Raw genomic sequence first — 72,089 nt, forward strand, 5'->3', positions numbered from 1 at the left:
ATTTCCTGTGATACATGCGTCCACCCTGTTATGGCGAGCTGCAAGAAAAGGGTGAACAATTTAAGCAAAAACTGGCATTTGATGGAAACATGGTTGAGCTAGAGCTGCAGATGTGTTGAACTATTCATGTTGATTATTCTTGTTCTATTTAAAGATTTAAAGGGAGAACTCTGGTGTAAAATTGACTTTTGTTGTAGTAAAACATGACAAAAAACACTTAGCACACCCCCGCTATCGCAATCTTTCTGAGATCCAGTAATTTGGTGATTTTTGCCCAGCACTCTGTACAACGGGCACTTCGGGGCATACTGTGCCCTAATAAATCACTTTTTACACTGTTATTCAGGCTTAAAGTAGCTCCACACCTCCTTGTTAAAATCCGAAAAGCTCTGACATTGAAAACAAGGCATTAATAACTTTAAAAGTGCACAAAAATTGTATTAAAACCCACTGTTTACTAGCTTATCACAGAGCTGTTTTGATCACGATATATATATATATATATATATATATATATATATATATATATATATATATATATATATATATATATATATATATACATAGACTCCACATAGCCTGCATCCTGGCACACGGTTTGGTTTGTTACAAACGGCAGAGATGATAAAGTAATGATACAGGACTCTGTCACGCATTACAAATACACACACACACACACACAAACACATATTTATACACAGACAAAGTAATAATAATAATTATTAAAATGCCATGCCATATGTCTGTCTTTGTTAAAGAATGTAATGCACTGGGCATCGGCTGCTATGCCAGGATGCAGGCTATGTGGAGTCTATGTATATATGTCTATGTTCTTTTTTAAAATCGCTGTTCTCCTCTGAGATAAGCTAGCTCTGTGAAAAGCTAGCTATATGGGATGTAAACAGAGGTTTTACAAAGTTATTAATGCCTTGTTTTAAATGCCAGAGCTTTCTGGATTCTACCATGGAGATTAGGAGCTACTTTGAGCCTGGATAACGGTTTAAAAAGTGATTTATCGGGGCAAATTATGCCCCGAAGTGCCCGTTGTACACTGTAAACCCTAACATTGTATGTATTTAAAAATTTAAGCTGAAATTAAGAAATTAATTTCTTACATTTAGTTGACATCACTTAATCTTAATAAGTATCTTGTACTATGTATTTAAATGAGTATGTGTACTTATTGTTTTTAGTGACAATAACTTAATAGTCCAAGTATTCCCCATCCTATGTGTCACGTGGACACAGGTCTAGAACATTTCCAAATTGCGGGACTGTTTCCTGCAAACCGCTTCTGTTGGAGCTGTGAAGACATGTCGGCTGATGGAGATGTGAATTTCCCTCACTCCCTTTCATATTCTCAGTAAGTATTCCCATTTACAGTTGTATTTCAGTTCATTTTCTGATATTATATTTAAAAACGGACCAGTTAAATGTTAACATACAGTTTAAACAGTTAGCTCGCTAGTTAGCGCTAGCCAGTTGGAGCTCGGAACATTAACCCTAGCTTTAGGAGCTGAATTACAGTATTAACATACAGTTTAAACCAGGGGTGTCAAACTCATTTTGGCCGAGGGCCATATTGGCATATTGGCTGTCCTCTGAGGGCCAGATGTAACTTATAAATATAAGAAAATGTAACCAGATGTAATATAAAATGAATGTAATTACTCCTTAATGTTAAATAACTCTCAATATATTATTTATTCAATCAAATATTACAGTTGCATGGAAAAATGGTTGCTTGTTGCTCTATTAACATAAATCCTGTTATGAAATCCAAAAACACCATCAATCAAAACTAGTCAAGTGAATAGAAATGACATAAAATACAAGTTATATTAACTTTGATCAAAGCGTTTGATACTGAAAAGAGGCTTAATAAATATAAAATCAAAAATTGTGAGCTGTGACAGATTTAGCATTTCCTCAGATTTAGCAGTTCCTCATACAACCACTAGTGGGAGCTGCAGCAGCACAAGCCCGCAGTCTAAACAGTTTAAACAGACCAGGGGTGCGTTTCCCGTACAACGACGGAGCCTAGCATTGAACTAACGTGGTACGATGCATCGTTAAACTAACTAACATCTGAAGTACGACCGTTTCCCGAAACCATCGTACTTTGTTGGTACCACGGAAGTCTGAACTATGTTGGTTTGAACCACCGTGGTCTTAACTAAGGTGTTTCCAGATGTGTTCGGTCAGACTTTCCCAGCAGAAAACGTGCAAAACTCACAATCTTTAAAATATTATGCCAAAAATATGTTTCTAATGTATCATTTAGGCTATTTATATTGTAATTATCACCAGAACATAACGGACAACAATACTATTAATAAAACAACAATGAACTGCAAGTAAAATGTACACAATAATTGCTATATATTCATTATTATTTGTAACAGACAGTGTTACTTTAAAAAACATACACATATTTGCTATTGCAATATTTTTTTTAAATAAAATAATCACCATTCTGAATGAGTCTTATTAATATGAGACCTGAGAAATGTGTGTTACTCAGTGGTTCAGCAGAGCGCCTACGACGGTGCAGCGCGTGGTGTTCTGTCGAATTGTGCAACCCATCGAGATGTGCTTCTCAACACCAGCGCCCATGCGTGGAAACACTTTTTATTATTTTATTTTTTTTTATGGTAATTCTGTTCTTTTGGGTGCATTAAACAACCAGAAACCCCTTGCCATTAAGCATGTTTAAATATGGGGCTTTTTCTAGCAATTTTATATTTAAAAATTAAATATGCACTAGGGTAGTACGGTTTGACAGGGTAGCAAAACTCGACAGAACACCGGATGGAAGCCTAGTTCGAATCCCAGTCATGGTTTTATTCTCTTTATGTTTTTTTTCATAATGGCAATTAATGTTATTATTTTTTTTACATATATATTAATGTAGCCTACATATTTCTACGTATTCTCTGTAATATATTATTTAACAAATACTAATTGATAACATTTGTATAGGCCTAGAAACACACGTTGTATTGGCTAAATAATACCTTTTTCTTTATTCACACTCTGTCTGGCCCTGTTACCTCCAGAGGATAATTAGGTAATTCAAAACACCTGCTTATTGCATATCTCTATTTATTTTAAGACACTTTTTACTTAGTTTTTTCTTGTTATGAATATATTATTAAAAGACACCTTCTTGCCTACTGTATGGATACATTTGTTTCACTGGGTACAAACAATGCAAATATACCCTCAAAGGTCCTCGGGGTACAGGTGTTTACGTTAAAGCCATTTTAGAGTATTAGCCCAGTGACAGTTTAATAGCCTTATTCACAGAGTGCATATAGCACAGTGGGTTTAAAAAAATAATGATTAACTATTTCATAAATGTGCACAGCACAAGTTATCTTTACTCAAGAGATGCCTGCTTGAATAATTGACATACATCTTTCCAAGACTGTAAAATACATTTTAGCTAAAGAGCATTTCAGTGCACTCTTTTCACTACACTGAATTCATGTTTGCCAAATAAAGCTAAATGTTAAAGACATACATTAAAAAAAGGACTGAATTTTATTATTTTACCTGGGCGCACATGGATAAAAGTGAAGTGGCTCAATTAATGTAATTAACACAAACATTTAAAAAATAGGTACACTTGACATCTTAAATCCTCGTGCAGCAATATTAATGTGATTTATCAGCTTTCTGAGTCCTACCGTCCATCGTCTGCACTAATCACCAGGAACTAAGCTCTTAACGACAGGTCTAGAGCTGTAGTTGGAACGACGCAGCTGAACCACGGTAGTTGCGAATATTCGCTGGAACTACGGTTCTGGGAAACACCTGAGTAGCTTAACTAAGGTTCGCACTATGCAAGTTACTAACGTGGTTACCTCCATAGTTCCAACCACGCTTTTGGGAAACACCTGCGTCGCAGCTGCATCGTCCAGACTATGTAAGTTGCTAACGTAGTTAGCAACTACGCTTTTGGGAAACGTACCCCAGAGCTCGGCACGTTAGATGTGGGAGCTGAATTAAGTTACAGCATTAACATACAGTTTAAAAAGCTAGCGCTAGCCAACCGGAGCTCAAAACGTTAGCTGTGGGGCTGAATTACAACATTTAACATACAGTTTAAACAGATAGCTAGCGCTAGCGAACCGGAGCTCGGAAAGTTAACCATATGAGCTGAATTATAGTGTTAACATAACCTAGGTTGCAGCTTAAACAGATAGCTAGTTAGCTAGCTAGTTAGCGCTAGCCATCTGTTTAAACTGTATGTTAATGTTGTAATTCAGTCCCACAGCTAATGTTTTGAGCTCCGGTTGGCTAGCGCTAGCTAGCTTGGAACGCTAGCTAGCTAGCTAGTTAGCGTTAGCTAGCCAGTTAGCGCTAGCTAGCCAGAGCTCGGTATGTTAGCTGTAAGAGCTGAATTACAGTATTAACATACAGTTTAAATAGATGGCTAGCTAGCTAGTTAGCGTTTGCTAGCGCTAGCTACCCGAAGCTCGGGATGTTAGCTGTAAGAGCTGAATTACAGTATTAACATACAGTTTAAACAGATGGCTAGCTAGCTAGTTAGCGCTAGCTAGCTGGAGCTGGGAATGTTAGCTGTATGAGCAAAATTAACTATCTAGAGTGCAAAAATATGTTCTGAGGTTTAACTGAAACAGTTACGGTTTCTTAACCAGATATCTTTTATTTCTGTTAAATTTATAGTTTGTTTAGCTTTTAATTGTTTTGACCTGCTGATATTTTTCTGGTTATAATATGGAATAGCAAAAAATGTGAGATAAACTTTCTGATGACTTTTCATTTCGGTTGAAGAATTGCAGAAAAAAACTCCAAGTGTGATGACTGTAAAGCAACCATGGATCACCCTTCGACGAAAAGAAGTGGTGGAGGAAAAACCTGCTATTTGCCAACTAGTGGAACGATGGCCTGCTCTTTTCCTAGAAAATCAGGTATGCTTTTATGTGTTATCTGAAGAAGAATAATGTTTTTAGACACATTTCTTATTTTATTTTTTTTTCTCTTAAATGTTTACATGGAATTCACTAGAATTGTTGGGATTGATTTGCAGCAGTGCTTTTATGGAGGCCTTGATCAACACAACTCGCGACTCATTGAAGTTTTCAGAATCAAGAGGGGACTTACTGGACAAATTCTGTCAAGATGTTTACAGCAAGCCAAGGTTTGTGTATATTTTTTGCCCTTAGATCATTTTTCCCTGTTCTATAGTTTTTATGTACATTTCATCTGAGCACATATCTTACAGTTACTGTACCGTTATTAGGTTTTCTCAGTACCTAAGAAATGCATTTAATAAGTGTATAATTAAAGACTAATCAATTGGCTGCCATGTACAATTTGTCAACCATCATTCTCACTGTTGACCTGTGGTGAAGTCTTTTACCACACCATGGATAACGCTGATGTCCAGAAAAACATCCACCGAAGAAAGCAAAATTAATTAAAGTAAATTTTAATGAAAAATCAATCCAGTTACTTTTGGAGCATTTCTACTAGTTAATTTATTTTAAACTATTTAAACAGTGAAATTACCATGTGCTTTGGAGTAAAAAAACAGTAAGTGAAGAGACATGATTTTCTTTCGTGGATATGCTCTGTTCAAAAATAGCAAACCAATAATAGTCCTCCAGTCAGAAACTTGTGAATGTTCAAGCAATAATGAATGAAATTAAGTGCTACAAGGTTGTTTGTTAATATATAAAATATATCTAGCCCATTCTATCAGGCATCCTGCTTCTAATCTGCATTAAATAATATTCCTATGCTAATAACAATCAAAGGTTCATGTGTAATTTCACAGTTAATAGAGTTTTGAGCAAAGGGCAGAACATTTGTGTATGCATCTGTCCTGTGGATAAGTGTTTCCCTAGAGATGCAGATTAAGCTTCATATCAGCTTCATAACTTTTGTGCAGGTGTGTATAGTTTTGGCTTTCATGTGTCATTGTGATTTGACAGCTTTTTTTTGTAAAATTATTTAAACTTAAATAGTAGGGCTGGACTTTCGGATATTCGTTCGTTGAGTAGGTATTCGGTTTTTAATTTTGGTATTCGGATATTCGTTTTTTTTTTTTTTCCCCTTCGCTCCGCCTCACTCTAACGTTAAAGTTCCGTTCAGGTTAATGGCGGTATATGAGAGGCAAAATGCAGAGAAGCTCAGCTGTTTGGAAGCATTTTAAATTGAATGCAGACAAGACAAAGGCAGTGTGCCAAATATGCGATATTCAGATGGCATATCATGGTGGCACATCAAGCTTGAGGAATCATCTAAATGCGGTAAGTATTATTTCTTGACGGTGTAAAAAAAAACAAGATTATTCCTGCTAGCAAACTTGGCTTAAATAGTGTCTGCCCTGTTTTGCCATGACGAAGCTGCTTATGTCTGACATTAACAGTAATGTTATACATGATAATAACTTGCAGGCACTTCGAAACTGATTTATATAATAAAATGTAAGGGGTAATGTGGCAACACTAGGTGCTAAATCACAAAAAAAAATGCCCAGTCTATTAACAGCTTCCGTCTGTATAGGTGCATACCGTCTGTATGGCTTCGCAGCCATCGACATCTTCAACCGACAAAACGACACAGCAAAGCCTCCAGTTCCAGAAAGCAATAACAGAGAAAAGAAAGAAAGAGATAACAGATGCTATAGTAGAGTTCATCGCACTAGATATGAGACCCATTAACGTAGTCGAAGGCGAAGGCTTCAAACAATTAATGAAAAAGATGGAGCCCGGTTACGTTCTCCCCAAACGCTCCAGTATTTCACAGGCCTTGTCTCTGAAGTACAGCGATCTCCAAGATCAAGTTTCAGCTCTTATTGAAAACTCCTCTGCATTAAGTTTAACAACAGACATTTGGACCTCGTTGAACATGGAAGCTTACATGTCAGTCACATGTCACTTTATAAATCAGGAGTGGGAACTTTGTAACTTTGTATTGGCAACCAAAGCAATGGAGGTGAGCCATACGGGCGTCCATATAGCGCAACTGCTTGGAGAAGTGGCGGAGTCCTTCGCTATTCCAAATTATAAGCGAGTAGCAGTTGTTCACGACAACGCTAGCAATATGAAGCTGAGCACGGAAACTCTGAAGAAGGAACCAGAAAAATGGGGCAACGTTCAAGGAGTTTTCTGCTCAGGACACACACTACAGCTATGCATAAACAGTGCTCTAAAACAGGACTGAATACGTCGCACAATTTCGGCTGCTAGGAATCTAGTGGGACACTTCAAAAAAAGTGCGAAAGCTACAATTGCCCTAAAAGATAAACAAAAGCAGCAAAATGTTGTTGAGCACAGTCTTACATAAGACATCGCTACTCGTTGGAACTCCACATGTGAAATGCTTGACCGGCTGTTGGAGCAACAATGGCCGGTGACGGCTGTTTTGTCAGATCCCAGCATTACGAAGAAAGGTGATCGCACCCTGGATCTGTCAACCGAGCAGTGGAAACTGGCACAAGATTTAGTAGAAGTACTTAGGCCCCTAATCACGCTCACGGAGGTGCTCTCACAGGAGGAGAACGTGTCATTGTCCTCAGCTGTGCCAATGCTCTTTAACCTGAAGAAACGCCACCTGTCACTCGAGGAGGAGGACGAAACCCCAGCCATCAGAGAAATGAAAAAGACCCTCATCACGGAGATCGACAACCGATGGCAGCTTTTGACTATGGAGCCCAAGAGCATCTACCTCCTTTCTTCAGCACTGGACCAACGATTCAAACATTTAAAATTCCTTCAAAATGACATGAGGAACCTCGTCTACACGGAGGTTAGGCTTTTTAAAATTAAATACATTGCTATTCTTAAATATGTACTAGAATATTACGCTAAAATAAAATTCAAATAAAGTACAATATATACTATTATACACTATAGAGTGCAGGCAGATATTACTACTAAAATGCTATTTGGTTAAGGTTGTCCATCTGGCTGAACATCTGCACCAGCAACAGGCTGTTCCAGGGGAGGAAAAAGAGCAGGCAGCAGGAGGAGAAGAGGAGCCCGAAGCACCACCACACAAGAAACGGAGACAGCAGGAGATTTCAATGCTGATGCAGTCTGATGAAGAAGAGGAAGAGCACAATGAATCCAGTGCAGCGAAAGAGATGGAGCAGTATTTAAAGGACATAACAAAAGTCCAGTCTGGTCCACTCACATGGTGGAAACAAAACAGCGACCGCTACCCCAAACTAGCTTTCGCAGCTAAATACTGCCTTTGCGTACCGGCCACATCGACCCCGTCGGAGCGTATTTTTTCCAAGGCCGGCTACATAGTTAACAAGACTATGTGAACAAACTTGTGTTTCTTGCACACAACATGAAGAAGGTGTAGTTATACGTATACGTACTTACGTAGTGTTACTGTTTTTGTATTTAAAATGTTAATTTAAAGTTCTTTTTTAGGCTTTCCTGTTATTTAACGGCGCGACCTGCTATTTTGTTAAATTTCCTACACTCAGTGTTTTGTTTTTAAAGTGTTCTTTTCTGTGTTACTATGTTAATGGTGGGACGTGTGCTGTTTTGTTACATTTATTACACTTTGTTAGTCAAAGTATTTACATTTTTTATTTTTATTGCAATTATAATATATATATATATATATATATATATATATATATATATATATATATATATATATATATATATATATATTTGCAATCTATTTTAGCAGCAATACTCTTATTAGATGGCTTAATAATTTCATTTCGTAAAATAATTATTTTTATTTGCAGTGTTCAAGGAGGTTGCATTGCTATGTTTAAGGTATTTTTAATGTGTGTGCTACGTTATTAAATTTGGCGTTTGTTTAAGCTTCCCTGTAATCTATAATAATTTAATATTGATTTCTTTTGAAGCTATTAAAAGTTTGTTCTTTACAGAATGTTTCTCCCCGCGTCTCATGTCTTTTTTGTGTTTCCCCCCCGATTTTTTCGCTGCGCACATCGGCCCAGTGAATGACTAAGTCCCCCACACCACATCTCCGCTGTGCAAGCCGGCCCAGTGTCCGCGGCGGCTAATCCGCTGCGCAACCCGGCCCTGTGAATAGCTGTGTTTTAGTACTTGGGTTATACTTAAAACAAAAAAATTCGTTCCAGAAAGTATTTTATATTCTTAAACTATGTTAAATTAGATCAGATTAGAGGAAAGTTATTCAGACATCATTCTTGTAGCCTAATTTACCGATTTATCGCTATGCTGTTACAGTGTTAATTAACATAATTCTGAATATATATATTAAATTATAAGTATATTTAATTTAATGTTTTGTTACTTTTTAATAGTAAAATAAAATTACTATTCTTTGTTTCTACATAAGGTCATGCTTTTCTTTTTCTTTATATTTTGTCAATACCTTTTATTCCCGACATTTTTTCGTATTTTAATCCGTTTTTAATCAGTCTTTTTTTAAAAACGAAGCTTCGAATATTCGCTTCGAATCAGTGCCGAATATCCGGAGCTCAAAAAACGCTATTCGGGCCAGCCCTATTAAATAGATAGACAAGCTCAACTTTTTCACATAATTGATGCTATTTTTTATCATTTTAATTGCAGATTGTATGAGATGAATAACATTGTAATATAACCACAAATCAAAAAACAATTTTTTTAATTTCAAATCACCTCACTATTATTTTTTTTACTTCTTACTAGCCCTAAATTGTCCTGTGTCAACAATTTTTTTGGAATATGCTGCAAGCATTTGCTGCATGGAATGTACTTCATGAATTAAATAATGTTGGACTGAGAAAACATAAAATTAATTAGTAAAAATTAATTAATTCTGTTTAAATAATAGATGTCAATATTATATAATAAATATTAGAATTTCTTAATTTCCCTTTTTAGGTAATGTTGCAGCCTTTTCAGATTTGTTGGAACTGTGAGGATTGTAACTTAAAGCACTGTGTAATGTTGTGAAATTTTTAGGATGCGAATGAAGAGGAGACGATTAGCAGTATTGCTACTGGGATCCTCATTGTGGAGCGTGATGAAGGAGGACACAATCCCAACTCCCTTTGCTTGAATCCATTGTCAGTGGGGATCATTCTTGTTTTCTTTCATTTACATTCTTAAATGTAAGATCTTGAGTACAGGTAGGAATAAATGTGGCTCTGTATCAACACTTTTTTTTTCTTATTGTATGCACAGTTGCTGTGATGTTTAATGGCTCAGTGTATGTGTCTGTACCAAGTACACAGCACTACTTATCCTTGTGGGTTTGCAACATAATTTATTCGTTTTTATGTTTCTTGCTTAGACGTTTGAATTAAAGTGAAGTGTGCAATCAACCAAATGTTTAAGGTTAATTTGCACAACCTTGACCTTGGAAATTGATATTTGTTGTCATGTTTTCTCCCAGTTGTGTGCAACTGCTGCTTTTTTCCAATAAATATTTGATAGATTGAATTTGTTGTCATTGTTTATTTAGATTTTTTGAGTGGTGCCCCTTTTAATTTGGATGTTTTGTCTATAAAAACAACTACAATAAGCATATGTTGAGTAAAAACAACTCTAGGTAATCATTGCAATAAACTTAAACAAGTGTGCAAAAGTTACATTAACTTACAATGTTAAGTTTCAGCTACACCACATTTTGAGTGTCAAGTACTTTTGGTTTGTCTGTTGAACTTAAAAATTAAAGTTTGTTTAACTGCATACAGTAATTACAAATTACTAAAAAAAATGAGTTTTCAAAACTTAATTCATTTGAGGCAACGAATTACCTCAAATGATTTGAGTAGACTTAACTTATTAGGGTTTACAGTGTACAGAGTGTTGGGCAAAAAGCACAAAATTACTGGATCTCAGAGTTTACTAAAAGAGTTTACTAAAAGACTTTTAGTAAAAAAAACTTTTACTAAAAGGTTACTAAAATAAAGGATTGACTAAATTTCAGTTTAATTATTTACTCTATGTAACATTTAAGTCTTGAAACCGAGTCTGAAATTAAATTTACTTAAAAAAAAAACAAATGCAGAGGTTGCGAAACTTTTTAATTAAATTTTCCTCATCATTTTAAAAAGCTGTTTTGATTGGTAAATACCACTGTCAGTCAGATATGCGTCCTATAGTAACTGAAAAACACAGACTAATGCTTTGAATTACTTGCTGTTTTTTTATTTTAGTTTTTTTTTTTTAAATATATGCTTATAGTTTACAATAACAATAATATATATATTTCTATTTTCTATTTATTATAGATTAAATATTATGTAATGATTTACATGCACCTGTTGTCACCCCTAGAAGGGCCTCACTGCACACCACTGATATGATGTTAGTAATTTTAGGCCTACTTGGTTGTTTTTTGAATATGAAGCACAAAACTGTCAAGAAGTTAAACACTGAATGGGGTTAAACAAACTGACTTCTGAAAAATAGTAGGAGGGTTAATGTGCACTGAGCGCTCACCTTCAACAGTTTCACTTCCTTCTTTTTCTCCCACCGTCAGCCACATGCTAGAGGAAACAGAGAAGAAGAAATGAACAGGTTTAATGGTGGCAGAGACATGGATATGATATTGTACTATACTATACTATACTATACTATACTGAAGTGCACTATACTATACTGTACTATACTATACTGCAGTGCACTATACTATACTATACTATACTGCAGTGCACTATACTATATTATACTATACTGTAGTGCACTATACTATACTATACTGCAGTGCACTATACTATACTATACTGTAGTGCACTATACTATACTGTACTATACTATACTGTAGTGCACTATACTATATTATACTATACTGAAGTGCACTATACTATACTGTACTATACTATACTGTAGTGCACTATACTATACTATACTATATTATACTATACTGAAGTGCACTATACTATACTGTAGTGCACTATACTATACTATACTATATTATACTATACTGAAGTGCACTATACTATACTGTACTATACTGTAGTGCACTATACTATACTGTACTATACTATACTGTAGTGCACTATACTATACTATATTATACTATACTGAAGTGCACTATACTATACTGTACTATACTATACTGTAGTGCACTATACTATACTATACTGTAGTGCACTATACTATACTATAGTATAGTATAGTATAGTATAGTATAGTATAGTGCACTACAGTATAGTATAGTATAGTAGTGCATACTATACTATACTATACTATACTATATTATAGTGCAGGAGTGTCCAAACTTTTTTTGTTGGGGGCCAGAAGGAGAAATATATTTTTAAGTCACGGGCCACAGACTCTGTAATAATGTAATAATGAAATATACCACTTTAAATAATAATTTTTTCCTGATTATTTCATTTACACACCATTTTACTTACTATCTTTATCTTTGACAGTGTTGTGTAAACTAAGATTTTTCAAATTGATGTTTCATTTCATGATGTCTCTTAATATTAAACTCCTTAATTACGCCAACTTTTAGACTCTTTGGCCCGTTTTTCTGCGCTAGAAATGAGCATTCTCTCAGCTTTTAGACTCTTTGGCCCGTTTCTGACACCTAGCGTTCAAACTTTGAATCTCACATTATAAAAACCTGCTTAACAGCGGGCCAACTTTATATTTATATTATATTTCTAAAATACCTCACGGGCTGCTCCAAAAAAGGAAACGGGCCGCAAATGGCCTGCAGGCCGTAGTTTGGACACCCCTGCTATAGTGCACTATACTATACTACACAATACTGTACTACACTATACTATACTGTACTATACTATACAATGCTATACTATACTCTGACGGGGACTTGCTCAAAAAGGCGGGGGATTGGTTAAATCCTGTGAGCAGTCAGGATCCACCTGCAACAAATATATATAAAATATATTACAACCATTATCCAACATATATTAACATGTACATGCACTTACAGTAAATGTATTATATATATTTAACAATATATGATAAAACACTGCCACTGTGTGTTCTTATGTCAAAAAGCCAACTTTACAAGGCAGGATATAAACCTTTTTATTAGAAGATACAACAGTACAATATTATATAAATACTTGAATAAAGTATAAATTACTTAAAAAAAATATTGAGAAATAAATAATTAATATTTTACATATTTAATTTATTGTTTAATTGAGATGATAAACGTATTTAGTTTAATTTATTTAATCATTTCATGCACAGGGTTACACTATGTTAAAATTACATCTGTTAAAGTCCTCCATAAAAGGAAGTGGGTGGACCAAATTACAAGATATAATAATAGCTTGAGAAAACCTGCACTAATAAAAGAAAAAAATGTTTGAAGCTTTCCAAGAAAAAGTGCACTGAAAATGACTGTTAGCTTCATGTTGAGCTGGTGTCTAAACTACAAAGACAATATTAATTCCTTTCAGACAACAAACAAAATTTAATAAAAAAGAAATTCACACACAGACTATTTAATAATGTGTATTATGATATATGTAGTATGGTTTAGAGTAGTGTGCATATTGTGGCGTCTGTGTGTGTGTGTGTGTGTGTGTGCCAGCTTTTAGTGTGCCTGTGGGGGCGGGTTATGGTAATCCGGGGCCAGCGGGGCATTATGGGGGTATGTTTTGGGTGGGTTAAGGGGACCTACCATCTCTGTGCTGGATAGCTGGGTTGGTGGCCTCAGGGCTGTTTGTGCTGTGGTGGCAGTTGGGTGTCGCTCTCCTAGCATTGTTATAGGTTATAAGTGAGTGGCAAGACAGCGGCCTTTTGGCTAAGACAGCGGTCGACTCTCTGGTGGTGCGAGATCTTGGTCTTTGTGACCCTGGTCCTTGCCGCCTGAGAGAAGATTGTACTTGTCCCTGTTCGGTGAGAAAGAGCCTTAGGCAGTAGGCTCGGATCCTGCTTCGTCTGGGGCTCATTGGGGTTTTCGTCTGACGGCTTTCGTTCCATCTTGGCTGAAGGGGGAAAACCCCAACACCCTAAGGTAAGTACAATCCCTTTTACTTGTTTTAGAATTTTACTTATTTATTGTATTTATTGTTTTAGTTTTTTACTGGGGCTAAGGCCACCAGGTGCCTCTCAGCATGTTGGCTGCTCGTGCCGGCATGCGGAGGCACCACAGCGTGCGCCTATTATCCAGAGAGGTGGAGGGTAAGCTCTTGGGGATGTCCCGTCTGGACTTCTCCAAGGTGCCCTCGCCTTCACACCTGCTGACTTGAACTGTTTAATGACTCTGCCTGGAAACAAAGGTTTTGACGTTAGCTTCCGCTCTGCTTCCCTGTTAAAAGATTTCTGGACTCGTTTTGAAAATGTTAAGGACCAGTTCTCCATGTTCAAGGTGGAAAAACTTTCTGATAATTCACATAAAGTGGTGATTGTCAGAATGTTTAATGAAACTGTGACTGGAGAAGACATTGTTACATGGCTGGCTAGATTCTGTACCGTTAAAAGCCCACCTATCAAGGTTCTGGATGAGGACGGCATTTGGAACTGCTCGTGGCGAGTTCCCATTAAACAATGGGAAGACCCGAGCAGTTACCTAGGCCTGAGACAGATACCGTCCATGATAGTGTTGGGGGAAAATCGCGGTTACATTTTTTACCAAGGCATGCCCAAACTATGCCGCAAGTGCGGAAAGTTTGGGCACCTTGCAGAGGCATGTGCAGAAATTGTTTGTGGGAAGTGTAGAGAAATTGGGCACACTTATGAGGAGTGTCCCAATGGCAGAAGGTGCAATCTTTGTGGTGAAAATTCCCATCTCTACAGAGATTGCCCCAAATCTTTTGCCAACAAGCTAAAGGCTAATAAAATGGCTGCCAGGCAGCATGGCCAAGAGGAGCAGGAGAGAGAGAAGGAAGTGGAGGAGGAAGGGGCGGTCCCTGAGGTTTTGGCGGGAGATTCAAATCTCCAGCCGGCCTCAGGGAATGGCCATGTTGCAGAGGGCGGGGCTAACAACCAGGCAGAGTCACAGCAGGAACTGGAGGCCACACCCCTCCAGCCAGAACAAGGTGACAAAATGGTGGTGGAGCAGGAGGAGGAGGAAACCAACTCCTCCATGGTAACGGTGGAGGAAGGTGTAGTGGCCTCCAGCGGGGGTGAGTCAACCGGCTCCCTCCCAAACGCTCAGGTGGGGAAAAGAGCTGCAGAGTCTCCTCTGTCTATATTGACGGAGAAGAAACAGAGGGCCGCACGGGGTTCAGGTAGTTCTTCCTCAGAAGACCTGAACCGGCTGTGGCCCGCTGGTTCTCCAAATGAAGTTTCTTTTCTCCAGTTTAAGCTAACATCATCGACGCCCAAGGCCCCCACAGCATGTGACTGTGGGGAACCAGAGGCAAGAGGCACCAGCTCACCTCCTCTCTCCAGATTAATGGAGATAAAGGAAGAGCAGGTGTCACAGTTACTTTAAGTAACTTTTAAAATGCCTTTTAACCTGTTTTTATTTCAGTAGTCTCTTTTAAATGAAGTACCTGTTTTAAAACCATAAATGCTCATGGCTCTTACCATCTCAACTATCAATGTTAGAAGTGTGAGAGCCGCCACTAGAGCAGAGAGCGTCTTGTCCTTTTTAAAAGATATAAAGTCAGATGTGTTTTTATTACAAGAGTGTGCTTTGCCGTTTATGAAATCATACAGAGATTGGGAGCAGCGATGGGCTGCGGGTCCCTCTCTCTGGAGCGGATCACACTACAACAGAGCCGACGGCGTTGCCATTTTAATTAAAAACCCCCATATCTTGGTGAAGGGCAGCACAGTGGTGAGAGACGGACGGGCTCTTTTAGCAAACCTGACTTTTTTAGGGACGGACTTCAACATTTTAAATATTTATGGTTTTAATGATAAAAATGACAGGTACGACCTTTTAGAGGACCTGCAGCCCCACATGCTAGGGAGGGTACCTTTAGTAGTGGGAGGGGATTTTAACTGTGTTTTAACTAGGAAAGATAGGAAAGGGAAGGGGGATGATTTTAAACTAGATAAGACATCGTTTTTATTACAAGGGTTAGTTAAGGATTTTAAATTAGTCGACTGTTTTAAAACAATGCATCCAGGGGAGGAGGGCTTCACCTGGTTTAGTGGTGATTGCGCCCGCGCCTCCCGCATCGACTACATTTTTACGAGAGACTGCCCGCCAAGCGATGCTACATTATCCCCCATGTTCTTTTCTGACCACCTTATGCTCTCCTGCACCCTGTCTTTCCCCACCGGTGTGACTGTAGGGGGAGGGCTGTGGAGACTGAACTGCTCCCTGTTACAAGATAAAGAGATAGTTAGGAGTTACAGGGAGCAGTACAGTCTCTGGCAGACCCTCCAAGACTGCTACGATTCACGGGCACAGTGGTGGGAGATGGTTAAACAAAGGACCAAGACTTTTTTTAAGAAAATAGGAAAAGAGAGGAAAAACAAAGACAGACGGCGCATGTTGGGGCTGCAAAAGAGACTACAACGGTATTTTAACCTTTTATCAAATGGCATAGATTTTAGTGAGGAAGTTACAGAGGTGAAAAGGGAAATGTCGGTTTTAAATGAAATTAAAAGTAAAGCAACTATTTTAAGAAGTCGGGAGCAGGAAGTGGAAGAAGGGGAGAAGTGCACAAGGTATTTTTTTTAAGAAGATTTTATCAAGGGGGGGAGGGATTGTAAATATAACAAAAGATGGGAGGGAGGAAAAAACAACGGGAGGGATTTTAAAGGCAACAGAAGAATTTTATGAAGAACTATTTAGAGAAAAAAGTGTACAACCCAAAACAATGAACGAAGTTTTAAGTTTTTTAGATAAAAACATAAGCGGTCAGGATGTTTTAACAAAAGTTTTTACAGGTGAAGAAGCTTTTAAATGTCTTAAAGGTTTTAAAAAAGGTAAGTGCCCGGGAGAGGATGGACTCCCCGTGGAATTTTATTTGACCTTTTGGGACATTTTATCAACTGACATCTTGACGGTTTTTAAAGAATTTGAGAACTTCGACCGACTTCCAGACAGTTTTAGAGTAGGTATAGTTAGTCTACTTTATAAGAAGGGCGACAAGACCGACTTAAGAAACTGGCGACCGATAACCCTTTTAAACTGTGATTGTAAACTTTTTAGTAAGATTTTATCCAGACGTATGTCTTTGGTTTTAGAGGACGTGATCCACCCGGATCAAGCCTGCGCCGTGCCCGGAAGGAAGATCACAGACAGCCTAGTATTGGTTAGAGACGCCATCTGTTTTGCGAGAGACAGAAACATCCGACTGATAGTTCTAAATTTAGATTTTGAGAAAGCCTTTGATCGGGTCTCGCACCAGTACCTGTTCCAGGTACTGCAAAAAATGGGGTTCCCAGGGAGGTTTATTAAGTGGGTGGAGCTGCTTTATAAAGACATCAGCAGCAAAATTCGTGTAAACGGGCACCTCACAAAAGCGATCAGTGTATGCTCTGGCGTCCGCCAAGGGTGTTCGTTATCTCCGCTTCTGTACGTGGCATGTATAGAGCCGTTGGCGCAGATCTTGAGAAAGGATAAATGGATCAAAGGACTAGACTTGCCAGGTGGACTGACGGCGACCTGCACACTTTTTATGGACGACGTCACGCTTTTATGTTCTGACTTTTTATCGGTCCAAAGAGCATTGGACGTGACTGACTGGTTTGGAAGGGCCTCGGGCGCTAAGCTCAATAGGAGCAAGTCCGAGGCCCAGCTCTTTGGGCCTAGAGGGAACATACCAACTGACCTGGACGTTGTTTTTAAAGTAACTGATATTAAAATTTTAGGACTCAAATTCGACAAAGAGGGTGGTGGACGGGGCAACTGGACTGACGCTTTAGGTAGAGTTAGACAGCGTTTGGGATTTTGGGGACTAAGACAGTTGACAATAGAGGGCAAGATTTTAATTATTAAAGCTGTGATTTTACCCTTGCTTTTACTATTGTGTTCTGTTTTTAGTCCCCCGAGACAATTTCTTTTAGGTCTGGACCGGGCGATCTTTTATTTTCTGTGGGGGTCCAAGTGGGAGAGACTGAGGAGGGCCGAGGTGAAGAAAAGACCGGAAAACGGAGGGAAGGGACTCCCAGACCCCCACCTGTTTTTAGGGAGCAAGTTCGCTGCTTTGCACGTAAAGTATGCGACAGACCCCTCCAGACAAAACAAGACAGCAGTGATGGCGAGGTTCTGGATGGGGTCGTACTTGCAACGCCTCAAGATTTTAAGCCCAGATCTTAGAACACCTGTGTCTTTTAATCTACCAAAAGAATATGATTTTATCAGGAAGTTTTTAAACAAGTATGTTTTAGAAAAAGAAGATGTCACCGTTTTAACTAATGCCAAGTGTCTTGTCTCTCTTGTGCAGGACCGGGAGGAGGTGAGCCCAGTTCCCGGCCTCACACTCGGTGAGGCCAGACAAGTTTGGAGGAACGCCGCCCACCCCGCTCTTCAGAACAAGCATAAGGACCTGTCGTGGATGGCTGCCCATGAGATCCTCCCGGTCAGGGCCGTGATGCATTCCCGGGGCATGGCAACGAACCCCATCTGCCCGCGGCCCGGGTGTGGCGAGCCCGAGACCGTGCGGCACGTGCTCTGGGAGTGCAGCGTGGCGAGGGACCTGTGGGCCTTAACCGGCCCCCTGCAATGCCCGTGCCTGCCAGCAGGGGAGGTCCTGCCGACGGTTTACCGGGTAGCGGTAAACGGGGTGGGCCAGAGCCTCGACAAGATACCAGCAGCCGACTTTGCAGCGCTCTGGTCCACCCTGAACCACGTCAAGGCCGCTATTTGGACCTCCCGCAACCTGCTGGTGGGGAAGCGCGTGACGGTGCCCCTGCACGCACTGTCGGCGCTGGTTACATCTTCGCTGCAGGGGACACCGCACGGCGACATTCGGAGGAGGGGGCCGGGGTCTCACGCAGGGGGGTCCAGACCACCACGGCTCCTGGCTCCCGTAGATGCACCCCGGTAATACGGACACAGTAAAAGGAGCAGCGGGCACAGGGGGGGATCTCCTCTGAGCCCAGAAACGACAGCGGCGTTCTTCTGAGGAGCGGGGTGGTGCCTGCTTGATAGGGGCTCACCCCGGTTCTGCACAAAGGACAATTTTACTCGTTTTTACGGACTATTACAATTCCTTTTATACCTTTTCAGCTTGAACCTTTTAACCACACGGACATGGACCCTTTCATTCCCAAAACACGTACACACACACACACACGCAAAAAAAAGGACAATGTCAAAAACACACAAAAAAAAAAAAAAGTTGTCAGTGTTGTGAGAAGAGATGTTTTATCATGTATTTTATTTTACTCGATTTCATTTGTTTTGTTTTATTATGAATTTTAATGGAGTTTAATAAAAAATACATGGGGAGGGGAAAATATGGTTTTAAATGAACTATGTGAAAAGGATTTTTAAAAAAAGGAAATGAAAAAAAGGCTTGTTTTAATTTCATGAATGTATTGTTTTAAATGTATGTAAATTGTAAAAATGTTCACTTGGTTTTTAAAAAAATGTAAAGGTGACAATAAAACTTTTTTCGAAAGAAAAAATAAGTGAGTGGCAAGCCGGTTAATAAAGAGCTGTTGAGTACTTGCAATGAGTCTCACGAGTCCTCCTTCCTCTTCCACGCCACTATATGTTACAAGAAAGCTGCTATATTGACAGTGTTACTGGCAAAACTTCTACTAAATGGACTTTGTGGTGACAACAATGTGACCACAGCAGGTTTCCGAAGCCAGATCGCCCAATGAGAGAGAGAGAGAGAGAGAGAGAGAGAGAGAGAGCGCTCCAGTAAAAAGGCAGTGTTCACCCACGCAGTGCTTTATTTCTCACTATGAGGCTGACAGTCAGTGCACTTTTTCTTGGTAAGCTTTAAACATTTATTCTTGTATTAGTGCAGGTTTCCTCATGTGTTTTTCTTAAAAATAAAGCAGGAGTTGCAATGAAATGTGAAATGTGATTCTTGATTAAACCATCACTTTATATTTTATTTATTTTATAAATGATATATTATTGTTAAGTCAGTGTAATATTACTTTTTTTCTTATGTTTTCTCTTTCATCAGTCTTTTTTGCAGGATGTGGTGGGTCATTTGTAGGGGTTGCACAGGTGAAGCTTAATGAGTCTGCGACCCTTCCATGTGTGAATCAGTGCGCTGGTAGAGTTGAGTGGACCTATGTTCCTAGTAAGGAGGTTGTGGCTCAGTGTGATCAGAACATCTGTAAAGAAGAGAGAGGATACAAGCTGTCAAGTGAGAAGATCCGTGCTGGTGACCTCTCGCTCACCATTACTTCAGCGGATTTCAGAAAGAAGGGATTTTACACTTGTGATTGCAATGGAGTAACTGTGTGTCTCGTGAGCCTCCGGATTGAATGTAAGTTGTTTTTGCTTTTATTGTTAGCAATAAAATGTAGATACATGTCTCACCAAATACTAATTTGGTGCAGGATAAAATTGTGTAAAAATTGTATTTATTATGTATAGATGTTTTGATTCTAAAAATATTTCAATAGTTTCAAATATTTACACAAATATATACACAGTATACAGTGGTAGTACATTATTTCCACCTGCATTTGTTTCTAAGTGTCTAACTTTCTTCTTGTATCTAACTAATATTGCTTCACTGCCTCACCGTCTATCCACAGAATTTAAATCATGTTTAGGTTAGGGACAGTGAGGGTCACAGCAGCTTTGGAAATTTTGAGGCAGTGTGGGTGCTGAGTGTGGGTCCTGTTTTAATTAAAAATTTAGATTTTTCTTTTATAAACTTTTATAAAGAAAATGTTTACTGATGTTGGCCAACTGCCCACTATAGGGCGGAACCTTTAACAGGCATCTTTTAGCAGTATAATGCTCACACACAAACAGCAAGGGATCCATCAGATTGGCCTGCCCATTCAGCATTAAGTGTATATCTCTATGTTCCAACTGTACTTAGTCTTGTATCCAGGCTAGAGCCTCCTATCAACTGTACAGCTCTGGAAAAAAATAAGAGATCACTTAAAAATATGAGTTTCTTTGATTTTACCTAATTGAAAAACACAATTTGAATATAATCAAGAGGAAGAAGGATGATCATAAACCATCAAACCAAACTGAACTGCTTGACTGAATTTTTGCACCAGGAGTAAAGGCATAAAGTAATGCAAAAGCAGTGTGTAAGACTGGTGGAGGAAAACATGCCAAAATTGTCAAACCACCAGGGTTATTCCCCCAAATATTTATGAATATGAACTTGTTTTCTTTGCATTATTTGAGGACTGAAAGCTCTTCTTTTTTTTGTTATTTCAGCCATTTCTCATTTTTTGCCAATAAAAGCTGTAAATGACAATATTTTTATTTGGAATTTGGGAGAAATGTTGTCTGTAGTTTATAGAATAACACAAAAATTTCATTTTACTCAAACATAAACCTATAATTAGCAAAATCAGAGAAACTGATTCAGAAACTGAGTTGTGTCATCTGTATCATTACATTCACACAAATCAAGCTTCATTCAATTCCATCAACTCCTTCTTGATGCATTTTATTTTTGTTAATGAGTGTATTTCCCTCATATTGTTTTTTTGGTGTTATGTAATTATTTTATTGTTATAACTGTAGTATTTTTCTTTTCTTTTCAGCTCATAGTGTGCCAGTGGAAATCAATCCTAATGAGTCTCTCCTCCTTGAGGTCCCTGTAAGAGAACCAGTGGAAGTGATTTATAACAGCACAGACGCTGCGGGTTCATCAAGCAAGCAGATCTGCACCGTGGATGGCCGTTCACTTCGGTGCACTGCTGAATATAAAGAAAGAGTGTCACTTGTTTGTGCTGTTCGAGTGCAAGAAGTGATGCCGTCCGATGGTGGGATTTACATCATCAGAGACACCAAGAATAAGGAGATTGTTCAAACTTTCTCCGTTACCGTCCATGGTAGGTTATTTCTATCATAACACAGCCATGACCTCTCCTGTAAAGTTTAATGAGCACGAATAAAACTACAGTTGATAGTCATGTAGGTATTTGTATTAGTTTTGGACTGGATTTGGGGCAACTATTGGAGTTGGCAAATATCATAAGAATTGCAGAATATGAGGGTTATTAAATTTGCAAACTGTTACTCTACTCTACTGTGTGTTCATACCTGTACACTTTCAAAATTCCAAATTCCTCAATTTAAATGTCAGGGTCCTCAGAATTGTAGCAAAGAAGTGTGGAGCTACTTTGAGTTTGTTAATGGTGTAAAAATAGACATTTCTTTGCATGAGTAACTCAAGTCAAGAGGCTTTTATTGTCATTACATCTGAGTACAGGTACACAGTGTGATGAAATTACGTTCCTCCGGAACCATAGTGCAACATAGAACAACAAGCAATAGACAACATAAAGTGCAGGAGTGACGACAGTGCAACATAAAATTATAAAATTATAACACTAAATAACAATAAATACAATAAATACAAAGGACGAGACAATTTAAAGACAGGACAGTGCAGTACCGATACGGTATAATAAAGTGTATAGTGGGGATAAGGTGCAGAGATGTGTGACATACTGTAACATATAGAACATATATAATCACAGCAGTTACTGAGGTAGAGAGTTTATAGTTTTTAAGAGTGCAGCAAATAAAGTCATGTCAGCCTCTGTGTGCTGACTGGGTGTGTGTGTGTGGGTGAAGTTCAGTTCTTTGTGTGTGTAAAGGGGGAGGGGGGGGGGTTGGGTGTACAGTTTAGTTTAGTAACTCTATGCCCCTATCACTAGTCTGTTGGGAGTTTCCTCTAAAAGTGCTGTATGTGGTCATCCTGGGGGTAAAAGATGCTGGGCTATTCCCTAAAAGTTTGTACTCATTCACTACAACCCAATTCCATTTCACACCGGATTTCTCCTTTAAATGAGGCAGCTGATGGTCACCTGTGGATAAAGAGTGTACGTCTGTGTGTTTTTGGTTTTGTTTTTCAGATGAGCCCCCATTGCCAGGTGAACCCTACAGCAGGGAGCGCACAGGCACGCTGGTGGTACTGTTGATAGTGCTAGTGATGGTGTTAATTGGAGCAAGCATAATAATTTACCGCCAAGGAAGAGTAATACAGCGTCTTGAAAGGAACCGGACAGCTGATAATCTGTGAAAGTCATTTCTGTATTTATTATTGAGAACTCTCAGTTGTGCTTGGTAGTAAAACTTGCTGCCAGGAATCCACATTATCTCAACTCAGGAATAAGCTGCACAATTGTACATGACCACTGAAACTAAAATAAGACTTTAAAGGCTTTAAATTTCATTTTAAAATGTCTAGTTGTGTTTTTAGAATGAATGAATGCCGTGTGAGACGTTTTTTGTGAAAAAAAGTGATCAGGTGTTTCTATTTAGCCCTGCTTTAGATCACTGAATTACTGGTCTCTGAAGAAAGACATGTTTTAGCTCTTGTTCATTAATATTCATACATGCATATATATCGCCTCTGATTGGCTTACAGCACTGCAGCAGAGAACATCTACTTGCCTTTCCCCACAGTCAATTTTACAGTTTTTAAAATTTAAAAGACAAAATGTTTTCAGAGATACAGCCTTGGTTATAAAGATACAGCACTGAGTGCTAGATAAAATTAACCCTTAAACTTCACTTAATATCAGGCTCCCAGTGAGGAGAGCAGCCGAGAAATGTTAGCAATGGGGGTTGTAGGATCCGCGAGGCCACGGAGAGAGTGGTCTCACGAATCCCACAACCCTCCCAATGAACTCATTTGTTGGCGTAGAGACCCTATAACGTCTCTCTAATCAACTCGTTTTGTGGGGAGTTTCTTTTACTATCTACTGCAGACAATGGTGGTTGAGGAATTTTTATGTGCAGCATCATCTACAACTCAGAGATACCTTTAGTATTTCACAAAGAACAAGAAAAAATATTTTTGGCAGAAGGAGATCTTTAAATTACAAGTACATAAAAAATACTCAAATTAGAATTCCCACAAGGGGTTTAGTTGGTTTTAATGCTTTATTTTTTTAATATATTTTCATTGACAGTTACTTTTAGTTTGCAGTTTTGCATTTTTGTCTTTTTTGCACTGTTGGCACTGTTTCAACTTTTGTATATTTTATTAACAAAATGAATGTCATAATGTAGACAAATATTAATATTTTTTGTTATTATGCCTTACCTTGTTTTTGGCCATGGATTTCCTAATTATAAACTTGTTTTTATTATTTTATATACATTTCTGCTATACATACAAATGTTTCTTCAGATTTACTGTAAACACTGGTTTTTCATTAAAAACTCCTCTTGGTGTCGTCACCATTTTAAATCTCACAAAAACAGGTGAAAGCTAGGCAGGCTATAGTACAGCCTCTACATGACCTGAATGAACATTTTAATTGTTTTTCACAGACAATCCTACTATTTGTGCCACGGAAATAAAATGTACTTTGCTTTTATGGTGTTGATAATAGCTGTTTTGTAATCTCAAAGTAGAAAAAGTTGGATTGCATTGCAGACAGTATGAATCACTAGCAGTGTAAGCGCTAACCATGCAAAGCCTTTAAATGAACATAGATTCAATGTCAGCATTCCAAAACTAATATCTAACATCTAATTTCTATTTGTGGAATGTTTAGAAAAGGTTGTTTAAAAACATTAGAAGATGTAATGCAACCAAAAAAAGCATTGTTTCTTTAATGTTCTTTGCTACCAGGGACCTGTGTGAAAAATTGAAAATATAACAGTCAGCAACATGCTGAAGCTTCTGTACATGATATTAATAAATGGGCAATTCCTTGTAGAATATTCCAGATGTTTCAGATGAGGTAATGTGTGTATTTTAAATATTATGGATTTATCATGAAATATGAAAAATATTTATAAAGCATAAGATGGGATTTGGAGTCACACAACAATGCAGAAAAATGACATCTCTGAAGGATTTTAATAATTATCTCATGGTATAGTGTGCAGTTAGAGAGTGGGGACAGGTTCTAAGTATTTTTTATTACATATTTTACTATTGCAATTAAGTCTATGTACAAGACACTATGCTTAATAATAAAATGTATTTTAAAGTTATTTTGTGTGCACATTTATATATCTAATTTCCTGGGGGCAGAAATGGCAGGATATGCCATATGTATTATTGTAAATCTAGTTTTAGGCATCAAAAATATATTTTTAAAAAATGATTAAAAATATTTATCAATTTCTTGGTTCCAGGTTACTCATGGTCTGCAAGGTTTTATTGTATTTAATTGTATTGCTATTCATTTAAAGTTATACGTTCCACCTTAAATGGTGCAACGCAAACATACGACAAATTTAAGGTGGACCGGAGAGTTAGGCAGCCAGCACAAGCCAGCTCTGGGCTTGTGGGTGTCAGAGCCGACGGCATGGGCGACACAGCTCCAGACACGGGCCAGCAGGAGCCGTATCTGTACCGGAGAAGGACTAAATGTTCCCCGGAGGAAGAGGCCAGGCTGGAAAGGCAGCATTTCTGGAAAATTATCGATGCGTTTAGATATTACAGGTAACGTTATCGCTGATTCGCCTGACTGATCTGATAGATAGATAGCTAGCCTAGCTAGTTAGCTAAAGCTAGGCTAACGTATCTAAACCAGGGTTAAAGCTAGATAAATCACTGCACTCTGTGTATTTTATGACCTTTAGGGGGAGAATTGTCTAGCTAATATACTGTTTATTTTCTCTAAATTACAGTTTTAGATTAAAGTAGGTGGTGTCGGGTCTGTGTGCTGTGGAGGTTGTGTTGTTTATGTTTAGCATGCTAAAGCTAGCTAAGCCAGCTAACCTATCTATCTAGTTTTTACCTGTAGCTCCTGGTGTGGGTGTTTTGTCGAGTTTGTGCAAAACCGTGATACCCTAGTGTATATTTCACTGTAAAAATATAAATAAAGCATTATACTAGAGCATGTTTTCAGTTACTGTAGATGTAGTTCTGGTACTAGTGCATCTCAAGAAATTAGAATATCATTGAAAAGTTACTTTATTTCAGTAATTTAGTTTAAAATGTAAAACGCATATATTTTATAGGTGTATTACACACAGAGTGATCTATTTTAAGCGTTTATTTATTTTATTGTTGATGATTTATGATTTACAGTCAATTGAGCACTTATTTTAATATTATATAAGACCACTTTTGGCAGTGTGGGCAGTGTCCCTAGTCCTGCTGGAAAATGAAATCAGCATCTTCATAAAAGTTGTCAGCGGAGGAAAGAATATCACACAGTGGACCAACACCAGCAGATGACATGTCTCTCCAAACCATCACTGATCATCAGTAAATTTTACATTTCATTTAAAGTAAATCAAGGGAGCAGAGTCTGGAGGAAGAGTGGAGAGACACACAGTCCAAACTGCTCGAGGTCAAGTGTGAAGTTTCCACCAATCAGTGATGGTTTGGAGAGACATGCTGATCATCTGCTGGTGTTGATCCACTGTGTTTTATTATCAAGTCTAAAGTCAGTGCAGTTTTGTTTTCCCACAAAATCTTACAGCACTTCATGTTTTCCTCTGCTGAAATAGAAATGCAGATTTCTTTTTCCAGCAGGACTTGGCACACAATATATATATAGGCTATATATGCATGCATTTATTAGTATTAGAGCTGGACAATATTAATATTTAATTGTATGGTGATATATTTTCTTATCAACAATAATAAGCATATTGAGGATATCATCGCTGCCTAAAGAACACTGACCCAACTGTACATTTTGTTACAGTGTATGTAAATTTAAATGATGTGCATTAAAAAATTCATATAAATCACTGTAATGTGTATAATAAAGTATTTGAATATAAGTTTATGTTTATTTTACTGAATGAGCTGATCTTTTGCTTTATATTGCCCTAATTCTGTTAACTTACATGCTTTGTTTCTCTCTCTCTGTCTCTCTAAACAGAACCCACATTAAGGAACGTGTGAACCGGACCGAGCGGCAGTTCCGCAGTCTTCCTCAAAAGCACCAGCAGCTCATGTCTGGCTTTCTTCCCAATCTGGCCAAGATCCGCCGCTGTGTGGACCAGAACCATGAAGTTCTACAGGCTATCGTGCAAAACTGCCTCCACATGTTTGAGAACATTGAGTACGGAGAGGAAGTAGGTGAAAGGCTGATCTTTGGTACACAAATGCACACAGATACTCTGATTTAAAATAACTATGTTTACATGCACATAATAGCCTGACTGAGTTTCTAGACAGAAGTCAAACTTAAACATTTTTTAACCCACATCTGACCTCAAGAAATGACTTTATTACTACACTTCAATTACGACACAGTTAAAAATAGTCTGCGGCCTTTTCTTTCTTTTCCCTAAATTTCTTCTGTTTTTTTTTTTTTTTTAAATACAGCAAGATGTCACTAAAATTTAGCATGTGCATCAATGGATTAATAAATAAAGCATAAATGTGATAGAATAGTCGTGCTAATATTAAACTAGCCCATACACTTATCAGTCATAACATTTTAAAACAGTCTCAGGTGAAGTGAGTAACATTTGAATATTTTGTTAAGGTAGCACCTGTTGAAGTACAAGTTTCCCAGTACAAGCTTCATTAATGAATTAGATTTTTTTTCCCTTCAGATTTGGCTATGTTGGCCTATTTATAAGCATAAATGACCTGTATCTCTAACTAATGCAGTTGAATCTGTCCCTGAAAATGCACTTCCCCACACACATTTATTTATGACACATTTATGCATAATTCAAACAGACCGGAAAATGTAGGTCTGGGCGATATGGATAAAAATACGATATACAACTCTGAAGAAAAAAAAAACTTAAAAATGATGAGATCACAAGCCATCAAAGCAAACTGAACTGCTGGAATTTTGGTACCAGGAGTAAAGCAGCATAAAGTTACCCAAAAGCAGTGTGTAAGACTGGTGGAGGAGAACATGATGCCAAGATGCATGAAAACTGTGACTAAAAACCAGGGTTATTCGACCAAATATTGATTTCTGAACTCTTAAAACTTTATGAATATAAACTTGTTGTTTTCTTTGCATTATTCGAGGTCTGAAAGCTCTGCATCTTTTTTGTAATTTCAGCTATTTCTCATTTTCTGCAAATAAATGCTCTAAATGACAATATTTTTATTTGGAATTTGGGAGAAATGTTGTCTTTAGTTTATGGAATAAAACAACAATGTTCATTTTACTCAAACATAAACCTATAAATAGCAAAATCAGAGAAACTGATTCAGAAACTGAAGTTCTGTCTTTTTTTTTTTGAGAACTGTATATTGCCCAGCCCTAGGACACTGGTCTTGCATGATTGGAAAATCTACTCAGCCACATTGGTCACAGAGTGTCCTGAGTGAACTGGCACTCGTGAAAGCCGTAGACACTACATAGAGTCGACGCAGTAGCAGAAACCAGTGTGAAGATGCTGTATTTGGAAGCTACAGCATGTCTTCTTTCTGTGGAAACCCAATTAACCCAATATAATCTTTCCTATCTCTTTGTGCTGCTTTAAGGGAAGTACAAGGAAAGCTGGACCGTCTTCAACGTTCGACATGGACAAGCTGAAATCCACCATCAAGCAGTTTGTTCGTGATTGGAGTGAAGCTGGGAAAGCTGAGAGGGACACCTGCTACACTCCTATCATAGAGGAGATACAGAGACAGTTCCCACCTGACCAGTGGTGAGTAGACCTGTTAATATAAGCATTGTCCATATGAATACTGTTTCATTTTCTCTATTAGGTACACAGATTTGCATCATATATGCCAAATAATAAAGCCCTGGATACAAAATCTTGTTTTTGATTTTGTTTTCAGCAGGGGTTAATTGAACAGTTCATGGAAGTGAAAAAAAGCTGCAAAGAAAAGCAAGGGTTTATATCCAGACTTCAAAGACTGCATATATTCTGATAGTTATTATAATAACACATTAATGTTACAGCTTTCAGCCAAGACCTGCTCGATATCTGAAATTTGCCTCTTAGAACAGGAGATATTAGGCTAATGTTGTTTTCACAGATTTAGTAAAATGGCATGGATAGACTAAAGATAATTTTTAGTTGAATCACCTAAACCTTGAGCTTTTTTAAACAATTTTTCAAAATGCATCACTTTCAAGCTGCTTTAAAACTTTTTATTGCATTAAAGTGTATATATGTTACTTTATGATTTTTTTTAATTAATACTCTATACTGTAATGCTTTAATGTATTAAATTGCCTGTTGCCTGGGTACGTAAAGATCTGGGGCTCAGCCCAGTTAATATAGGTGTTTTTTTGTTCTTTTAATTGATTGACAAGTGAACAGTGCATTCAGGGATTCAGCATTCTTAAATGTTTCTGTCTTCATGGGAGAAAAGAAAAAAAAAGAAACAAAATTAAAACACACTGCTTTAAAAAAAAAAAAGAAAGGGACAAACTCTAAAAATATTTAAAAAAACATTCATCAGAGAGGTTTCCCCGGTGATTCTATCCTTTAAATTGAAAAGACCTGTTTAAAAAAAAAAAAAAAAAAAAATATATATATATATATATATATATATATATATATATATATATATATATATATATATATATATATATATATATAATTTATTTTTTCCTTAACAGCAACGTCTCTGAAGTGAACGTCCTGGTACCCGGGGCCGGTCTCGGCAGGCTGGCGTGGGAAATCGCCCGTCTGGGTTACGCCTGCCAGGGAAATGAATGGAGTTTCTTTATGCTTTTCTCCTCCAACTTTGTTCTTAACAGGTACGTGTACATGTATGTTTACTTCTAATGTTTTTTAATCTGGGATTATTACTATATATTTGGACCCAGTACTTTAATTAAGCAAGCTGCATGTTCGATGTTTTCTGGTAAGACTGAATCTGAATCTGTTAATCTGAATCTCGTCAGGTGTGAAAAGGAGAATGCACTGATGTTGTATCCCTGGATTCATCAGTTCAGCAACAACAAACTGTCTGCTGATCAGACGAGGCCAATTTCCTTCCCAGATGTCAACCCTCAGAGTCTTCCACCTGACTCAGACTTCTCCATGACTGCTGGGGACTTCCTGGAAGTGTATACTGATCCAGGTGAGTCCAGATGTTTTTGTATCAAGTATTAAACTTTGCAGATTATATAACTTTGTATGATATATTGTTGAAGCATTGTCGTCACGCTGTGTGCATCGCAGGACGTGCAAGGCTGCTGGCTGCTGCTGCCTGAGATGCGCGAGGGGAAGGGGGAGCAGGCATAAACACGAGACAACCGCATCGCCTCCACATAGCTGGGCACAGACCTTTTTAAGGCCATTGAAATGCTCGATTAAAGGGACGATCATTTACAGTATGCTGTTCATTTACAGTATGCTTAAAGTCCCGAATTTCTCCAGCGCCCGACAGCGCTACACTGAGAAACCCTAAGTGCTCCGGTAATCCAGGGTGATATAAACTAGCAGTTTGTCCCACATAGCTTGTTTTAACACGATAAACGCACAGACTATATAGCCAGGTATTTAGGAGCAGTAAATACACATTAAAGTACAGCGTTTTACAGGAATTTCAGTATAGTTCTCCAGCACCGAGGCTGGAGCAGCATTAGCATTAGCCTCTAAGCGCACTAGCTCTTTTATTGTTCAGAGGTGAGTATATCGGACATATTGATTAGACAGTCCGGTGTCTGTTAGCAAGATTAGCCTGTATGCCCTGTTCTGAACTAGATGGTTGTCTGCCTCTAAAGCGTGCCTCTAAAATGTAATTTTTTCCCGTGCTCTTCTCACCCTTCTGCCTCTATTTCATAGATACGTGGGATTGTGTTGCCACCTGCTTCTTCATCGACACCGCCCATAACGTCATCGACTACATTGAGACCATCTGGAATATTCTTAAACCCGGCGGTGTTTGGATTAATCTGGGTCAGTGCAGCAAATATCTGCTTTCTCCTTATTAGCTGTTCCCTCACAGTTTTAGTAGGCCTTGCCTAAATACTTAATTGCTGCAAATTGAAGTATTTAATATGTTGTTATATCCCTGCGTTGTGTTTAAGGTCCCCTTCTGTACCATTTTGAAAATATGGCCAATGAGTTATCGATCGAGCTGAGCTATGAGGACATTAAAGCTGTTATGTTGAAATTTGGATTTCAACTAGAGGTGGGCAATACTGACAACCTGCTGCATCACAAATCTCACAAATCTGTTTTATAACCTTTTAAATCTATAGTTTTAATTAAAAAAAAGAATAATTTGCACACCCCAGACAAAGGTATAATGGATGTCACGATACGTTAACTATTTTTGTTTAGATGATATATTGAGAAACATTTATTTTGTATGGATTCTATAATAATATAAACATAATGCTGGAATATATATGCATTTAAAGAACAGTAAACTTCCAAATATTAAGAGTATTAAGAGTAGCCGGTTAGCATTAGCTGAACTGAGCTAAAGTAGCCAGTTAGCTTTAATTGAGCTAAGCTAAAGTAGCTGGTTAGCGTTAGCTAAGCTGAGCTAAAGCAGCCTGTTAGCATAAGCTGAACTGAGCTAAAGTATTTGTTTAGTGTTAATTAAGCTAAAGTAACCGGTTATTGTTAGATGACCTGAGCTAAAGTAGCTGGTTAGTGCTAGCTAACTTGAGCTAAAGTAGTCAGTTAGTGTTAGCTGAACTAAAGTAGCCAGTTGGCATTAGCTAAGCTAGAAAAGCTGATTAGCGTTAGCTAAGCTGAGCTAAAGTAGCCAGTTAGCGTTAGCTAGACTAAGCTAAAGTAACCATTTAGCGTTAGCTGATTTAAAATAACTGTTATATAGCTGAGCTGAGCTAAAGTAACCAGTTAGTGTCAGCTGAGCTAAAGTAGCCGGTTATCGTTAGCTGAGCTGAGCTAAAGTAACCAGTTATTGTTATTTGAGCTGAGCTAAGTAGTCGGTTATTGTTATCTGAGCTATGCTAATGTAGCTGGTTAGCATTAGCTGAGCTGAGATAAAGTTGCTGGTTAGCGTTAGCTGAGCTTAAGTAGCCTGGTTAGCGTTATAGCTGAGCTAAAAAAAAAACCAACAAAAAAACATTAGCGTTATCTGCGCTAACTTAAAGTAGCCGGTTCACTTTATCTAAGCTATGCTAATGTAGCTGGTTAGCGTTAGCAGAGCTCAAGTAGCCAGTTAGCGTTAACTAAGCTGAGCTAAAATCTGGCATATTTTGTGTCAGAAACCAAAAAAGGCAAGTTAATAATTCATGCTAAAATCTTCCATTATCTGTTGGCTACACTACTCTTGGTTTATCAGCAGGCACATTAAAAACTGTTGATTTTTAATTTAAGATTTTTAATCTTGTCTTTTTGGCTGTGTGTGTAATTTGTGTTTTTGTACTTTATTTTATTGCTCTGCAGGTGGAAAGAGAGTCAGTGCTCACCACATACACAGAGAACGATCGCTCCATGCTGAAGTTCTTGTATGACTGTGTGTTTTTTGTGGTGCGTAAACCCAAGGACATTATTTCCAACGGCACCCTCTCCCCTAAAGACAGCCAGCTGGACGACTCAGTACAGAAAAGAGAATCGGCAACAACGTGACCCTGGACCAACCAAAGCCTATGGTGCACTGCAGTGCCTCAGACACATTTACATCACAGGCATGGAGTCTTTTTTTATACCTAGAATATTGAATTCTTTCAGCTTAGACATACAGTACAGGCCAAAAGTTTGGGCACACCTTCTCTTTTTCAGTGAGTTTCCTTTATTTTCATGACTATTTACATTGTAGATTCTCACTGAAGCATCAAAAAATATGAATGAACACGTGGAGTTTTGTACTTAACAAAAAAAGGTGAAATAACTAAAAAATATATATATTCTAGTTTCTTTAAAATAGCCACCCTTTGCTCTGATTACTGCTTTGCACACTCTTGGCATCATTCTCTCAATGAGCTTCAAGAGGTGGTCACCTGAAATAGTTACTGTTTTTCAACAGTCTTGAAGGAAGGAAGGAGTTCTCAGAGGTGTTTATTAGCACTTGTTGCTCCTTTGTCTTCTTCACTCTGTGCTCCAGCTCACCCCAAACCATCTGGATTGGGTTCAGGTCCGGTGACTGTGGAGGTTCAGCTCATTTTTTGTTAAGTACATAAAACTCCACATGTGTTCATTCATAGTTTTGATGCTTCAGTGAGAATCTACAATGTAAATCGTCATGAAAATAAAGAAAACTCATTGAATGAGAAGGTGTGTGCAAACTTTTGGCCTGTACTGAATGTTATTTCTCAGCTCCAGTTCTGAGCACTCTGGTTTGGTTTTCAAAAGTTAATTTTAATTTAAAAGGCAACTTCTACAGGATCAAATACAAATACTACTTCTGGATCATGTACAAAAAAACATTTCCATTAATACTGAATACTGGACTAAGACCAAATTCCTAGGCTGTATTGTGGCTAACATGTCATGTATCCAAAGCTTAGCAGTAACCTATGATTACATCTATACTGATAATAATCAACACAATGTACAAATGTACACACTGTAAATAGAGGCCTTAAGCACACATTTATCAAATCTTAATCAAGACCAGAGTACACTGACCCAGCGAACACCACATCTTGTCGTGTCTATCCAATAGACACAATGGAGAGATATAAGAATCATACTGGCTAAGACTCACTTTGGGTTTAATTTATTTGACTACACTAAGACCTTATGCTTGGTGAAACAAAGCACCACATGGTAAACTCTTCTAATGAATTAACTTTTATACTATGATCACACAGCAGGTGAAAATGACCCAAATTTGAAGTTTATATTAGGTTGCTCACACTGTCTTTGAGATGAGATCTGTAACTGATTTACATGCGCTAAACAGTAAAGCTTCACATGAAGTTTCAGTTTCATCCTTGGCCGAGTCATTGGAACTATGAAAAGGTTTTTTTTTTTTTTTTTTTTTTAGTTTTAATGTTTCTTTACAAAAAAGCATGTTATTTGCACATGCCCACTTCTTGAATTTATGTTATTTTCTTTTATTTTGAAGCTTTTTATATTCCTTTAATGCTGCGATCACATTATGTTTACTGCAATTGGCTGTTGTGACACAAGCCTTTTAATATTATGAAATTTAGATCAGTCCAAATATTTACAGATATTTATATCTATCCTGCCACTGAAACCCTTACTCACTGCTGCTGTCCATTTTCTCATCTACACACTACCTATTTTTTATTATTGGATATTTATAAGATTCCAAATAAAGATTGGTTTGTGAAAGATCTCTTTTGGGAGACTTTTTATCTGCTGTGTGAACGTAGCCTTATACAGTAGAGAGAACAGGTGAGAACTCATATGTCTCTATATTCATCAATCTGTCAACATTCAAAAGCCCTCTAGAGAGTCTGTGAGTGAATCTCTGTCAAGCATTTTGTACCATTCATTATCATTTTTAAACTTTGGCTGTTTTAAATAATGTTGTATTAGGCCAAAGTTAACAACCAATTATAGCTCTGAAATGTATGATTAGAATGTCCAAAAGAACAGATAATCCAAATACCCGAGCTTCTATTAACTGAACAAAGACAGTATTTTTAAGGGTGTACTGGTACAGTTCGTACCTGTTGTCATGTATTTCTGCCTTTTGTGTGATTACTGATCATGCTGATGGGCTGCTGTCTCAAGCTACTTCGTTTTTAGCAGTCATCAATTTATATGATTTTGAAAATCCATCTTACTGGTGACTTTTTCCACTTTTTGCCTCTGTGAATGACAGCAGTTATCACAGCACCAATGAACAAGTTGTTTTAAACTTAATGTATGATCAAATGTAGTGTGTACTGTTGATTTGTCTATTACCACAGTCATTTTACAATAAAGGGAGAAATTCTTTCTTTTGTGTGAAACTTAATGTATTTTTTTCTTTATTTTTTAAATAAAAAAAAATCAATCCAAATTCTTTTTTTACTAGTGTAATTATTAGTTTTTTGTTTTTAAACATCTCACAATATAGTTTCTTACAAATACAAAAATACAGATTTTTTTTATTCTTTTTTTTTTTGGCATGCTTTTGATTACATTTTAAAAACAACCTACATGTTCCCCTCCACACCAAGCCATAGCCACATAAACAAATGGTATTTTTAAAAGAAAAAATGCATAAGAATACAAAGTGAGCAGACAAGCAAATAAGAGCAAATAATTAAAGCAATGCTAGTGTCTTTTTATCTCGGATAAATCTTCCCTTTTTATATAGAGATATTTTGTAAATAAATTATTTGCCATTTTGTTGAGCTCATTTTTATATTTTCTCTATTTGCTTTTGCATATTTGCATATCTACTAGTGCATCACAAACAAATTGAACATCATGGAAAGTCACTTTATTTCAGTAATTCAGCTCAAAATGTGAAACTCATATATTATATAGATGTATTAAACACAGAGTGATCTATTTTAAGCGTAGTACTGATATCTCATAAACCAAACCATCACTGATTGGTGGAAACTTCACACTAGACCTCGAGCAGTTTGGACTGTGTGTCTCTCCACTCTTCCTCCAGACTCTGTTCCCTTTATTTACTTTAAATGAAATGTAAAATTTACTGATGATCAGTGATGGTTTGGAGAGACATGTCATCTGCTGGTGTTGATCCACTGTGTTTTATTATCAAGTCTAAAGTCAGTGCAGTTTTGTTTTACCACAAAATCTTACAGCACTTCATGCTTCCCTCTGCTACTGACAACTTTTATAGAGATGTAGATTTCATTTTCCAGCAGGACTTGGCACACTGCTCACAGTACTGCCAAAAGTATCAATTGATCTTATATAATATTCTAATTTTTTGGGAACCTCTTGTGTTGCTGTGTTGCTGTAATTCGGTCACCCGGCCGCACGGCGGCGCTGCAGGGCGAATCTCCGGCGGCACGCTGCGCGGTGAGCCCGCTGCACGCCGGGAGGAGGAGTGTGGGTATGAGGGTATGAGCTCCGGTGTGTGTCCGTGTTTACCGAAGAGCGGGAGCGGGATCAGGACCGGAGGAGAGACCGCTACTGCCCGCATGACGAAGCGGAGAGCCGAGAGCGCCTCGCCCTTCTGCTCCGAGCCCGAGAAGAAGCGCTGCCGCTCGGCCTGCAGCAGCGCGGACCCGCCGCTCACTCCCCCACCTGCAGAGCTCCAGTGCCCGGCTTTACCGGACTCGGAGCCGCGCTGCAGGAAGAGACCGGGCCGCCCCGACCCGCTGGAGAGTCTGCCCGAGAGAAAGAAAGCGCCAGCAGCGGACCGGGCCCCGTCCCCTCAGCCCGCCGCCGCGGACTGTTCCGGAAAGTTCATGAAGGAGAGCGGAGCGGAGCCGCGGGGCCAGCGGCCGGGAGAGGCGGAGAAGCGGCTCGGGAAGCCCGCGGTGAGTTTTTACCGCGCTTTAATCTACTCTACACCTGCCTCTCTTCAGCCTCGAGTCTCCAAACTGCTAAATTTAGGTCCTTCTTTATTTTATTACCTGTGGATTAAGTTGTAAATCTATTAACGTTTACATTTCACGTGGGAGTAAAGAGTTATTCACCTACTGAACAAAAAGGTGTCGCCAGAACCTAGTTTATATATCCGGTCCTGTTTAATATGAGATTTGGGGGAAATTCAAGGATTTAAGGAGATTTTATTGTGATTCGCATCACATGTGGTACATGAGGTGGAACGAAATTGTGATCTCACGATCCAGAGCTGTTGTTAAAATAGTCATATAGATAAAATAAGATAGACAAAATAAAAATAGAATAGTACATAATAGATCAAAATAAATACACACACAAAAAAGTTTTGCTATAGCAGCATGATGATGTGAAATAAGAGCAGTACAAAATAAAGTGTCTCGGTGCGGTTATCAGTATACAGGTCATATTATGTCTTTAATACAGGCCTTTTGTTTTAGCAGCAGCATATACCATACACTGCCTGGACAATAATAACGGCTACGTAAGTAAGGCTGTTTTTTTAAATAATGAAAAACATTTGAGGTGTATTTAAACTTTTGACTGGTACTGTATGATATATGGTAAGTTGTTGACAAAGATTGTTACAGGCCTAAATGTTGTTGACCATGAACACCCCTTCATGTCACGATTTATCATCATCTAAAAGCTACTTCATCACAATCCTATATAAAATTCGAAGGGAAATAAAGGGATAGAGAAGTGAAGGAGGGGGGAGGGGAGAGATTCTCCTGATCTGGTAGTGGAAGGTAGTTTGGTGGAACAAACTACCTTCCACTACCAGATCAGGAGAATCTCTCGCTATCTTTAATAAACTCCTGAAGACAGAGCTCTTTAAAGAGCACTTACTCTCCTAACACCTCTAACACACTAACTATTTCTTACCCCATTTCCTTCTTTCCCTCCTTCACTTCTCTATCCCTTTATTTCCCTTTGCCCTCCTTTAAGCCCTATCTAAAGATGGGTTATCTAAATTCCTATTCCTATTACTTTTGTACTTCATTATTGTAAGTTGCTTTGGACAAAAGTGTCTGCCAAATGTAATGTAATGTAATGTAATAATGTAATGTAATAAAGTCTCAGAGCAACAGTCATCTCAAACTGGTTCTACATATCAAATCAGAATCCAGTATATCCCAATGGGATGTGATAGAATGCTCTGTAAAATTCTGCAGGACTTGTGTGAGAATCTCAAAGAAATATTGATTGTGTTCCTAATAAACTTTTTGTTTCTCCAATAATTGTTTTTTATTGATGTGCTGTGTATTTAGACACTGATCTGCTCTGTCTACCTTTGCATTTTTCAGGTGATGCAGCGCAACGAAGAAGATGATAATGTCACAGAAGACCAGCTTTCTGCCTTTAATACCTTTCAGTTCTGGAGACCTCCTCTGCCTGAGTTAGATCTTTCCCTCCTGGACCCTCAGCTGAGTGAAGATGCTGCTACCAAAGACTCAGCAGAAGCTATGGAGACATGAGGCAGACATGCGGGGTCACGTCACCCGAGTGTGAGACTGAGACTCACATGCAGAGTCTGAAGTGTGTTGATCACTTCATCAGGAATCGCACAAGCTGATCTGATGTGAGCAGGTCTGTGGAGGAAGCTTTTTCACAGATGGACTGAAGGCCTGTGGAGGAGGCTGGTTGTGTTTCAACAGCTTCTAGGCTCCTGATGAATATTGATGGGGAAATAGTTCTTTGTTTCGTTTAGTTGATGGACCGACACGAAAATGCAGTGTTAAATGCAGTGTTTTTTTTTTCTCTCTTTTTTTTCACACCAAACATTTTGTAAAGGGTTAACATGTTATGAGTTGGTATTAAAGGAACATTTCCTTACTTTAAAATAGAATTAAGTGGATTTCCACTGATTCTGTACATTTTCTGCACAGTTCACTTAAAAATTTAGCCATTAAATCATTTTTAAATCAAAGCCCTATCCTTACAGAACTGGTTTCTCAGGGCGATGTCTGTGAATAAAAAAAATTCAAACTTCTACTCAGTGATAAAACTCTTGCATCTGGACCAGTGCGTTTTTTTTGGCTTTCTCAGTCACATGACATTGAGTTCAGTAGCTCCTCCATTTCCACTCACTGTTGGGTTTTTAGGTGGATTTCCGTGGAAAAACGCGCGCTCAAAGTGTTTTAATTATGGTGCACAGCAGTGGACAAATATCTATTTTATTAAACGTGAGGAGATAAAACTCAGAGATGTGCATCTGGACAGGACTAAAATTACCGGAGGACCACAGAGTTCAGAGAAAAACAGCAGCCTGTAATTTACTTTCTCAGAGGACATCTGAAAAAAACACATGGTCGTTCCTGACAGGAATAAAATCACAGAGGACCCCCTGAGAAACTAATCCCTTGGTAATGTGACCGGTCACTGGTCCTCCTGTTTTTTAAATTGCAGTCTGGATGCAAGAGTTTTTTCACTGAGTAAAAGTGTGAAATATATATATTTTTGTTTTTCCCAATGAAACTTCACACATCAGGACAGGGCTATAGACTATATTTTCTTTTTTTAATTGGGGAATCTCCATTTAAAATGCTTTATAGTCCAAGACTAAGCTTAATTCCTGTCTGGGGAAACAGACGCTTTGGGACAGATGTGCAAATTTAAGAACTTTCTGTGAGGTGAAACATTTTTATAGGCATTAATCTGTTCAGATATCTGGATCTATTCACCACCACTGTAAATCAAGAGTTATCAAGAGTTTCAATACACATCACTCTGAAAGAGCTGTGCAGAAAATGGCAAAAATTGGTGGAAGTCCTGTTAAAAGTTAGTGTAAGTGGTCCAGGAATTGGCCAAGTAAAAAAAACTTAAAACTTTTGCAGTTTTGGGTTTTGTTTTAACTGCTAGTATTTTAGCTGAACTGCAAAAAAAAAAGTTTTTTTGTGGGTTTGGGATTTGTGGGTTTGTGGGTGTCTCACACATGCACTTCTCAGCACGTTTGGTAAACAAACCTCGCTGTTTGAGCTTTTGTAGCAAAGAACAGCCGTGTGACTGATGCTGCCTAGTTTCACTTTGTAACACAGCTGTTTTAAATTTAATCTTAACCTGTGGTTACGTGGACCATGATGAGGAAGATTGACATTTGAGGAAGATTGATTTTTCTGTTTCTTATTAGCTGTTATTTTCGAGGTGTCTGCAGTTGTTCTACAGCAATAAAATGTGTTTTTTCACATATAGTGCTCTCGTGTGGTTAATTAGGTTTAGTTAATAATGTTCTTCATATTAATCATCTTATTGTTTAGCATTTTCATCTTAACTAGAGCACTCCAACAGTACATACACACTTGCACTTACAGGTGCTGGTCAACGAATTAGAATAATTTGAAATAGTGCAATCATGAAATTCTTTGAATGCATTTTTTGTGCAGAAAGCAAATCAGTTGCTCACAGGCTGCAGTTGCTCACACTCTAAAAAACAGAGGTACGACATGAGTACTTTTTTGTACTCGAAGGTACACTCTTTATAATTGTACCCTCAAAGGTACAATATTGGTCTTTACAGGCTCAGATTTGTTCCCTCTGAAGTACAAAGAAATTTCTAACAGCAATAAGTACAAATTTGTACCATTTAACCAGCCAAAGGGTACATTCAGTATTCTGCATCACTGTACTAATGAACAATATATATTTAAATTGCACATTTTTTTATTTGAAAGCCAGACAATTTTGTATCAAGTTTTTGAGCCATATTTAGTTGATGATAATGTTTATAATCTTCATGATCTTTACTGCCACAAAAACCATGGGTACAAAAAAGGACTTTCACCGAAAGGTACTTTTTTGTGCCTCAATATAAGGTACAGCCCCAGCGACAAGCTTTGTACTCTTTTAAGTACAAATCTGTACTTATATTTCTTAGTGCAGGTAACCATCAAAAGCTGTCATGAACAGATTTTATTTATTTATTTTTTTAACACATCGTGTGTTGGCCTATCCTGGAAGGTGTTCATGTTGATTGGCCATGGCCCCGCAGTCTAACACATAAGGAAATAAACCTTTGACCCGATGGAGCGAAAGTCTCTGTCTCTAAGGACCTTTGATCGAAGTAAAAGGTAAAGACGTAAAGAGAGCGAGAGCTTTGTGTAGTTTTTAGTGTCTCACAGACAATGATAAAACACACATGGATAATATGATACCTGCTACATTAGATTAACTGCTTCATCTGAAATGGTAAGACATTTTTATATTAAAATAATATTTTATATTAAAATAAATCCGTCTTAAAAGAGAATTGCAACGTGAAATGATCTTGGATTATAGTGAAACTATTGTCATACAGCCCACCTCCATTTACCTCCAGCATTCCCAAATACAGCACATTTAACTGATGCTCACAACAGGCTTACAATGCTTGTGATAGGGGCATAGAGTTACCCATGCAAGGAAATGGCTAAAAGAAAAGCTCAAATGATAAAATTCTGATGGCCCTGACATTTAAAATGAGTAAATTGCTCACATCTAATAATTCCTAATAAATACGTATTAAAATATTATATGTATTTGTTAGCAGACTGCTTAAACAACTAATAATACTTTATAAAAGTAGCCAAATAAAAAGATAGATAATTAGAATAATAAAAAAATAATAAAAGATAAAAAAATTAAATAGCTAAAAAAACTCTAAGATTATAATGGAAGTAAAAGTTTGAAATAAAACAAAAAGGTAAAACAGAAAAAAAAATTGTAAAATAAAAACGTAACTAAATATTTACAGGCTGTTTAATGTGATTAGAATTTACTAGTAAAACCCAGAATTACAGATATCTAATGTAGCTTTGACTAATAAAAAATCTCATTTCAGATTTCCTAAAAACGACTCGGAAATACCTTTATTATTTGTTTAAAGACACCCCGAAATAAATGGAAGTGAATATAAACAGTTTCGCTTAAACGGTCCTCTCATCCCTTAGCAGCACACTTCCGGTGGCATGTTTTGGAATGGAAAAGTAGGGGCTTGATCTTGTGCAAAACACTGCCCGCCTACACTAATAACTGATTGGCTGTCTCACAGACTCTTTGTAGAGAACAGGCCAATCAGAACCCTCTCTGTTCATGAATATGCACACGAGGGGAGCGTCTTTCTCTACGGCTGCGTCCAGAAACTTTTGCTACTCCTCCTCTCCTTCTCCTCCTTTCCTACTCCTCCTCTCCTACCCCGGAAAAAGGTAGAGGAATCGAGGAGAGGAGGAGGAGGAATGGAGGGAAGGAGCTGTAATTGGGGAAATGGGACAGCTGATCCCTTTTAGATAGGATGTTGACTACCGTTGAACTGAGCCAATCACAACGCTCACTTTCAGCACTTTTCAGAACATTACTATCACACACAGCTAAAAATTCAGATATTCCAATAAAATCCTGTTTACTCCCAGCCGCATTTTAGGCCGCATCTCTGACCAGTGACTCTGGCAGCCCTGTCTGACCTCAGCCTTATGAGGGATTCAGTTTCCTCATCAGTCCCTAAGTTAAAATAAATAAGTAAATAAATGAATTAATTAAAATTATGTATATATATTATAAATAATATATGTTTTTATATGTATAACATGATACACATAGGGTCATAAATATAGTTTTACTGAGCATACAGTTTATCTAAACTATAAATTATATTACTGCTTTACTGGCTGTTTAATTAGATAAGGAACCTAGTTAATTAATATGTTTATGACGTATATTTGGGCTTTGCCTTCCCCATTTTCGCGTGCTCTGTGGGCGTGGATGCAGTGATGTCATTGGAAAATCCTTAAAAGTCTTCCGGAGTAGGATACAGAGGCTGCGTCCAGAAACCCCAAAAGTGTCTCCTTTTTCCTACCGATCCTCCTCCTCTCCTCCGTGACCCGGAAACTGATTTCGTGACGCCATCTTGCTGCCTGCCCGAATACCGTAGGAGACGATAGAAGCCGCTTAAAATCCTCCTGTAGGAGGCTTCCAACGGAGGGTGCATCAGTGTATCCTATTCTGGAAGACTTTTAAGGATTAGAGAGCACGCGAAAATGGGGAAGGCAACGCCCAAATATAAGTCATAAACATATTAATTAACTAGGTTCCTTATCTAATTAAACAGCCAGTAAAGCAGTAATATAATTTATAGTTTAGATAAACTGTATGCTCAGTAAAACTATATTTATGACCCTATGTGTATCATGTTATAAATATAAAAACATATATTATTTATAATATATATATATATAATTTTAATTAATTCATTTATTTACTTATTTATTTTAACTTAGGGACTGATGAGGAAACTGAATCCCTCATAAGGCTGAGGTCAGACAGGGCTGCCAGAGTCACTGGTCAGAGATGCGGCCAAAAATGCGGCTGGGAGTAAACAGGATTTTATTGGAATATCTGAATTTTTAGCTGTGTGTGATAGTAATGTTCTGAAACGTGCTGAAAGTGAGCGTTGTGATTGGCTCAGTTCAAAGGTAGTCAACATCCTATCTTAAAGGGATCAGCTGTCCCATTTCCCCAATTACAGCTCCTTCCCTCCATTCCTCCTCCTCCTCTCCTCTCCTCGATTCCTCCACCTTCTTCCGGGGTAGGAGAGGAGGAGTAGGAAAGGAGGAGTAGGAGAGAAGGAGTAGCAAAAGTTTCTGGACGCAGCCACTGATGTAACCTCCGTTGGAAGCCTACTACAGGAGGATTTTAAGCGGCTTCTTTCGTCTCCTACGGTATTCGGACAGGCGGCAAGATGGCGTCACGAAATCAGTTTCCGGGTCACGGAGGAGAGGAGGAGGATCGGTAGGAAAAAGGAGACACTTTTGGGGTTTCTGGACGCAGCCTACCTCTCCTCTTTCACACGTGCGATTGGGTAAAAAAAAGTCTTTAGGCTTGTTCGACTTAACCCGGCGCTGCGCAGTCCGATCGCCGCCTGGCTCAGTACGGTGCATGCCGGTTAGTTTTTTTGTCCGACTTGCGTCTGCGCCTTCATCACGTGACGATGACTTCCGGCGTTATAGTCCCGCGAGTGAAATCTGCCTGCAGCCGTCTGACCCAGGCGCTGCAGTTGCTTCCCACCAACTGCGGGAGCCTAGAGCCGCCCTGATGACGACAGAGCTTAATCCCCATTGGTTAGAAGATCCACCGACACCTATCACGTGTGAATCTTTTTATTTTAAAATATATATCTCCTCTAAAACCTCTTAAAAAAACACAGTATTTACACTGTCATATCTAGTAGCAAGACAGTTCATTTTCATGCAGTATTCAAAAATATTTATTTGTTCATAATCTGCATTTTATATCATAATAAAGCTCAACTGCTATCATTTTTACTGTTTTATAAACACCCTGAACTGCTCTTATTAATTATCTTTAAACCTACATAACTATTATACTGAGATCTACTTTTCTTTTCTTCTATTGTTTTTGTGTTGTGAAATGCGCTAAACAATTAAAGCTGTGTAAATGAGCATGATGTATTTATTTCCAAGAACAAAGGACAGAAAAGCTGGTCTGCAAATAAAAATTTAATCCCATTATTAATTTAGTGCTACACAATACATCTGTAACATGACAGTATGTTTTGGGAATATTTATAACAAGTTTTTATCTCAATTTAATAACACTCATGTTATCTCTGTTTCACTTTTGCGATTTTATTCACACCAGAAGTAAACAAACAGCGCATTCATCGCGAGATCCTGTGTTGTTCACGTGGGCTGCAGGTGGAGACTGTCCGACCTGACTTCTCCGCTCCTCCACCCCGCCCACCTGCACGCGGCTGCTCTCGCTGACCAGCAAGGCGAGGCGCAGCCGCATCTCGAACAAGCCTTTTGGCTGCGTCCAGAAACTTTTGCTCCTCCTCCTCTCCTACTCCTCCTTTCCTACTCCTCCTCTCCTACCCGGAAGAAGGTGGAGGAACCGAGGAGAGGAAAGGAGGAGGAGGAATGGAGGGAAGGAGCTGTAATTAGGGAAATGGGACAGCTGATCATTTTTAGATAGGATGTTGACAAACGATGAACGGAGCCAACCACAACGCTCACTTTCAGCCTGATTAGCCATTGATGGAGGTTGCATATGTAAATATTAAATTATTTTAATAGTAAAATGAATGTAATACAACAAATAACAAATCTTAATAAATAATAAACATAATAATACATATTATATTTTGCATACATGTTAAAGTGAAAAAATATTAGATTAAACAGCATCAATGGAACATTACTATTACACACAGCAATATATATATAATATATATATATATATATATATATATATATATATCATGTTACAAATATGGGATCATTAATAAAGTTTTACTGAGCATACAGCTTATCTAAACAAAAAAATATATTAGTGCTTTACTGACTGTATAATTAGATAAGGAACCTAGTTAATTAATATGTTTATGACGTATGTGAGTTGCCTGCTCCATTCCTGCGTGCTCTGTGGGCGTGGATGCAGTGATGTCATTGGAAAATCCTCAAAAGGCTGCGTCCAGAAACCCCCAAAGTGTCTCCTTTTTCCTACCGATCCCCCGCCTCTCCTCCGTGACCCGGTAACTAATTTCGTGACGCCATCTTGCCTCCTGTCCGAATACCGTAGGAGACGAAAGAAGCAGATTAAAATCCTCCTGTAGGGGGCTTCCAACAGAGGGTGGATTTTCCAATGACATCACTGCATCCACGCACACAGAGCATGCAGGAATGGAGAAGGCAACTCACAAATATACGTCATAAACATATTAATTAACTAGGTTCCTTATCTAATTATACAGTCAGTAAAGCATTAATATAATTTTTTGTTTAGATAAGCTATATGCTCAGTAAAACTATATTAATGATCCCATATTTGTAACATGATATATATATATATATATATATATATATATATATATATATATATATATATTGCTGTGTGTGATAGTAATGTTCCATTGATGCTGTTTAATCTAATATTTATTCACTTGAACATGTATGCAAAATATAATATGTATTATTATATTTATTATTTATTAAGATTTGTTATTTGTTGTATTACATTCATTTTACTATTAAAATAATTTAATATTTACATATGCAACCTTCATCAATGGCTAATCAGGCTGCACTTTGAAGCTTGATCTCTAGAATTCGGAATTGTGTTTATTGATCTCTCGTTTTTTTTTTTTTGTATGTGGAGCTTAATTCAGAAGCTGTGATTGGCTGGGCAGTATCCGGCATGTGCTGAAAGTGAGCGTTGTGATTGGCTCCGTTCATCGTTAGTCAACATCCTATCTAAAAATGATCAGCTGTCCCATTTCCCTAATTACAGCTCCTTCCCTCCATTCCTCCTCATCCTTTCCTCTCCTCGGTTCCTCCACCTTCTTCCGGGTAGGAGAGGAGGAGTAGGAAAGGAGGAGTAGGAAAGGAGAAGTAGGAAAGGAGGAGTAGGAGAGGAGGAGGAGCAAAAGTTTCTGGACGCAGCCTTTGTTTGTGTTTGTGTTCACTCTGGCCACTCGTTCTAGGGCCACTCGTATTTCGGGATTTTTTTCTGACTTGTGAGGATCAGTGATCATGTTGATCACTGTAGTTTTATACTCAAAAAAATACTTTTAACCATTTTCCTAGATCTTTAAACTTTAAAACGGGTCAATTTGACCAGAACCAAAAAAAAGGTTAAGGTGTGTTCAAACTTTAAACCTTTAAAAGTTTTAGCACTAGTGATACTGAGCTGATTGATAGTAAATGTTGTTAGATGTATTGATACACAGTGTTTTAGTATTAAAGGTATGTTAATATCGATATTGCTGAGGGTGATTAGTGAGTGTCTCCAGGCTGCTGTTTAGGAGCTGAAGGCTGTGTGTGTACACGCATTATTGCCCTCCTCCTTCTCCTCCTCCTCCTCCGTGTGCAGCGCGTGTCCTTCGCCCCTGCTCAATGCGCGCGCACGGACTGAGCACGCTCAGTTAGCGATTCACGAGCGAGCCGGTCTACCGTTTAACCCGGAGAGGGGTGGCGAGACCCTTACTTTTGGCTCCGCGCTCCTGCGCGCGCACGGGACATCCAGAACACACCGGTGCGCGAGCGAGCTGCTGAGAAGGAGGAGCAGGAGGAGGTGGAGATGGAGGTGAGAGCAGGTCTGATGTTTAGGATTCTTGTTTAAACAGTTTGAACGTCTTTTAAAAATTGATTTTTGTTTCAGCAGGTTTGGAACAACAAGCAGAATAAAATATACAGTTATTGATATACAGAAAACTTCAGTTTCTGAATGAGTTTTTCGTATTATTGATTCATTCTATAAACTGCAGACAACATTTCTCACAAATTACAAATAACAATATCATAATTTAAAGCATTTATTTGCACAAAATGAGAAATCCCTGAAATAACAAAAAATGCATCTTGGCATGTTCTACTCCACCAGTCTTACACACTGCTTTTGGATAGCTTTTGGTTTGATGGCTTGTGATCATCTATCTTTTTCTTGATTATATTACTCTGTTACTGACACTCATTCCTGTTACTGACACTCATTCCCGTTACTTTTAATGTTTTGAGTAACAGGACTAAAAGTAACAGTAATACATTTTTAGCAGAGCAAAAATATCTAAATAGCGGCTATGCTAATAGTATAAGGACACTGAGTACATTCTAGTAATTTTCCCAAAATGTATATTTTAAAAATAAACCTAAAATAAAAAAACATTTAAGAGTTAATGTAAGTGAGAGCTCCCTAATTTAAATGTGAGATTATTTTTTCAGTGTTCTAAGTAGATTTTATTAATATTTATTAATTACATATTTTACTTTTGCAATTAGGTCAATGTACAATACACTACGCTTAATAATAAAATGTATTTTAAAGTTATTTTGTGTGGACATTAATACATGTAATTTCCTGGGGACAAAAAAAGGGCACCGATTCAGAAGATTATGCCACATATATGTGGGTTCAATGTGCAAATATGTGTACATTAGTATAAATTGCTATTGTTAACAACTGATATAATCAGCTACAACTGATGCTGTATATGTTTATATTTAGTCAAGCTAAAAATAGAAACTTTTAAACAGGATAATAATAAAAAATGGGAAAGGCATTAGAAAATCAAACAAACAATTAAGCTTTAATTAAGAAGAACTAAAATAATTCAGAATAAAAGGATAAGTGGAAGCCAAATAGAATAATAGCAAATAATAGAAGACTAAAAATTAAATAGCCAAAAATAACACTAAGATTATAATGGAAGTAAAAGTTAGAAATAAAATAAAAGGTAAAACAGAAAATAAAATAGTAAAATAAGAATTTAACTAAATATTTACAGGCGAAGTTAGAAATGTACTAGTAAAACCTAGAATTACAGATTTCTAATGTAGCTTTGACTTAGACAGATAGAGATAGATAATGAGAGAAAATATTGTCATATAACCAGGACCACATGTTCGGATCTCTTTACCTATAATTACAAAAAAATGTACTATGGGACCCCATTGGCTGGCACCTTGTTTGTAATTTGTAGACGGTCCCTTACTATAAATACAGTTACAGTAGCCCATTACAGTGTTTAATAAAAGTGTAGGCTTGTCATGGTTGACAGTAATTATCACAAACTTTGCACAAATACAGTAAAAAAAAAAAAAAAAAAAAAAAATATATATATATATATATATTGACTCACTGACCTGCTGATGAAACAACCCTCAATATGAGAGTCCAGTAAAAACGAAACTTTCTGTCTGAGTATTGCCCTAAAACTCTTCCTGTAAAAGCTGAATTTAAGCGTGTTACATTTATTTCTAATTATATCAGTTTTCTTTTTCTCTGTGCTCCTCGAGCTCTGAGAAGGAAGAGGGCGGAGCCGGAACTTTACCTCATAATGGCAGGAAAGGGATGTGCTTCACATCCTACTCTTTATATCAATGCAGCTGTTTTTATTTCAAAGTGACTCATAGAAGTACTGTAAGGTAGAACAAGCCCTGATTCTTGTTCAGTGTGACGTAAAGTAATATGATGTAATACAGCTCTGGAAAAAATGAAGAGACCACTTCAGTTTCTGAATCAGTTTCTCTGATTTTGCTATTTATAGGTTTATGTTTGATTAAAATTAACTTTGTTGTTTTATTCTGTAAACTACAGAAAACATTTCTCCCAAATTCCAAATAAAAATATTGTAATTTAAAGTATTTATTTACAGAAAATTAGAAACGGCTGAAATAACAAAAATGATCAGAGCTTTTTAAAATGCAAAGAAAACAAGTTCATATTTGGTGGAATAAATCTGGTTTTTAATCACAGTTTTCATGCATCTTGGCATCATGTTCTCCTCCACCAGTCTTACACGCTGCTTTTGGATAACGTTATGCTGCTTTACTCCTGGTGCAAAATTTTAAGCAGTTCAGTTTGGTGGTTTGATGGCTTGTGATCATCCATCTTCCTCTTGATTATATTCCAGAGGTTTTTAATTTGGTAAAATCAAAGAAACTCATAATTTTTAAGTGCTCTCTTATTTTTTTCCAGAGCTGTAGTTGTATCCACATTATATTTATATACCCCATACACCATGTGTTTTCACCTCAGATCAACAATACTAAGGGTTTCATAGCAAATAATAATTATTTTACGTATCTGTAGAAAGTATAACAGAATTAGTTAAAATTCTAAAGATAATAAATTATTATTTTATTTAAAAATATATATATGTATAGAATAGGAGAGTATTGTGACAAAATAAGTGCAATCATTGTGTGCTAGTCTTCACCCTCCTGGTGTTGGGGCATCATTAGTGATAGGGGATATATGGGTCAATTGGCCAGATAAATTGGGAGACAAATGGGAAAAAAATTGAAATAAATTAAATAAAAAACGATTAAATAAAAAACAATTAAAACTTTCATTACTTTCATCAAAAAAGCAAAACAAAAAAACAAAAAAAAAAAACACATTGCAAAAATCTTCAAATTGCAAGATGAAAATGAAAAAAAAATTGGTCAATATGTTTTTTTTACAATCATAAAATACTACAAGTAGTTGTTTTGTAGTTTATTTCATTCAGTACGAACAAAAAATCTTAAAATATTTGTCTAATTTCGTAAACAGTAACTTAACAGGACTCTAATTTTGAATGAAAGAATATCAGTGTAACAAAATTAAACTGTTACAAAATAAAGTAATGTAACAACAACAATATACCATAAAACTAAAGAGCAAAACATTTAGTAAATACAGTTAATACCAAAACATACAAAATAATTACTATTATTACAATATAGACTTACATTTATTGTGTCAAAATTTTTAGCAAAAAGTAAATATAAATTAAAAAAGAATTAAAACTTGATCAATCAAGTCATTACTTTTATCAAAAAAGCAAAAAAAAAACCACACAAACACATTACAAAAATATTCAAATTGCAAGACGAAAATGAAAAAAAAAATTGGTCAATATGTCAGTATGTTTGTTTTTACAATAATAAAATACTACAAGTAGTGGTTATATAGTTTAATTCATTAAGTACAAACAAAAAAAACTTTAAATGTTTCTCTAAATCTTCTCACTAATATAGTGAGAAGATTCTGTGTTCCAGTGTGTATATCTGTATATCTGTACAGTGTGAAGCTGCTTTAAGACAGAACTCTGAAAATTTGCCACTGTGCTTTTTAACACAGTGTTTTATTAAGGCACATAGTAAGCAAGTCACGCGGCTCTGAGTAGTGGATGCTGCACATACCGTGTGTGTAAACAGCATGGAGCAGAGACTTTGTTCATCTCTGACTTGATCATGGCTGTGTTAATTAGCGCTATCTGGTAAATATATTAGATTAAACTGCAGTTAAATCAGCAGTTTAGCTCAAATAAAAGAAGTATATTTGATATCTGTGTAGGATCGAGACCAGATCTCGTTCCAGAGGTCATTTGGAACTGGACCGAGACCACCTCCTCTAGCTGCTCTATTCACACCTGCTCAATAGAACCGCATTAGAGTCAACTTAGGGTTTTAACTGGATCTAACGCCCTAAAAACCAATCCTGTTCCATTTGAGCACATGCATGAGTCATGTTCAGATGTCACCTTTTCAACTGACTTTACCAAAATGCTGACGTGTGTGCGGCCCAAACAACAGGCTTTGTGTAATTACTGGTTATTCCAAATAGATACCTGAGAACATGTTCTCAAAACCACCCTTTAAACCAGTAAGAGACTATTTATATTCTGTAATAAACCATATTTTACTTTTTCACTTTTAAAGGACCTTACATGATCAGGATGTGTAATTAGTAGGACTGTCAAATTAACACATATATTTAATTTAATTTGTTACAGAAAAAATAACGTGTTAAAACTATTAAAGCTGATTAATCGTCTTCCTCGCTGCTATTTAACCCAATTGTACAGTTCTGGGCAGTAAAGCGTAATAGAGAGGGATTAAATAACTCTTAAATAACACTAAAGACCAGAGTAACAGACAGACATTATACATATTTTATATCAAACAGCCAGAGGTGGAAAAAGTACAGAACATTTGTAATTAAGTAAAAGTACCTTTACTTTGCTAAAATTCTACTCAAGTAAAAGTACCCATCTAAAAATCTACTCGAGTAAAAGTAAAAAAGTACTCAATTTAAAATTTACTTTGAGTAAAAGTTACATAGTCACTTTTAATTATTTGATGTAAAAAACACAACAAATCATAAATTAAATAATTATTAAGTTAAATAATTTGGACCTTTCAGGAAGTATTTGTTCAGATCACCCCATAAAACATTTTCAAGAACAAGTGGTATAGGTTTTTATGATTATTTTTCTTTTCTTTACTGTTAAAAAGTTATGATCATATAGGTGACAATAAATCGTATTTTTATAGTTTTACAGTTCATTATTATTTTTTAACTTACCATTGCTCTGCTTTAACTGATATTTACATGTTTTTTTTAACATCCAAGCAGATTGTTTAATGTTCTCAATAAAAACTAAAGGAAATATAATTAAAAACATGAAATCATACAAAAAGAATGTTGGTGGGTGCATGCGCAGTGTCGTAAAGAAGCACATATTGATGGGTAGCGAAACTCGACAGAACACCGGTTCAGTAATAAACACTGCTGGGCTTTTTTTTTTATTCAAACAATTTGTTTTTTCCCCCAGCATTATTTTTTTTACTCAGTAACGGGGAGTTTTCCAGTGTAATCCTGTAAAATATGGAGTCACCCTTTATTTGGCAATTAACCCTCCTGTTATGTTCTGGGTCAAATTTACCCGTTTTAAAGTTTGAAGATCCTGAAAAAAATAATTAAAAGTATTTTTTTCAGTATGAAACTTCTTCTGCTTGCCTTAGTTATAATAAAATAATATTAAATATTAATATAAAAATAATATGGAAATAGTTCATGTTACATATTGCTGGGGCTGCTGGGTTGGGCTATTAGCTAGCATTGAGCCGTTTGCTACATTTTAGTGTTCTGAGTTTAATAACTAAGGACTGGAGTGAACTATAGTCATAATCCACATATCATATCAAACCACAAACCATAAAGAACATCCTGCTTTTTGTATTTGGACTTTACTAAGTAAACTTTTAAATAAAATATGGTCAAATATCTTGCATATTTTCTCATTTTAACTTTACATAATTTTTTTTACATAAATATCTCTTTGCCGTTATTTACAAGTTTATTTGAGACACTTTTGTTCAGACGGTTTCTATTTGTAGAGCAGATGCTGTAATGATTACACCATGGTCCTCACAACTGTTTTACAGTGTTCAAAGCGTTTCGTAAGCGTGGCATTATGGGATTTCCCACAGTCTGTTTGTTATTGTTGTAAATGCACGGGTGCACACGCATGACTGTAATTCTTGATTGAAGCTAATCTTTGTACAGGAGCATGAACAAGATTCAGGCTTCGTACGTTTGTCCGTGTTTATAGATTACAGAATGTCACACAGTGTCTAAAACCACATAAACACGTCTATTACAGATTACTGAACTGCTCAACAGCTCTGGTTTCAGGCGAGTGTGTAATGATTTAGGTATGCAGTTAGCACAGCGCTAAGTGGTTAGATATAAGATTTCATTGTTAGTTAGATGCAGTAGCTTTGTATCTAGTGTAATCTTGTCTTGGTTGGTTTATAAAGCAACTTTCTATTGCATTTTTATAACTGAAAATAACTTTAAAATAGCTTTAAAATCAATGTGAGGCTCCACTGACTGTAAGAGGTAGCACCTCTGTTGTTGCTACTAGCTGAAGTTATGGAATATTCCACAGAATGGGTGTCATTTCTGTCCCAAGGAAATTATATGTATAAATGTGTACACAAAATAACTTAAACTTAATAAAATACATATTATTATTAAGCATAGCGTCTTGTACATTGACCTAACTGCAAAAGTAAGATGTGTAATTTAAAACATTAATAAAAACTACTTAGAACACTGTAAAATATAGCATTTGTTACTGTACCTGTCCCCACTCTCTAATTATAAACTTTACCATGAAATATAATTATTAAAACCCTTCAGAGATGTTTTTTTTTTCATTGTTGTGTAGTTTCAAATCCCATCTATGCTTAAAAAAATATTTATTCATAATAAATCTGACTGCTATGCTAAAAACTCATTCCTGTTACTCATAACATAAAAAGTAACAGGAGTGAGTGCCAGTAACAGGAGTGAATATTGTCCTCTGGTTTATTGATTTATTAATGTGAATATTAGTTCATGGTAACCCACTTTTTTTTCAATTCTGTTTGGTTCATCATTTATCCATTTGTTTGATAAATTGCATGACAATAAATTTGATCCATTTCAGGTTTGGGTCTTTTTAAAAAAAAATATAAAAAAGTGTATATAAAATCACATTCTGCTTTGGTTTTAATATTGTGCTGAAACTTTCCTAACCATTACCCTAAAGACATCAATCCTAGATTTTACTATTAAACATTTGAATAATTGAAATAACTAATAAAAATAGTGTCAATAAAAATATTAAATAGCAGGATTAATTTTTGATCTTTAACTACCAAGTAGTCATACAATAAGGTAAAATAATAAATATAAATTCCTGTATAGAAAAACAATATGCAACCAAATGCATTGATAATTGTTTTATAACAATCAAATCGAATCAAATCGAAACATAAGGAGCCTAGAGATCCCCAACCCCAGTGCTAACAACTGCACACAATTGTTGTAAAATTATTACCAGACACTGTTCAGTTCCTGGGCCTGATTGAGCATCGAAAGTTACTGTTACTGGTGTAACAGGTTTGCAAGGGTACATTGGGCGGCACTGCAGTGGAAAGGAGGCCAGCATGTCCAGAAATGCATGTGTAAAATTGTCCTTTACTGGTGGCTCAAATCAACATTTTTGCGCTTTGTAAGGAAGTTTAACCCTTGTGTGGTGTTCGGGTCTGTGGGACCTGTTTTTTTATTTTTCATCAAATGATACTAAAAAAATATTTTTTCTAACTCAAACTCATTGGCATTGGCTCATTTTTTGTGAAAAACATATATCAAAACACATTTTCGATAAACACACACTGTACACCCCCCCACACACACACATTTATATTGCATACAGTATGTTTGGCCAAGGGCTAATAAACATAGCTTCATTTGTAAATTTGAAACTAAACAAATTTTCTACTCATATCTTGAGTTTAATTCATTTTCTTTTACATTTTATTAAAAAACTAATAAAAAAAGAGTAGCACTTTTTGAAAGAAATGTAACATAAGAAAGGTAAAGGGCAAATATTAACCATGTGAGCTGTTTATATTGCTTGCAATTTAGGTGAAGCAAGCATGTGTAAAGCATTTTAATGTAGAATTGCTTAATTTTGCTGAATTAAATACAAGTAACAAAGTAAACGAGTAACAAAAATATGATATTTCTTTTTAATCTTTTTATTATTATTTCTTGTTCCAGCCTGGAAAGTCGTGGATCCAGACCACCTTTTACAAGAGGGAATGTGTGAAGTTTTTGCCAGCATCACGAGATCATCACAGGTGTTCTTCTTAAATGCTTATCGTCAGAACTACTTTAAGAATGTTTTCTAAATGAAATATTTTGGAGTATTTCTGAGTGGAATTCTCTCTGGTGTTTTTCAGGTGTTCTCCGGTTTGCCATGTCTGTCAAAACTTAGTCAGGTATGGAGGCGTTAGTCTACGAGTCGTGACTTCCTGTCAGTCTTTTTTAACCCAGCAGTGTAACTCAAACAACTGGTTCTTTCAGCAGAGTCATGAAGATGTTTGAGTGTGAAGAATCCTTTAACTGCAACTATTAGTTGCAATAATCAGCAGTGTTGAAACGATAATAAATGACTTGTGTTTTACTTACTTTACTTTTTATTCTTTTTTTATCACTTATCATATGGTATTCCTATTAATGAGTTGGAGAAAGTAGTGTCTCTCTCTCTCTCACTCTCTTTCTTTCTCTCATTCTCTCTGTCAGTCTCTCTCTGCCTATCTGTCTTTCTTTCATTGTCTCTTTCTCTCTTTCTGTCTACCTGTTTCTCTCTCTTTCTCTATCTCTCATTCTCTCTCCCTCTCTCTCCCTCTCTCATTCTCTCTGTCTCTCTCCATCTGTTTCTCTGTCTTTTTGTCTCTGTCTCTCTCTGTCTGTCTATCTGTCCCTATCTGTCTCTCATTCTCTGTCTGTCTCTTTCTTTGTCTCTGTTAATCTCTGCCTATTATTCTCTGTGTTGCTTTCTCATTCTCTCTCTCTCTCTCTCTCTCTCTCTCTCTCTCTCTCTCTCTCTCTGTCTCTCTCTCTGTAACTCTCTCTGCCTATCTGTCTTTCTCTCATTGTCTCTTTCTGTCTACCTGTTTCTCTCTATGTCTCTTTCTCTCTCTCTCATTCTCTCTCCCTCTCTCATTCTCTCTCATTCTTTCTGTCTCTCTCCATCTGTTTCTCTGTCTCTCTCTGTCTGTCTATCTGTCCCTATCTGTCTCTCATTCTCTGTCTTTCTGTTTCTTTGTCTCTGTTAATCTATGCCTATTATTCTCTCTGTCTCTTTCTCATTCTCTGTCCTTCTCTCCCTCTCTGTCTATCTGTTTCTCTTTGTCTGTTTCTCTTTCTGGCTCTCTCTCATTCTCTCTGTCACTCTCTCTCTGCCTATCTGTCTTTCTCTCATTGTCTCTTTTTCTCTTTCTGTCTACTTGTTTCTCTCTATTTCTCTTTCTCTCTCTCTCATTCTCTCTCATTCTTTCTGTCTTTCTCCATCTGTCTCTCTCTGTCTTATTGTCTCTGTCTCTCTCTGTCTGTCTATCTGTCCCTATCTGTCTCTCATTCTCTGTCTGTCTGTTTCTTTGTCTCTGTTAATATCTGTTTCTCTCTCTGTCTCTCTCTCATTCTCTCTTTTTTCTCATTCCTGTCTCTGTCTTTCTCTCTGTCTGTCTGTTTCTTTGTCTCTGTCTCTCATTCTTTCTGTCTCTCTCTAATTCTCTGTCTGTCTGTTTTTTTGTCTCTGTTAATCTCTGCCTATTATTCTCTCTGTCGCTTTCTCACTCTCCTTTAGCAAGTAATAAGAAAAGTAAACAGATATATAAATAATAATAATAACAATTCTAAATACAGTAAATAAATAAATAAATAAATAAGTAAACATACAGATTACAGAGAAAATTATATTAAAAAAAATTGATATTAGTGATCAATAATGGAAAAAAGTAAAGAAAAAGTCACAAAAGCACATTAAAGTTAAATTAATAGAAGTAAATGATATGTAAGATGTTACAATAATCAATATATTAATATAATAGTAATAATAATAGTAGTAATATACATTAGAAATGTTATTAATAATCTCTCTCTCTCTCTCAGGTGCTGCTGTGGGAGGCTGATAGGAGAGCATGTGTACCTGGACTCCGCCTCCCCGGTGCTGTCCTCCTCCTCCTCCTCCTCGTCCGGTCAGGAGGTATGGTCCGTGGCTCGGCACACCAAACTCAGCCCAACCGACGCCTTTGGGTCCATCGACTTCCAGGGCAGCACCAAGCGGTACTGTCGCGCCAAGGTGTGTGTGTGGTGTCCCTGGAGCCGGTTTATTACGATAAAAACACAAATTACACATTTGTTATTATTCAACTTGTTTCATCACAATGCTCAAAGTGTCGAACTATAACAAACTGTCCCGCATCACACACATTGCCTCAAAGATCATAGGCCTTAAGTATCTACAAACTTATATATTTGCTGATCAGCTTACAGAGTAAGAGTCGTCATTGCAGTGTGTGAATCTGTGTATGAATCTGGCAACCCGTGTGAGAATTTCACACACTTGTTTTCATGTAGTACTCTCATTATTCCTTAAATAATGGTGTTCAGATTCAAATTCAGATTCATTTATTAATGACCACGTAACAAGTTGGTGGAAATTATTTCCAGTACAGCATAACTCACACCTCTGCTCACACCTCTGTTTTAAACAAACAATGCTATACAAGACAATGAAAAGACAACTACAAACAGAAATTGTAGTTAAGAGGGAAAAAACTGTTTGAGTCTGACTGATTTTGTTGGTAGGGACCTGTAGCGTCTACCAGAAGACATGAGTGTGAATAAATTTGTCAGAGGTGTTTTTTAAAGGTTTTTTCCAATTAATTTTAAAATGTCTAGTTGTGGTCTCTAAAATGAATGAATGCCATGTGAAAAAAAATTCTCAGGTGTTTCTATTTAGCCCTGCTTTAGATCACTGAATTAGAATCTCTGAAGAAAGACAGGTTTTGGCTCTTGCTTATGAATATTCATACATGCAAATATACCACCCCTGATTGGCTAACAGCACTTCAGCAGAGAATGCTTAGTTGCCTTTACCCCTACAATCAGTTTTACAGCTCTAAAACTCAAAGATATAGAGATATAAATATACAGCACTGAGTGCTAGATGAGGTTAACCCTTAAATTTTACTTAATGTCAGACTTGAGGTGTTGCTCAGGATCGAACAGCTCCGCGGAATCTGGACCTATAGCGTCTACCGGAAAGCATGAGTGTGAACAAACGATGTTCCGATAAGTTCCTGAGTTTTTGATGTAGTGAGCTGTAAATTGTTGTGTTGGCCATAGACTGTGTATAGCTGGACAGAGCATCGTCTCTCAAAAGTGAAGCCACCACAGGTCGGACGCCCCCTGCTGTTCGGTTGCAGAAAGCTGTTTAGCCCCACCCACCCCCATACTGTAGGTTTCAATGGAAAAACATACAACTTTCAATCACATTTTTTTCCAATATACTGTAATTCTACCTCATTATTTAAATGCAGCAGCTAGTGTAACCTCTGCTTATACTGTCAAATTTTTATATCCCCACAGAATTAATTTTTTAAAAACGTTATTCAGCTCTATATTCAAAAGGTGTGGTTATTGGTGTGTAAAAGGTCTGGGTTACACCTCTAGCCGGGGTGGGACCAATGACTGTATGGGTGGGACCATAGACTGTGTATAGCTCTGTGAAGGCAGCCCTCAGGTTATTTAAATGAGTAGGCTGTCTCTTCACAGTCTTTCTCCCTCCTCTGGTCTCTAGTGCGCTCTACAGACTCGGGTTTTAGGATCGCCAACATGGCGGAAGATTTTGGCTTCATTTTCATTGAATGAATGGGAACTGCGACGCGGCGTCCATCTTTTTTACAGTCTCTGGTTTTGGCACCAAGAGACTTCTTGGGCGACATGTTTTTACGATAATAATGTTCATTATTGTTAGTTGTGTGTTGTTCATTTTGTCTTCAAATGGTATAGAAATGGTCTTAAATAGTTTTAAAAAATAAAAATTTCCCTACCTTGTTCTCTACAGATGGTACTGCATTTTATGGTGCTGTTATTTTGCCCACAGTTTGTGCGCCTTTCCTGTGACTCTAAGCCAGAGCAGCTGCTGTGTTTGATGCTGAGAGAGTGGAACATGGTTCAGCCCAAGCTGGTTATATCCGTGCATGGAGGGACCGAGAACTTCCCCCTGCACCCGAGAGTGGGCCAGGCCTTCAGCAAGGGTCTCATCAGAGCTGCCGAGACTTCAGGCGCCTGGATCTTAACAGATGGCTTCAATACAGGTGTGTATACGTATGTACAGTGTATCACAAAAGTGAGTACACCCCTCACATTTCTGCAGATATTTAAGTATATCTTTTCATGAGACAACACTGACAAAATGACACTTTGACACAATGAAAAGTAGTCTGTGTGCAGCTTATATAACACTGTAAATTTATTCTTTCCTCAAAATAACTCAATATACAGCAATTGATGTCTAAACCACCAGCATGGTGTTTACCAGAGCTTCACAGGTTGCCACTGGAATGATTTTCCACTCTTCCATGACAATATCATAGAGCTGGTGGATATTTAAGACTGTTCGAGCAAACTGTTGGCTGGCTTTCTTGTGTACAGACTTCAGAAGAGGCCCCCTTCTGGAGTGACAGCCATGCAGGCCAGTTTGAAGTAGTGTGCTGTGTATGGTCTGAGCACTGACAGGTTGATCCTCCCACCTCTTCAATCTTTGCAGTAATGCTGGCAGCACTCCTGTGTATACCTTTCAAAGACTTTCAAGAAGCATTTGGACGTGACGCTGAGCATGTGCACTCAGCTTCTTTGGACGACCAAAGCAAGGTCTGTTCTGAGTGCAGCTCAGTTTCAGGGTGTTGGCAATCTTCTTGTAGCCTTGGTCATCTTCATGTAGTGCAACAATTTGTCTTTTAAGATCCTCAGAGAGTTCTTTGTCATGAGGTGCCATGTTGGAGCTTTCAGTGACCAGTATGAGAGAGTGTGAGAGCTGTACTACAAAACTGAACACACCTGCTCCCTATGCACCTAGTAACACTAACGAGTCAGATGACATTTTGGAGGGAAAATGACAAGCAGTGCTCAATTTGGACGTTTAGGGGTGTGGTGTCTTAGGGGTGTTCTCACTTTTGTTGCTGGTGGTTTAGACATTAATGGCTGTATATTGAGTTATTTTGAGGGAAGAATAAATTAACACTGTTATATCTGATGCACACAGACGTCTTTTTTAATTGTGTAAAAAAAAGTATCATTGTGTCAGTGTTTCCCATGAAAAAATATACTTAAATATCTGCAGAAATGTGAGGGGTATACTCACTTTTGTAATACACTGTATGTTAATTAACAGAATCTAATATCTTTAATGTAGGTATTGGGGAAACTGTTTGTAGATTTCCTGTTGCTTTCCTGTTCCAGGATTTCTCTGTGTGCTTCACATAGCGCTGACCTTAAACCCACTGAATACCTCTGGGATTAATTGGAATGTTAATTGTAAGCCGGGCCTTCTCGTCCAACGTCAGCACGTGACATCACAACTGGTTGTTTGAGTGAATAGATACAGATTCCCATAGACAGTTCCCACAGTACAAGTACAACAGCTTGTGGAAAACTTTCTCAGAAGATCAGAGCCTTTAAGTTCACTGCCATTAAGTGGAGGATGAGCCAACTACATCGTTTCAGAATGGAACATCACTCATCAGGACTCCCCCTATCACTAGTGATGCCCCCCAACACCAGGAGAGTGAAGATTAACACAAGCCTCCTCTGAAACATGTGAAGTCAGACTCCGCCTCTTTTTAAACTGCTGCTGATGCAGCATTACCGAGTGGCACTCTTGGAGGAAAGCGAAGCGACTCGGTTTTGATACATCAGCTCACAGAGGCAGCCTTGTGTTGATCGACATCACCCTTTAGAGTGATGAGGGAAAAGAGCGCCATCAACCCACCCAGAGAGAGCAAGACCAATTGTGCTCTTTCCGGGCTCTGGCAGCTAATGGCAAAGCTGCATAAACAGGATTCGAACCGGTAATCTCCCGATCATAGTGGCAGCACTTAACCCGCTGGACCACTCAGAGCCCCTTGATTGTCATACTTTTGTCCATATATGTAGTTTTGAGGCATAAAAGTTAAAAATAACAGCTTCCAAACAGCTTAATTTATCTCCTCTAAACTCTGAAACTCTCCAGTGCCTATTTCAATGTTTTTGCTAATTCTATGCTAAAAACTCATTCCTGTTCCTTTCAGTCCTGTTACACGAAACATAAAAAGTAACAGGAGTGAGTTTCAGTAACAGGAGTGAGTTCCAGAAACAGAAATGAGTCCCATTACAGAAGTGTTTTTTTTTGTCATAAATATCAATGATTTGAACATGCCATAGACTGTATATAGCTGGACAGAGCATCGTCTCTTAAAAGTGAAGCCACCACAGGTCGGTTTCAGAAAGCTGTGTAACCCCACCCATCCCCATAGGTTTCAATGGCAAAACAGACAACATTCAATCAAGTTTTTTTCTAATATACTGTAATTCTACCTCCATTATTTAAATGCAGCAGCTAGTGTAACCTCTGCTTATATTGTCAAATTTGTATATCCCCACAGAATTCGGTTTTTAAAACGTTATTCAGCTCTATTCAAAAAAGGTGTGGTTATTGTAAAAGTGCTGCTTATGGGCGGGACCAGTAACAGTCCGTCAGCTCCGCTCCGCCCCGCTCTTCAGTCTGTGACCGCGACGCAGCCCTCAGGGGCGGGGTTATTTAAATGAGTAGGCTGCTATCCACAGTCTTTCTCCCTCCTCTGGTCTCTACTGCGCAGAATCAGGTTACAGGATCGCCAACATGGCGGAAGATTTTGGCTTCATTTTCATTGAATGAATGGGAACGGCGACACAGCGTCCATCTTTGTGTTCTCTGGAACATGCAGTCGACTTTCATGAGAGAAAATCAAAGGAATTAGTGGAGTTGCTTTTAAACATGCTTTTAAACATGCTTTTAGACATGCCACATGAGTTGTGTAATCATCTTTGAAATATAAACCTTGTAAAAAATCAAGTAAAGCTGCATGTTTGACAGTACATGTTTTAAATAGTTAAATGTTAAATATATGCGTTATTAGATTCAGAGTTAAAAAAAAGATTTTTAAAAATAAGTTTAATTTGGAAGAGTTACAACAAGCAAATGACACCCATTTGGTGGAATGGCCCTTATACAGTCAGTGGTATGAATAGTGTCTGTATGTATGTTTTTTTAGTTGCATTTTCTCTGTCATTTATAAAGGAGTATCTATGTATGTTGGAGATGCTGTGAAAGTCTATGGTACTCACGAGCGGAGGAAGAGGAACATCATTGGAATCACACCATGGGGGCTGATTGAGAACCACAGTGACCTCATAGGACGAGATGTGAGTTTTTTATTCTCACTGTTTTAACACTATACCGTACACCCATACAGAACCCAGCATACGACTCCAGCCCTGCTAAAAGGGATTTCATACCTGTTTTGTTTAATCCATTTCAGTTTGGTTGGAACCACAGTCTGGATCAGACTATAAAAGATCAACTAATCAATCAAAGATGTCATCATAGTCTAGATCAACTGAACCAGAGTCCAGGTTATTCAAGAATGTTAAAGCTCTTTTTTAGATTGTTTGTTCTTACAGACCTGTAACAGGAAGTTGTGGCAGGCTGTCATTAGTCATTAAACAATAGAAGAACTAAGATAAAGAACTGGTATTGTACCAAAAGGTTAAAAAAATCCAGGTTTTTTTCGCAGTTAGCAGAAAAAAGTAGATTAAAATATACTAAGCCTTATTATGCTATAGTGCACTAAAGTGTTCTTGTAGACACTCTATTAATCAATATATTTATAGAGTGCTAAAATTTAACAACTTTTTGTACTTTTGTATTATACTTTAATTGTATAAAAATAGTACAAAAGTCTTACTAAAATTGTCCTAAGTCTACTTAACTGTACTAAAATGGACTACAAATACAGTATCTTGTTTCTGTCTTTTGTAAGTAGCACACTTCTACTATACTTCGTTGGGAATAAAAATATATTTTAAAATACTGTACTACAATTTTTAGCGTGTTACAAACTTACAAATTTAAAATTTACTACATTTTTTTTTAATGTTGTAATTTAATTTACTTTTTAAAAAGTTACATGATACATTGTACTTTAAATGAACTACTGTACTGTACTTTTAATATATTTAGATTATATATTCAGATTTAAGTAAGTACATAAATCTGTTTATTTACAGCATATTTTGACATTCCCCATATTTTCCCTCAATATTTTTTTTTAATATTAGACTCCTGCAACTTTGGAAGTCTGGCTGTGTCAAGCTGATGCGTTCTAATAAACCTTTTCTTGCAATTCTAAGCAAAATTGGTGGATCTTGATCTCACCAGACCTGTGTGTGTGTTGTTCTCTCAGGTCCTGAGACACTACCAGACTCTGGGGAATCCTCTGAGTAAACGCTCCAGCCTCAACGGCCTGCACTCCCACTTCCTCCTGGTGGACGACGGGACTCTGGGTAAATCTGGAGGCCAGCTCGACCTGAGGAAGAAACTGGAGAGACACGTCCACAGGCAGAGGATCCACCCCAGTGAGTGTGAGCTGTGGACATGTGGACATGTTTGTATACAGTATATGTGTGTGTATAAAGGGGCACCTTCATAGAATTACTGTATTTTTTAAACTATAGGACGCACTTAAAATCCTTTAATTTTCCCAAAAATCGTCAGTGCGCCTTTTTACCAGTCAGATATTAAGAAGCAGTAAAGCCACTGAAGCAGCTGAAGTATTATACAGGAGTTTTTATTTTAGTTCTCCAACAGTATTAGCATTAGCAGCTAACCATGCTAAGCATTAGCTCTTTAACCACCCAGAGGCGAGTGTTATCGGCCTGTAGCCTGCTGCTAACCCTGGCTAGCACTGCTGGAGCAGCATTAGCATTAGCGGCTAACCGTGCTGAGTGCTATCTCTTTAACCATCCAGAGGCGAGTTTTATCGGCCTGTAGCCTGCTGCTAAACCTGGCTAGCACTGCTGGAGCAGCATTAGCATTAGCCGCTAACCACAGCACTAGCTCTTTAGCTGCTGTTGAGAGATGAGTATATCTTACTGTAGTCTGCGTGTTTACTGTGTTAAAACAAGCTACATGGGATGAACCGCTAATAATAATATAATGCTAATGTTCCAGTGGAAATCTGTAAATCTAAGCTTACTGTAAATAAACAGAAGTGCTTTACTCACCTACATAAACAGTTTTTAGGAGATAAATATGTGTAGGTTACTATTCAGCACTCGTTTGACTTGTCTGACTCGTTTTTTAAAGCATTACAGTTTGGTTTACTTAGCTTAGCTTTACAGGTTTTAGAAGGAAAACCTGTAAAATGAATTTAGAAGGAAAACATGGCGACACCCCTGTTCCTACTGATAGTTACTAGTTACTAGTGTCGCATAAAATGCACCTTATAATACAGTGCGCCTTATAGTGTGAAAAATATGGTACAAGGCCTTGCCAGAGCAGCATAAACTAGGGATGGACAATATGGCTCTTAAATAACATTGTAATTTTACAAGTGATGTGGTAAAACACTGATAAATATTATATTAATTAAAAAGAGAATGTACACCTTCATGTTTTTCTTTTTTATTTCTTTATTTAATGTATTTTCTACATTGTAAATTAACATTAAAGAAATTAAGAATATTAAACATCGTGTGCATGTGTCTCTCCTCAGGACTGGCTCAGAGAGTTCCTGTGGTGTGTGTGGTGGTGGAGGGGGGTCCGCCTGTGCTCGCTACAGTGCTGGAGTACGTGAGCAGGACTCCGCCCGTCCCTGTGATTGTGTTCGAGGGCACCGGCCGGGCTGCAGACCTCCTGGCTCTGATACACAAACAGACTGCTGTGGACAGGTGGGCATCAGCAGCTGCTTCACTGAAAAATTTTAAAGGAAAGGTTCCTGTCCGCCAAATATACCTAATAATCCAAGACTAGGGGCCCTATCATACACTCTGCTTAAGGTGTGTCGCAATGCTTGTTGCTATCTACACCCCGTTAACAGTCTATTTTCACGCCTTGTGCCCGGCCCGTTAAAATTACATCGTTTAGGAATAAAGCTACACTGATGGGCAGGAAATACAGGTGCGCCACTGACTGACTAAAACCCTGACAAAATTCAACAGTCAGCTGCTCAATCATGTGTTTCACACATAAAATAAATATGCTGCAAAGCACAAATCCAGCTTTTTCATTAACAATAAACAGAATAAATAATAAAATAACAGCTGCAGGTCAGTATCCACTACTGAGACACACAAAAGTGCCGCGCTATTAAAATACGAAAATACGAGCTCACCTGCCTTTTAAAGGTAATGGCAACTGGCACACTGATTGGTTAATTTCTTGTTATGCCCAAAACACAGCAATGATTAATTAAGAGAATTAGTACATGTCTTTTGCGTGTTTTAAACTGCGCAAGGCGTCCTCACGATACCACAGAAAAATCAACACACCCTAAATTACTCTGCGCGATACACAGTTGACCAGTGTGCTATAGATTGCTATGAAATAGTTCCCTAAAAAAATTCCCAATAGCTTCTCCTAATCTGGTCAAACCACATCCAGGTGTTACTAAGGTGGTGCAGACTAGATGTTTCTCACTTAACTAATGTGCATTAACAAAACAATACTGGCAGTCATTTTGGATCACACATATAGTAGCTGTTTATGAAGAAAAATAGACAATGGCTGTAGATACATAATTCTTTGAAATCCCGCCATCCTGTAAACTACTCACAAGCTCTTACACTGCTTTGTTCTCTATTTGTATTTTTAGGTTACATGTCTCAGATTACCGTATTTTTCACACTTAAAATGTTTAAATTTTCCCAAAAATTGTCAGGAGCAGTAAAGCCACTCTGCTGAAGTACAGAGTTATACAGTAGTTTCAGTTTAGTTCTCCAGCACCCAGACTCGCTAAGCGTTAGTTCTTTCATCGTCCAGAGATGAGTATATCGGATTGTAGCCTACTGCTAACCCTGCACTAGCACTAACACTGCTCTAGCAGCATTAGCATTACCTGCTAACCATGCTAGGCAGTAGTTAGCTATTTCGCTGTTTAGAGGAAAGTATATTGGACTGTAGTCTTCCCGCTTACCGTTAAAAAAAAAGCTACGTGGGATAAATCGTGCATTACTTATTGTTATTATTATTATTATTTTTATATATATTTTTTGTTATTATATTAATGTATTTTTTAATTTCATATAGGAAGCTGGATGTAAATATTAAGGAGGATTTCCTGTTGCGGATTCAGGCCATGTTCAGCGTTGTGAGGCCAGAGGCGTGTCGACTGTTCAGCATGCTCGTGGACTGCATGGAGCACCGGGGGGCGGTGAGTCTCTTTCATATTGCTGAGTTTATGAATTAAAAAATTCTGTTAAATCGTGACAAAGCAGCAGACTGAGCTTCATTCATACCTAACATGTACCTAAGTGCTCTTAATTTCCTTTCATGTACAAGTATTGAACACTCTTTTTCAAACTAACTCAAAAGCTAAAGACCATTTCAGATGGTATTAGTTTTACCTGGGGAAGTGGGTAATGTATCATATTTTTCGCACAATAAGGTGCAATTAGAATACTTTATTTTTCTTTTTAGGAGAGAAATCTGTGCAGATTAACATACAGCACTGCTTCAACTGATTTTTTTTTAAGAATTACAGTTTTGTTTACTTTGTTTAACTTAGCTTTACAACTTTACAGACCTGCAGAATTAGAAGGGAAACATGACGACACCCCTGTTCCCAACAAGTGCCGCTTAAAATGCGCCTTATAATAATAAATAGACCAGAAAATAGACTTTGATAGTATTGAAAATGCGTCTTATAGTCCGGTGTGCCTGTAAAATTGAGTGTTTCGCACAGGATAAGAAATCTTGTCATAAATGATTGAGATGGGAGGGACTATCCAATGTACACAATGTTATCACCTTTTAAAAAACATAATAAATATATAATACAACCAACTTATTTTATTAATAGTGGTGTCAGTCAACTAAAAAAATTATCAAATTAAATCACGACAATAACCGGACGTTAAAACCTTGTAAAAATGAAGTAAAGCTTCCTGAGTTTGACCAGTACATGTTTTGAATAGTTAAATACATATCTTATTATATTCAGAGTTAAAAAAAGATTAAGATAAAAAATATATATATTTTTAAAGATTTACAGCAAGAAAATGTCCCATTCATTGTAATGGCCCTACTACTGTTTCAAATTTTATTGTAGGAAGAGAGTTTTAACCTCACTCCAGTAACCTGATCTCTTTTTCTTTCACAGCTTTGTTTTTCTGCCCTTTTTCTTTTTTTGCTTGCCCGGGATTGTTTGCCAGTAAACAACTCTTGCTGTGTGTGTCAGGTATCTCACTGGGTGTGTCTGTTTCATGAGCTTCCTGCACATATAGATCAAAGTCAAAAGTCAAAGTGGTTTTTATTGTCATTTCAGCTATATACAGAGTACACAGTGAAACGAAACAACGTTCCTCCAAGGACCATGGTGCACATAAACACAGTGTAGACAGAACAATAGTGCAACAGTACAAAAGTGCAGACAGACAATACAACACAATACAGACAAAGAATAATAAATAACAAGACAGTGTGCAAATTATGCCGTGTGCAAAAAAGACCAGTGAGGTAGTAATTACCTCTATTACACAGTGTGCAATAGAGTCCAGTGAGGTAGTAGGGTTTTTAGTGCTTTCCATTTTCTGGGGTAAGTGGGGTAAGAGTGTGTGTGCATGTACAGAAAAACCATCAGTTCAGTCTCTGCAGTTGAGGAGTCTGATGGCTTGGGGGTAGAAGCTGTTGCAGAATCTGGTCGTGCTGGACCGGATGCTGCGGTACCTCCTTCCCGAAGGCAGGAGGGAGAATAGTTCGTGTGAGGGATGGGTGTGGTCATTCACAATGCTGGTTGCTTTGCGGATGCTGCGGGTGGTGTAAATGTCCGTGATGGAGGGGAGAGAGATGCCAATGATCCTCTCAGCTGTCCTCACAATACGCTGGAGGGTCTTGCGGTCAGAGACGGTGCAGGTCCCAAACCAGGCAGTGATGCAGCTGCTCAGGATGCTCTCAATGGTCCCTCTATAGAAGAGTGTGAGGATGGGTGGAGGGAGACGGGCCTTTCTCAGCTTCCGGAGGAAGTAGAGACGCTGCTGGGCTTTCTTGGCTGTAGAGCTGGTGTTCAGGGTCCAGGTGAGGTTATCTGCTAAGTGGACACCAAGGAACTTGGTGCTCTTAACAATCTCCACAGAGGACCCGTCGATGTTGAGTGGAGAGTGGGTGTGTTGTGCTCTCCTGAAGTCAACAACCATTTCCTTTGTCTTGTCCACATTCAGGTGAAGGTTGTTGACTGTACACCAGTCTGTCAGCCGCTGCACCTCCTCTCTGATGGATACATGAGTACACTGACATGCCAAACGTCATAGTGTAACGGTATTTTATCCTGAATTATACCACAGTTAGTTCTGACTCTGCAATGTGATTGGCTGAGAGGAGTTTTATGAGTGATATTATCAGCCAGTAATGCACCGTAACTGAAGCTCTTAATGTATTACTCCACCACATACAGGTAACCTAGCAATGATGCAGCGCTTACAAACCAAATACAACAGGAATGAGTGACAGTAACAGGAGTGAGTTCCAGTAACAGGAATGAGTTTTGTCCCCTGATTTACTACTAGTGTAAACTACTTTTTAACATCATTTATTCATTTGTTTGATCAATTTCAGGTTTGGGTCTTTTTGATAAGATAAAATGGCTTAGCATCTTTTAGAAAAATACAATGTGCATGCATATGTAATGATTTATTATCAATCGATATTATCAATTATTTGAACATGCAATCAAGCATTTCTTTAAAATAAAGACTTTTGTGAGAGAAAACATGCTTTTAAATGTCACATAAGTGTTGGTAAGAGTGTTAGAGAAAGGTTTTTTGATATTCATGTTTAATTCTTGCTAAAGTTTTTACAAATGCTTTTTAAATATATAATAATAATTTTAACAGTGCTTTTTTACAGAGCTGTTTAAGCTGATCAAGCTTGTAGTATAGCTGAGCCATCAAACGTATTTAAAAGGCCCCAACGAGGAAGCAATAAACCATGCTGTGTTGTGTGACAGAGAACACCACTCTTATCTCTACAAGTGTTCTGACCTCATCACCTCCGATCTGCTCCACTTTATCTCCTCCTTTATCTCTGTCTTTCTGTCTACGCTGTGTCTTTGTTTGTTGGTTAAATAGCTGCTGCCCCCGGTGTCGAAGATATGGATCTGTGTGTGTGTGTGTGTGTGTGTGTGTGTGTGTGTGTGTGGGAGAGTGTGTGTGTGGTGAAAGTAAACACTGTGGATCTTCTACATCTCCGGTTCTGATTATACATAAATACATAAAAGAATACAAGGCAGTTTATCTGCACTGATTACATTACACAGCAGCATATATAACTTTTCAGTTGCTCAATGTAAAGTGTATATCTTTAAAAAGTTAATTATTTCAGTAATTTAGGTCAAAAAATATATTATATAGATGTATTAAACACAGAGTGATCTATTTTAAGCTTTTATTTCTTTTATTGTTGATAATTATGACTTACAGCCAATGAAAACCCAAAAATCAGTGTCTCAGAAAATTTAAATTTTATAGAAGACCAATTGGTACTTTTGGCAGTGTGGGCAGTGTTCAAAGTCCTGCTGGAAAATGAAATCCACATCTCTATAAAAGTCTTCAGTAGCAGAGGGAAGCATGAAGTGCTGTAAGATTTTGACTTTAGACTTGATAATAAAACACAGTGGATCAACAACAGCAGATGGCATGTCTCTTTATCCAAACCATCACTGATTGGTGGAAACTTCACACTAGACCTCGAGCAGTTTGGACTGTGTGTCTCTCCGCTCTTCCTCCAGACTCTGATCCCTTGATTTATAATTGAAATGTAAAATTTACTGATGATCAGTGATGGTTTGGAGAAACATGTCATCTGCTGGTGTTGATCCACTGTGTGAAAAGCATATTTTTAGGTAATTTAACACTGGCTTTCGTTTCAGATCACCGTTTTTGACTCAGAATCAGAGGATCACCTGGAAGCTGATGTGGCCATTTTAAAAGCTTCACTAAAAGGTACAGTAGGTAGATAAGAGCACATTTCATTCTGTAAACTGCAATATCTCACATTGTTTTTTAGTTGTAACAGCTGGTTAAAACTACACTGAAAAAAATGATGCATAAAATTTACTTAAAAATTTTTCGCAACTTTCTGCATTTGCTTTTTTAAGTAAGTTTAATTTTAGATAAATTTACAACTGTGTTACATAGAGTAAATAAGTAATCTTTACTTTATTTAATTTATTTTTGCTGAATCAATCCTTTCTTTTAGTAAACTTTACTTCATTTCTGCATACATTATTACCTAATTACAATTACTTAATTTATACAATATTACTGAAATTTAAATATTTTTATTTACATCATATTTACATAAACTCAAAGATTTATTTTGTAAACAGACCGAGTCTCACTATTCAACACATGGATGGCATGTAATATATTATTTTTAATATACTTGTATAAAAAATGTATTACATGCCATCCATGTGTTGAGACAGTGTAATATGTGTGTTTTTTAAACTAAAAATATTTACATTTCAGGAATTATAATATATTATGTATCATAAATTATTTGAGTAATATTGTATAAATTAAGTAATTGTAATTAGGTAATATTGTATGCAGAAATGACTAAAGTTTACTAAAAGAAAGGATTGACTGAAGTTCAGTTCACTTATTTACTCTATATAACATTTAAGTCTTGAAACCGAAAGTTGCGAAACTTTTTTTAAGTAAATACCTCCCCCAGGTTTAACAGCTATACTCTCACTCTGAGCTGTTTATATGCTCAGATGGCCCTGTATTGTACTGTATGTATGCAGCGTGATTTGCTCATTCTGAGCAGTGCTCAGGGTGGTTGATATGGGGTTGCTAAGCAGTTGTTATACAGGTGCCGTGCTGTATTATAGTATTATAGTGATACTAAGGATTTGCTGTGATTCCCTATACAGTTGCTGTGATTTGTGGTCTGAATATTAAGAATTTAATATATTGCTTTTTGATCTGTGCTGTTTTTAGGGACTCCAGCAGAGCAGCTGAGTGTGACGTTAGCCTGGGACAGGGCCGATATTGCTCAGGAACACATATTGGTATATGGACAACACTGGAAGGTACGATATGGATATGATATTATATTAAGAGATTAAGCACATTTACATACTGTACATCCTCCTGCACTGTATTTAATTGTTTTAATGTTTTAATTTTAAATGTAATTAATGTTCTGTGGTTTATTATCATTTTGAGCTCATGTTCATCCCTGCAGATCTGTGGGACACATGTTTAGAGTTAGAGGAAGACAGACTTAAGCCCTATCCGGACGGGATTCGTTTCTCAGGGGGACGTCTGTAAAACATATTTTACACTTCTTCTCAGTGATACAACTCTTAAATCTGGATTGCAATTGAAAACTAATTAAGGAAAATGAATTTTTAGGCTTTTTTGGACACATGACATTGTGTTCAGTAGCTCCTCCATTTCCATTTGCTCGCTTGTTGTGTTTTTTTGGTATCTCTGTGTAATCAGTGTAATTACGGTGCGCGGCGGTGGACAAATAGCCATTTTAATAAACGTGAGGTGACGAAACTCAGAGATGTGAGTCTGGACGGGACTAAAATTATGGTAGGACCACAGAGTTCAGAGAAAAACAGTAGATAATTCAGCTTGTAATTTACTTTCTCAGAGGACGTCTGAGAACAACATGTACATGTTCGTTCTGGACAGGAATAAAATCACAGAGGACCCTTCCCATAAAAGAGAAAAATACCCCAGAACCCCTAAAATACTAATCCCGTCTGCATAGGGCTTTAGTAGTTTTATGCTAATGAGTTGATATGTGTTGTTGTGTTGAAGGTAGGAGCTCTGGAGCAGGCCATGCTGAACGCTCTGCTGATGGACCGGGTCAGCTTCGTCAAACTGCTGATAGACAACGGCATGACCCTCAAACACTTCCTCACCGTCTCCCGTCTGGAGGAGCTCTACAACTCAGTAACACACTTTTAATTCCATCATTCAGTTCTAAATGACAAGTTAACTGCTTTATTAATCCTGGATTACATGATGTCTGCATGCAAAACTATTCAACCCCACTTTGTGTGTCTTTGGTATCGTGAGGGTGCAAAAAATACGTCTTGCGCAGCTCGAAATGTGCAAAAGTCACGAATTAATTCTTTTAATTAATCATTGGTGTGTTTTGGGTGTAACGTGTAATAAACCAAACAGTGTGCCAGTTATCATTCCCTTTAAGAGGCAGGTGAGCTCTGACTTTGGCACGTTTGTATTTTAACAGTGCAGGGCTTTTGCTCGTCTCAGCAGAGACAGATACTGAGCTGCTCGTTCACACTGTGAAGATACACCAGCAGCAGATCATTTAAAGGAACAGTCATGTTTTTTTATTCTTTATTCTGTTTAATGGTGAGTTAAAAGCTGCAGCAGGTCTGTGCCTCGAGCATGTAGCTAAGATAGGTATGGACGGGTGACTATTCACTGTTGTCAAGGTTTTAATCAGTCAGTGGAGCTCCTGTGTTTTCCGGTGAAAAAATAGAAACATGCCAGAAATTTACCTGAACACACCTCACTTCTAGACCTCCACACCCATCAGCAAGGCCAGACAATAGCTTGTTGACGGGGTGTAAGATAGCAATAAGCATTGTGACAATAGGGCCTTGTATGTTCTTCAGCTAAATTTTATTTTATTTCCCTCCACACAGCCGCCAGGCTCCTCGGACCATTTCTTGCATCATATAGTTGAGGATGCCAAAAAGGTACCGGTGCAGAATTTAAAGCTCGCTAAAAGTAATTTTAGTGCATTTTGGAAACAATACCTCTCAATATATTTTTATTATTATTGTTAAAAATATATATTTTTTAATAGAACACACTGGATAAAGTGTTATATAGACAGTGCTTGAATGTTTGTATGT

General features: G+C 37.5%; 4 protein-coding genes across 5 annotated transcripts in view; all 4 read left to right on the forward strand.

Annotated features, from left to right (window-relative positions):
* The first annotated feature begins 6,034 nt into the window (after positions 1 to 6,034).
* LOC125787060 (zinc finger BED domain-containing protein 4-like) lies at positions 6,035 to 8,308 on the forward strand. Its single transcript, XM_049470841.1, has 2 exons — positions 6,035 to 7,785; positions 7,934 to 8,308. The coding sequence occupies exons 1-2, from the start codon at positions 7,357 to 7,359 to the stop codon at positions 8,306 to 8,308; spliced, it is 804 nt and encodes a 267-aa protein (XP_049326798.1). The 5' UTR covers positions 6,035 to 7,356.
* A 16,907-nt stretch (positions 8,309 to 25,215) lies between these two features.
* On the forward strand, positions 25,216 to 33,767 carry carnmt1 (carnosine N-methyltransferase 1). The gene is made up of 8 exons (XM_049470399.1): positions 25,216 to 25,405; positions 26,802 to 26,997; positions 28,379 to 28,545; positions 29,472 to 29,612; positions 29,760 to 29,938; positions 30,646 to 30,759; positions 30,891 to 30,994; positions 32,227 to 33,767. Exons 1-8 carry the CDS (start codon positions 25,269 to 25,271, stop codon positions 32,407 to 32,409), a joined length of 1,221 nt encoding a protein of 406 aa, XP_049326356.1. The 5' UTR covers positions 25,216 to 25,268; the 3' UTR covers positions 32,410 to 33,767.
* A 1,931-nt stretch (positions 33,768 to 35,698) lies between these two features.
* On the forward strand, positions 35,699 to 39,475 carry wu:fa19b12 (WRNPLPNID domain-containing protein). Its single transcript, XM_007239206.4, has 2 exons — positions 35,699 to 36,203; positions 37,596 to 39,475. Exons 1-2 carry the CDS (start codon positions 35,784 to 35,786, stop codon positions 37,764 to 37,766), a joined length of 591 nt encoding a protein of 196 aa, XP_007239268.3. The 5' UTR covers positions 35,699 to 35,783; the 3' UTR covers positions 37,767 to 39,475.
* Positions 39,476 to 40,356: 881 nt separating this feature from the next.
* trpm6 (transient receptor potential cation channel, subfamily M, member 6) overlaps positions 40,357 to 72,089 on the forward strand; it is a 75,016-nt gene continuing 43,283 nt past the window's right edge. The window contains exons 1-13 of one of the 2 annotated variants that reach the window (XM_049470395.1): positions 40,357 to 40,473; positions 54,157 to 54,236; positions 54,339 to 54,377; positions 56,053 to 56,242; positions 58,052 to 58,265; positions 61,265 to 61,389; positions 62,430 to 62,601; positions 63,741 to 63,915; positions 65,273 to 65,396; positions 69,108 to 69,180; positions 70,186 to 70,277; positions 71,020 to 71,154; positions 71,877 to 71,930. In XM_049470395.1, the coding sequence (XP_049326352.1) occupies positions 40,471 to 40,473; positions 54,157 to 54,236; positions 54,339 to 54,377; positions 56,053 to 56,242; positions 58,052 to 58,265; positions 61,265 to 61,389; positions 62,430 to 62,601; positions 63,741 to 63,915; positions 65,273 to 65,396; positions 69,108 to 69,180; positions 70,186 to 70,277; positions 71,020 to 71,154; positions 71,877 to 71,930 (1,476 nt within the window). In that variant the 5' untranslated portion in view covers positions 40,357 to 40,470. Of the gene's footprint in view, positions 40,474 to 46,124; positions 46,360 to 54,156; positions 54,237 to 54,338; positions 54,378 to 56,052; positions 56,243 to 58,051; positions 58,266 to 61,264; positions 61,390 to 62,429; positions 62,602 to 63,740; positions 63,916 to 65,272; positions 65,397 to 69,107; positions 69,181 to 70,185; positions 70,278 to 71,019; positions 71,155 to 71,876; positions 71,931 to 72,089 lie in introns of those variants that run through there. The other variant, XM_049470394.1, reaches the window with a different exon arrangement.

Source organism: Astyanax mexicanus, chromosome 22, assembly GCF_023375975.1.
Source record: "Astyanax mexicanus isolate ESR-SI-001 chromosome 22, AstMex3_surface, whole genome shotgun sequence".
NCBI classification, from domain to species: Eukaryota; Metazoa; Chordata; class Actinopteri; order Characiformes; family Acestrorhamphidae; genus Astyanax; species Astyanax mexicanus.

Bases quoted from the DNA above. Each gene is read 5' to 3' on its own strand.
- carnmt1 (XM_049470399.1), top strand. From the start codon at position 25,269: ATGGGCGACACAGCTCCAGACACGGGCCAGCAGGAGCCGTATCTGTAC. The intron at 29,613-29,759 runs GTACGTGTACAT...GAATCTCGTCAG, and splicing joins TCCAACTTTGTTCTTAACAG to GTGTGAAAAGGAGAATGCAC. The intron at 30,995-32,226 runs GTGGGCAATACT...ATTGCTCTGCAG, and splicing joins AATTTGGATTTCAACTAGAG to GTGGAAAGAGAGTCAGTGCT.
- wu:fa19b12 (XM_007239206.4), top strand. From the start codon at position 35,784: ATGAGCTCCGGTGTGTGTCCGTGTTTACCGAAGAGCGGGAGCGGGATC. The intron at 36,204-37,595 runs GTGAGTTTTTAC...TGCATTTTTCAG, and splicing joins AGCGGCTCGGGAAGCCCGCG to GTGATGCAGCGCAACGAAGA.
- LOC125787060 (XM_049470841.1), top strand. From the start codon at position 7,357: ATGCTTGACCGGCTGTTGGAGCAACAATGGCCGGTGACGGCTGTTTTG. The intron at 7,786-7,933 runs GTTAGGCTTTTT...TATTTGGTTAAG, and splicing joins GGAACCTCGTCTACACGGAG to GTTGTCCATCTGGCTGAACA.